Here is a 60,948-nt window from a genome sequence, read left to right on the forward strand (position 1 = left end):
TGTGTGGTAATGTCTGGACGACCTGACCCACTTCCGACATACTGGCTTCCTTCCTGCTTCCGCCTCCGTCTGTGGCATCACTTGAGTTTGCCTGTGGCGATGTCAATGAATTTTAATAAAAACTTTCTAATTTTTGTCTCTTACTATTCCGTGCCATAAAAATACGAGGGCAGTTCAATAAGTAATGCAACACATTTTTTTTCTCGGCCAATTTTGGTTGAAAAAACCGGAAATTTCTTGTGGAATATTTTCAAAGATTCCCGCTTCGTCTCGTATAGTTTCATTGACTTCCGACAGGTGGCAGCGCTGTACGGAGCTGTTAAAATGGCGTCTGTAACGGATGTGCGTTGCAAACAACGGGCAGTGATCGAGTTTCTTTTGGTGGAAAACCAGGGCATCTCAGATATTCATAGGCGCTTGCAGAATGTCTACGGTGATCTGGCAGTGGACAAAAGCACGGTGAGTCGTTGGGCAAAGCGTGTGTCATCATCGCCGCAAGGTCAAGCAAGACTGTCTGATCTCCCGCGTGCGGGCCGGCCGTGCACAGCTGTGACTCCTGCGATGGCGGAGCGCGCGAACACACTCGTTCGAGATGATCGACGGATCACCATCAAACAACTCAGTGCTCAACTTGACATCTATTTTGGTAGTGCTGTCACAATTGTTCACCAGTTGGGATATTCAAAGGTTTGTTCTCGCTGGGTCCCTCGTTGTCTAACCGAACACCATAAAGAGCAAAGGAGAGCCATCTGTGCGGAATTGCTTGCTCGTCATGTGGCTGAGGGTGACAATTTCATGTCAAAGATTGTTACAGGCGATGAAACATGGGTTCATCACTTCGAACCTGAAACAAAACGGCAATCAATGGAGTGGCGCCACACCCACTCCCCTACCAAGAAAAAGTTTAAAGCCATACCCTCAGCTGGTAAAGTCATGGTTATAGTCTTCTGGGACGCTGAGGGGGTTATTCTGTTCGATGTCCTTCCCCATGGTCAAACGATCAACTCTGAAGTGTATTGTGCTACTCTTCAGAAGTTGAAGAAACGACTTCAGCGTGTTCGTAGGCACAAAAATCTGAACGAACTTCTCCTTCTTCATGACAACACAAGACCTCACACAAGTCTTCGCACCCGAGAGGAGCTCACAAAACTTCAGTGGACTGTTCTTCCTCATGCACCCTACAGCCCCGATCTCGCACCGTCGGATTTCCATATGTTTGGCCCAATGAAGGACGCAATCCGTGGGAGGCACTACGCGGATGATGAAGAAGTTATTGATGCAGTACGACGTTGGCTCCGACATCGACCAGTGGAATGGTACCGTGCAGGCATACAGGCCCTCATTTCAAGGTGGCGTAAGGCCGTAGCATTGAATGGAGATTACGTTGAAAAATAGTGTTGTGTAGCTAAAAGATTGGGGAATAACCTGGTGTATTTCAATGCTGAATAAAACAACCCCTGTTTCAGAAAAAAATGTGTTGCATTACTTATTGAACTGCCCTCGTACATACAGTAACAATAAGAACTTCAGTATTCCATAGGTTTAGCATTAACAAGATGCTACGATTCTAAAAGCAGCTCTTGCTGTAATAATTACGTACGTCCGATAAACAAACTGTGCCCTGTGAATTAAAACTTAGCCGAACAATACACTAAAATGCGTTAAAACAGATTATAAAGAATAGACGAAAAGGCAGCTGCACGTTGCTCTCATGGCTAGGTCGTTGGCCGGCCCAGCACAACGTGAGGCGACCAGTGGCTCAGCCAACAGCTGGACAGAACGCCACTGTCAACACGCGTCACACCAGTGTCGAAACACCTGTTAGGGCTATATTCATTCCGTTCGCTCAAAATTGTTTTCGAAGCTGTTTCTGTGGGTAAAAATTCTAGGTCCTCCAGCATTTTTAGGCATGTCCCTTTGGGAGTCTGTGGAACACTTCTTTGCTTTCACTTATCTGACCAAACTTCAGCTTTTTTTTTAAACTGTATTGTTAATGCGCTAACGCTGGCATCTTAACATTGGCATTAATTTCCTCGAGGTGTTCGTGCAGGAACTTTTCACAATTGTTGCAGTCCATGTTATACAACCCTGTATCACTGTATTTTAAGCGTTTATTTCCAGGTTTAAGGACCAACATTTTTCCCAAGCTACGAGAGGCGTTCAATACGTAATGCTGCTCTTTTTTTCTGAAAGCAGGTTGGTTTTATTCAGGATTTCAATACGTCATATTATTCCCCACTCTTTAGGCTGCAAAACCCTACTTTTCAACTATCTGTGTTCAATGCGACGGCGCTACACTGCTTTATTACGAGAGCCTCTATGCCCGCGTGGTACCACTACGGGTCGACGTCGGAGCCAACCTCTCACTGATCAGTAACCTCCCCATCAGCCACGTACTGCTGCCCTCGAAGTATATCCTTAAACTTCTTTATTTAAATGTGTGAATCTGTACTTAAATTGCCGAATAACTGAGAAGATGAAACTCAAACAGCTGAGTAAAACTGAACGTACTGAGCCTACTTTCTCTTTACTTTTTGTTATCATGTCAACACAGACCCACAATACTCTAGCCCAACGCAATCTGACTGCTCAAAAGAATTACAACCTGACTTCACGTAAGTAATACAAAAGAATGGCACTGAATAAAAAGTAATCCTGACTATAACCTATACATTTCATTAATCACTTACGTCCCAAAATTCTTCATTACAGCAATACAGCGAGCGTCAATACTGCCAGCTAAATAAAAGATTCTAACTGCTAAAGCCACTAACTATTAATAGGCGTATGTTAGGAAAGGAAAGATTTTGTTGCAAACAAAATAATGTATTTTTTACCTTAATAATGTGAAATCCAGTTCAAACACGAATATAAATCGTCATTGATATCCAGTACAAAGATGTATAATCGTGAATAATTTTCAATCTCCAAGTCGGATCGTTAGCCTACGCTAACACTTCAGACTTCTGCCTTCCATCAATGCTAACTTCTCACATTTAACATCCATCACTGCAGGCTGTTCACCTCCAACTGCCCAACAGTACTTCCATCATTGCTAGCGACTAACTTCCAACAACGAATCCGACAAGCCACAGAGTCTCTTACAAAGAAAGAGCAGTCAGAGATCCAATGCAAAGCGCTGCCAACACAGAAGCAGCCCACTTACAATCCTCCACTGGACCAAACAGGTGAAGTCGGAAGGTGCGAGGTCTGGGTTGTAGGGTGGACAAGGAAGAGCAGTCCAATAAAGCTTTCTGACCTCTCGGAAGCACAGGTTTCAGTGTTGATTGTTGCGCCATGAGGGAGAACATGAAATATAATAGCTCCCTCAGAGATTCAGAAGTCGGTCACCGTGACTTCCGGCTGCGCGTGCGGCTACGAACTTTTTATTTGGGGGAAAGGGTGTGGAGCCATTGTGCTTGTTTTCGGTTCGAAGTGATGAACCCATATTTCATCCCCTGTGACTATGTTCGGCAAAAAATTGTCGCGATCATCCTCTTAACGCCCAAGCAATTCCGCACAGATGGTCCTTCGTAACTCTTTATGGTCTTCTGTTATGTGGCGAGGAAAGCAGTAGACACACACCTCCGAGTACCCCAACTGATGGACGAGTGTAAGCACTACCAACAGAAACGTCCAGTTGTAGAGTGAGGTGTGTGAGATGCGTTGATCACCTCGAATGGGAGCGGCAGCACGTTGCAGCACAACAGGAGCCATAACTGTGCGCGGCCGACCGGCACGCTGGAGTACGGACAGGTTTGTGCGGCCATGTTGCTGCGACGACAGACGCCTTCCCCATGACTCACCGAGCTTCTGTTCACTGCCTGGTCTCCGTAGACACTCCGCAGCCGCCTATGAACATCAGAGATCATCTGTATTTCCGCCAACATAAACTCAGTGACAGCTCTTTGCTTGGAACCTTCGACCATAGATAACTAGTAGACTGGCCTTGCTATAGGGCTGGTGTGGCTCCAACATAGACCACGTGACTGTTGGCAAAACGTGGCGGGATTTCAAATCAGCGGTCTGCCATCCTATCGTATTTTACCCGCATTTCTCAATTGACTGTCAAACGCTTCCAACAAAAATTACTTTTCTATTTGCGAAAAATTATGTCAGAACTACATTTGACCTGAATTTGTTCACAGAACCATTTATAAAATCTAACAAATACATCGAACGCCCCTCTGGTGGGCAGTGGGACGAAATTACTATAAACTGTCAATTAAAGTAAACTGTCGTTAAAATTCTTTTAAACAGTAAGAGTGGGCTCGTGTCAAAACTTTAAATATTGGATTCGCCACGTTTTGAGCTCTGGTCACTTATAAAAGAAAATGGGATATGGGAATTACGTCAACTATAGGTGCCAAAATTGTCGACTTTAGGAGCAGGTCCATTTTAGAGTATCAATTTTAGGTGCACTTCTAAGGTTCAGTTCCTACTATTTTTACAAAAGTTTAAACTATCAGATATTTTAGATGATAGGTGAGACTTTGAAGTTTCAGAAAATAATTTTGGAGCCTACATTTATTTAATAGTATTAAAAGGCAGAAAAAATTATCTTCGTGTGTCGACTATAGGTGCTCTTACCTTACTGTAATCTCACTTGTATATACAAAAAGGCGCGTATGTGCAGATGGCTTAAAGTTTTTCCGTTTGAGGGCATGTATCGAAAGCTGCCTTCGGTTTTCATCCTTAGTGAACCTATGAGTAGGAACGAGAAACAGTTATACTTATTTCTGTAACCGAATTATCACAGATACTTTCCAAAATGTAATAGGAGTCTGATTTTACAGGCATCACTTTCAACACTTCAGTTTGCGTGATACTCTATTTCAAGTGTAAAAGTCACTTCAGCAGATTTCAATAAACGCATCTGCACTATCATAGAAACACACGTGAAATGTAATGCCATTTCCGCTGACAAAAAGCTGAGTACAGCCATAAGCGCAACACGAAACAACCATGTTTTGCCAACATTCACGTGACTTTAGCCCAGAGATGTTGGAGCCACGAAAATGACGTCAGGACCAGTCTATTATATTTATGGTCGAAGCTTGGAACACATTTCCGTTATAAACGCCATTTTGGTGGCTACGCGGAGCACCGCCGTCTATCGGAGCTTCAAGTAACTATAGGGGCTGAAGCTGGAGTATTCACCTTGTCCCACAGCAAATTCTGCATTTTTTCCAACCGAAACTGGCCGAGAAAAAAAAACGGTGCATTATTTATTTATTTTAAGGCCTGTACCGACTACTTTATTGAAAGGGTGAGCACTACTTGCAGAATAAGAGCCACTAAATTTGGAAGCGGCATATTTTATTGCATTCCTACTCGAGTGCTTTTTCCGTATGTAAAGGTCTAGTGCTTCTTGATGATACTATTACTGTATCCGCTTGCACGACCTGTTTGCATAATTATTTGAAGCTCTTTCTCAGTCTCATCTGTGGATAAATTCAAGATTTTATGTATCGTAGACCTGAAACAGGCATACTTATACCTCCGAGGATGACAATTCCGCCACGCGGGGTAGCCGCTTGGTCTTTTTTTTTTTTTTTTTTTTTTTTTTTTTTTTTTTTTTTTTTTTTTTTTTGGTGGGGTTTAAGAGCGCTCAACTACTGAAGTCATTAGCGCCCAGTCACAGTTGTTAGAGCACATGGAATCTAGTAAAACTCAAGGGGAGGGGGGGACACCAGAAAGTCCTGACAAAGACGCAGATAAAATACGTAAAAAAGTTAGATGTCTTTGGACAAGCCAGTCAAAGTTATAAAACGCAAAACGCGAGCAGCTGCTCGAGCGTCATCAGCTAAAATATCCGGTAAAGTAGATGGCAGGGACAGGACAACACGAGATTGACTAAAGCGGGGACACGACAATAAAACATGGCGCACTGTTAATGCTTGACCACAAGGGCACTGCGGGGCTGGGTCACCGGAGAGCAGGTAGCGGTGGCTAAACCGGCAAATCCCAATCCGCAACCTGGTCAGAAGGACCTCTTCTCGCCGAGATGGTCGGGAGGAGGATGTCCAAGCAGTTGGGAGCGGTTTTACTGCCCGGAGCTTGTTTCCTCCGCTTGGTCCAGGGCGCCTTGCCACGGTTCGCATGGCTCCCCCCGTCGGAGGTTCTAGTCCTCTCTTGTGCGTGCGTGCGAGAGAGAGAGATAGCTGATGAATTCGCAATTGCAAATAATGACCACCATCAGCTGTAGAATGGAATGACTACAATGAAAATTTGTGATAGACGGGGATTCGACCCCAGATTTCCCGCTTATCGCGAGTGGTCGCCTTACCATTTGGCTATCCGTACACGACCCACGGCGAGACCCAAACTTCCATATGTCGTCAGCAATACGTCTACGATCTGTACTCTGACATCCATTATGTGTATTCCCGTACAGATTAGACGTTGGTCTTGAAAGACGCATGCCCGGTATCGACAGATAAATACGATATTGCAGTGCCTGTGTTACTCTGATGGCGATACCGGGCATGTGACTCAAGCACAACGTCCGGTCTGTGCGGGAACACACACAATGGGTGTGCGAGTACAGATCGTAGACGGATGACTGACGACGTATGGAAGTTTGGGTCTCGCCGTGAGTCGTGCACGGATAGCCAAATGGTATGGCGATCACTAGAGATAAGCGAGAAATCCATGTTCGAGCCCCGGTCAGGCACAAATTTTCATTGTCATTCCATTCTACACTTGATCGTAGTCATTATTCGCATTAGCTAAGTATTCCGCATTAATGCTCACATCTGTGTTTGTTTCGTGTGTATATTTTGTACCTCCATTCATTGTCAGTAATTAGCTCCAGAATAGTTATGCTCGGATCCTTCTGTAACTCTACAATGACAATTTTAGAATCCGTGGCACTCATCTTCCTAGCCATTTATTTTATTTCATCGGCACTACCTCTGTATAATAAAATGCTATCGACATCCTATACCATTCTCTATGGCCTGGTTCCCTTAAACGAATACGACCTCTGCTATTGTACTGGATAAACATTGGCCATTGCTAGTCAGTCTTTCTGTCGATACTGTCAAAGGTGTTAAAATACTAACTTCACAAGGTCTATTAATCCCACGTATTCTCCTCTAGTAATTTTATGGTGCTTCAATAATTTCTAATGATTCTGACAACAGTTAATTTGTATTCTTGTATAAAGGTTCAGGGATTTCAATTTCGTTTACAAATGCCACAGTCATAATAGTTCTTAACACCAAAGTATTTAGTATCCAATTTTTATAGCTTGATGTAGAGAATACGACTGTCGCTCTTCATTTTCTTCTAATCTTAAGGTACCACCTGATTGCAGTGCCGAAACGGTGTAATTTATTAAGCGTTTTATTAAGCGGTCTACATGGTTTTATTATGAAGAAATTTTCCACTTTATTAGCGAACAAGCAAACAAGCAAACAAAACGCTCAATTCCGTTCCTACATTGCATACTTGTGGTAATGCAGCTACTGTAAGAGCAGTAAAGCCACTTGACAGACAAAAGAGGAAGGGGGCAACATTTTATTTTTTTACGAGTTGCTGGCCAACGCCGCACACGTGAATGTACACAAACGTTCATTTTTCTTTGATTGGCGTAAAACGACGTTGCCTAGAGCCGAAGCAAAAATTTAGTTGAGCGTCTGGTCTCAGCATTGTCAAGGGACTTGGTAACAGAAACAAAGTCGCTACAGTTGTAAGACGTGTATATTTCCATTGTTTATTGTCAAATCACAATTTATGAAAGATGTTTGTATTTTATTAATAGGATTAAGTAGGAATAATTAATATTTGTCATGTTGGAAATAATTGTGGTAGCAGGGAATGTCTGCACCAAAGTATTGTTGGCAAGAGAGACCGCAAAATTTTAAAAAGGGCGGGAGAGACCGCGTGTGGATACATTTTAAGAAAAGAGCGGGAAAGACCGCGCATATGTACATTTGGTAATGGTAGCAGGGATTGTCTGCACCAGCAAGCATTGTTGGCAGGAAAGAGCACTTCAGCGTTCGTAGGAAGTCAGTAGTAAGCGAGAAGTGAAGCGAGTCAGTAGGAGGTCTGAAGCGAGAGGTTGAGAGGAGCGGTGTGCCTGCCAGCCACTAGCTATGATATACATGAGATTATAAACGGAAGTACAGAGACATCAGCTAACTATTATAAGTGGAACTAATATTATTGAATTATTTTCTTTGCGAAACTCAAGACTACTGAAAGTATGTTTGCGCCATGCTAGTTGTAAGATTATTGTAAAACTTAAGTCCCACTTGAACGTTTGTAAAATCATGTCATTACCAACAGTAAATATTTGAAGCGTTTTCAGAATATAATTAATTTTTGCCAGCAATGTTGCATTACTGATTATAATCCATCCCAAAAACCATCAACATAAAACTTTGCAAAAATTTTATTGTTGTCAAGAAAAAGTGTAACTATGAATTACGTAACTTCAGTCAAATCAATTAAAGAATAACGTCAGCTTTGCTAATAAAGAATAACGTCAGCTTTGGTAATAAATACAGCCACTTATTATGACAGCCCACCAGCAGTTAATAGAGTATAGTAAAACAGAGTAAGTGTATTCATGTCGCAGATCGATGTAGCAGTCAGATGGCGATCCAGTAACAGTAAAAAAAGGTAAGGAACAGTTTTGGGTTATTGCAGATAACCACTGAGGGCCACGACGACGACGACACATTCTATGTTTCGTCGAAATAATCGGAAAATAACTTTCAATAAGCAGCATTTAAATTGGTATGCGAAGATTGAGAAAGAGAATTAATTTCAAAGGGAAGATTTCATTTGTTATTATTAAGCAAGAGATAGAAATCCTAAGGAAAAGTTCCATAGTTTATTGTAAAAGGGAAGGTTATCAATAACAAAAGAGATATAGAGGAGACGGGAAGGTTTCACAGTGAAGGAAAGGAACGATGGGAACAATTACATAACCTTCACGAAATCAACGGCAATGGAAATTTATTAGTATTATGATAAATGTTCTGGTTTCGATGTTTTCTGCCACTGAACGTTGTGTTGTGGCTAATCATAACTGAAATACTATTCTGCGGTTTCGTTGTCCTAACGTCGCGCTACAGAACTGCGACGTCCATTTCGAACATCGCACGCCACCAATCACTTCGTATATATTTTTAGCAAAATTCTCAATTTAAAAAATCATATATGGTTTATATGAGAACGGAGTTCTCGAGGTTCTAACAATTTTTTCGTATGTCACCCTAGTATGTGGTGTTTTTAACTGACTTGCCTTTTTCTGTAAACAAGTTCTGAAGTGAAGAAATACCTGAAGGATACGACATTGAAGGATTTGTGGTTAATACGATCACTACACCATAAGCTGACTTTTGCAGAATCTTAGTTCTGTAGATTGTTATTGATTAAAAGTGTCTTGATTTGTCGCACCTACCGAAGCTGATATGAATTCAGAGGACGTTGTAAAGTCTTCAGCCGGCCGGTGTGGCCTAGCGGTTCTAGGCTCTTCAGTCTGGATCCGCGCGACCGCTACGGTCGCAGGTTCGAATCCTGCCTCGGGCATGGATGTGTGTGATGTCCTTAGGTTAGTTAGGTTTAAGTAGTTCTAAGTTTTAAGGGACTGATGACCTCAGATAAGTCCCATAGTGCTCAGAGCCATTTTTTTGTAAAGTCTTCAAGTACTTGCTGGGCATCTTAATAGGTGCGGAATCGGATCCACGGTTCGACCGTCGAAATTTGAGTCAAACCATCATTATTAATTTTCGGTCTGTTACTCTGTATGATCGTTTCCAATACAGCATTGAACTATTCTAAGAACAGAGAGGAGGCAAAACGTCGATACTATTTGGTTTAATGTCAATCGAATGTAAGGTGAATCGAAGTTACATTCTGAAACGTCCCCTTAAGAAAAATTATAAATGACTGTGCTTAAACTGACAATATTTTTAGCGCAACGCAATCTGACTTTCAAAAATTCCTACAAAAGAATGTCCCTGACTAACAACCTATACGTTTCATGAATCACTTACCTCACAAAAACCTTCATTTCTCGAACTACTGCAATACAGCGAGCGCCACTAACTACTGATAGGCATAGTTAGCAAATGAAAGATTTTGATAGAACAAATAGTGTTCAAAAGTCAAAATATATATCAGTTAATGACATCCAGTCTTACAAATTTACTGTCTCTGATAGACACACGTCCAGATCATCCGCTCTCAAAACTGCGCCATCTCTCTCCCCACATCCACCACTGTTGGCGGCTCACCTCCAACTGCGCAACGCTACGCGCTGTTACCAGCTACAATGGTCTCCCAGTAGCCGAACATAACCATTTCCAGTCAATGATCGGTTCGGTTGGACCAGAGGACAGTCCATTCCATGTAAACACAGCCCATACCATTATGGAGCCACCAGCACTTTGTACAGTACCTTACTGAAAACTTTCATGGCGACTATTCTAACAATGCAAACCAACCACAGCCTTCACACAGCAGTCAGTGATTTTCATATAGAGCGCTACGTGGCGTTACCAACATAAAAACCTAAACAGGCTACTAACAATTCTTCAATTACTTGTTTTAATAAATGTAACATTTTGTTAGGGTAGTTAATTATGTTACAATAAATATATTTCTGACCATCTTTCCATTAATTAACTGATAATCCTGTTTCTGTATTACTGTGTATCAATTGTGACAGGCTAAATTCCTTGCTTGAAGTGAGAACAGATCATCACGCATCTACACTGAGGTGGGATAGTGATATACACGTATCTAGATGGCGATTGTATCGCACACACAAGATATGAAAGAGCAGTGCATTGGCGGAGCTACCGTTTGTACACAGGTGATTCATGTGAAAGATTTGACGTGATTATGGCCACAAGGCGGGAGCCGACTGAACGCGGAATGGTAGTGAGGGCTAGACGCATAGTACAGGGTGATTAAAAAAGAATACCACAACTTTAAAAATGTGTATTTAATGAAAGAAACATAATATAACCTTCTGTTATACATCATTACAAAGAGTATTTAAAAAGGTTTTTTTCACTCAAAAACAAATTCAGAGATGTTTAATATGGCCCCCTCCAGACACTCGAGCAATATCAACCCGATACTCCAACTCGTTCCACACTCTGTAGCATATCAGGCGTAACAGTTTGGATAGCTGCTGTTATTTCTCGTTTCAAATCATCAATGGTGGCTGGGAGAGGTGGCCGAAACACCATATCCTTAACATACGCCCATAAGAAAATTCGCAGGGGGGTAAGATCAGGGCTTCTTGGAGGCCAGTGATGTAGTGCTCTGTCACGGGCTGCCTGGCGGCCGATCCATCGCCTCGGGTAGTTGACGTTCAGGTTTCATAACTAACCTTTTTCGTAGGACTCTCCATACAGTTGATTGTGGAATTTGCAGCTCTCTGCGAGTCGATTTTCCTGGGCTGCGAACAAATGCTTGCTGGATGCGTGCTACATTTTCATCACTCGTTCTCGGCCGTCCAGAACTTTTCCCTTTGCACAAACACCCATTCTCTGTAAACTGTTTATACCAACGTTTAATACACCACCTATCAGGAGGTTTAACACTATACTTCGTTCGAAATGCACGCTGAACAACTGTCGTCGATTCACTTCTGCCGTACTCAATAACACAAAAAGCTTTCTGTTGAGCGGTCGCCATCTTAGCATCAACAGATGCTGACGCCTAGTCAAAAGCGCCTCAAGCGAACAAATGTACAACTAAATGAAACTTTATAGCTCCCTTAATTCGCCGACAGATAGTGCTTAGCTTTGCCTTTTGTCGTTGCAGAGTTTTAAATTCCTAAAGTTGCGGTATTCTTTTTGAATCACCCTGTACATTCCATTTCGGAAATTGTTAGGGAATCAATATTCAGAGACCCGCAGTGTGAAGAGTGTGCCGACAGTACAAAATTTCAGGCATCATCTCTCACCACTGACAGAGCATTGGCCGACGGCCTTCATTTAACGACCGAGAGTAGCTGCGTTTGCTTAGAGTTGTCAGTGCTAAAAGACCAGCAACCCTGAAATAACAGCAGAAGTCAATGTGAGGCGTATGACGAACTTATCCATTAGGATGGTAAGGCGACATCTGGGGTTAATGGGCTAAGGCAGCCGACGATTGACTGAAGTACCTTTGCTAACAGTACGCCATCGTCTGCAGCGCCTCTCCTGGGCTCGTGACGATATCAGTTGGGCTCTAGGCGACAGGAAAACCGTGGCCTGGTTGGATGTGTCCCGATATCAGTTGATAAGCGCTGATGGTAATGTTCAACTGTGGTGCAGACCCTATGAAGCCATGGATCCAAGTTTTCAACACGGTACTGTACAAAGTGCTGGTGGCTCCACAATGGTATGGGCTGTGTTTACATGGAATGGACTGTCCTCTGGTCCAACCGAACCGATCATTGACTGGAAATGGTTATGTTCGGCTACTGGGAGACCATTTGCAGCCACTCTTTGACTTCATGTTTCCTAACAACGCTGTCATAGTTCTGGCAATACCGGCCATAACCTCCTCCTGTGCGGATGCACACACATTCCCCAAACTCTTACGGGACTTTGTAAGAATGTCTTCCACGAGTAATGAGTGTTGGAGTGGGACACTACGAATGTTGTGTCTAGACATAAGGTGAGAATGTGTGTCTCGCGGGAAGCGTGCGCGACATAGTCACTGTAGTCGCACTATCCCGTGTGCCCTCGGTGGCTCAGTTGGATAGAGCGTCTGCCATGTAAGCAGAGCCCGGGTTCGAGTCCCGGTCGGGGCACACATTTTCACCTGTCCTCGATATATATCAACGCCCGTCAGCAGCTGAAGCTATTCATATAATTCTGATATCTTTGTAGACTGCTGTAGCTCATGAACAGACACCATATCTATATAAGCGTGGTAGTAGAGATGACAGGGTTGCGTTGAGGTGACCAAACGCGTCACCACTGTGTACGCCAATGACTGATACTGCCTTCGAGGGCGAACGGCAGTCATATCGATTCGCGACTATCAACATCACTAACATCGGGTCGCGTGCGAAGGTGTCATTCTTACACGACACACGTTATGCGCCCGACACTCATGGCCTTGTTGCAGGAAGTATACGTTCTTTGCTTCCAGGACATCGCAGGATACACGACATGCGTATTACACGCGTCGGAAACGTTCCGTGGCTGCGCAGTACTTCTCAAAGAAAGTTTAATAGCCACCAGTATACGATACCTACAGAATGCCAGGGCTATGGCGCTTAAGGTCCAAGGGAAACACTTCGTCAATATTTACGCACCGTCCAGTACGAACAAGAAGCGTGAACGTTCACTATTCTTTACTGAGGAATTAACCAATCATGCCAAGGCAGGACAGATGATATGGTGAAGGAGTGATTTTAATTGTACACGATCAGCTAATGACCAAATTCCTCAGCATTCACCAAGCCCAACACTTAGCGCTGTCATTCGCTAGCTCTGTCTGGTAGACACTTGGGACATCGTCTATGCCGATAGACAGGGTTTCACGCACTTTATTGAACTGTCATCTATCAGAATTTATAAGATATATACCTCTTGGTCTCTCAGGAATGCGGTCACGGCAGCAGAGTTGTAGCCGGCTGCATTTACTAACCACACTGCTTACGTTTGTACCATCACGCTTCGACGCCAACATGTGTGTCACAGCCGCAGCCCGTGGAAATTTAACACCGCTCACTGGCCTCAACGGAATGCCAGGCGGCGGCGGGTGACACCTGGAGACGAGAGGCATATACGTCTGCTTTACAGTGATTGCTGGACTGTAGCAAGCCGAAACTTTGAGGATCTTCGAAGATGATTAGTATGGAAGCTGTGGCAGGGAGGCGCAGTACTACGGAGTTCTATTACGCCATCCTCAGAGCTCTGTTACGCCTCCATCAACCGACCGCCAGATGAGTCATCCGAGCAAAATCGAAGACATATTGACACGTGAACACCTGGAAGGGATCATTCGTACAAGTCAAACTGTCAGAATCGCCAACTAACTGCTCTCTACGGAAAGAAAGCGCAGACACAGAACATTGATCCATGAGGTGAAGACAGAAGACTGCGTCCTTCACGTCAAACACACAGACATAAGCAATGCATACTTTACCCATTATTCTCACCTGTAAGCGGAGACGAGTTCTGATCCAGAAATCATTACTGCTGTCGCTGGTTTGACGCACAGTTACTCTGTAAATCCAACAGGAATTGCTAGAACCTGTGACAAGTGTTGGATGCCATAGGAAAAAGGGCACCCAATAAGTCACTAGGATCTGATGGGGTACCCTTTGAGTTTTCTAGGACTTTCCAGGGGTTATTGGTGCCCTGCACGACTACTATAGGAAACTAGAGGTGCAACTTTGGGCTGCCTTTGTGGAAGGCATCATCCCAATCCATAAACCTCACGGACGATCACGTATTGACTACCATTAACTTTTTTGAGCTTTGATATGAAAATCTTCACACGTCTACTGGTAGCTCGAATTCTGCGTACGACGTCGCGTGTCTTACCAACGGATCAGGCATCAATAGGTGGGAGCCCAATACCCGCGCCACCCTGTGGCGTTACAGGGACCTGACTGCCCTCGCTGAAGTCGCTCCCTGTACCGGGAGCGCTGGCTGTGATAGTCAAGCATTTGATCACGTCAGTCGTATGTACTTCACTGCTGTTCTTCAGACTATACATTACCCGAGCGCTATCGTCAAGGTGATACTCCTACGTGGCGCAACATCTGAAGTACTTAACGGTAGGCTTTGTACCTTGCACATTCGTCGCTCTGTTAATGATGCCCATTATCGACAACACTGCACGCTTTAGCATCAGAACCTTTGTTGTACAGTCTGCGACAACGCCTCACGGGCTCGTCTCTTGGTTGCTTCATTTTTAGGTACACTTTGCATGCAGATCTGATAACTTCGTGACGAATATGCTGTACACGGTGCTTTGGAATGGTTAGTCACTTATGGTGAAGCTTCCGGAAGCCGTACAAACGTACATAACCATGGTCTAACATTTGCACTGGGATGACACCTGCAAGCGTCGTCCCATTCAGACTGAGAAAATCCGCTGTCTCGGTATCTACTTCATGAACGACATCTCACGCATGGCGACCCTTAATTATCGGAGCATCTTGCAACACATCCGCCCTGGACTTGTGGATCATCGTGTCCATGCCATGGACCTTCACAATGGACTGAATTTATTAATGTATCAAGCATCACGAATTCCGCATGTAGCGCGAACACTACCAATGCCTAAACACACAATAGGAACATCATGGCAGCATTCGGTTTATTTGTCAGCGCTGGAATGTAACGTGCGATATGATTCGTTCACTCGCCGTAGTTTCATGATTGAGCAGTGTCTATACGTTAGTGGCCACCTCAAGCTTTGGCGGCGGTCCTAGATTAGCCTCATTGGCTTCTTGACCTTCCGGTGGCGCTTACTGATATACTAGTGCTATTTTCGTACATTGGGACGTTTTATCCGGAGTGCAGCTACCTAAGGGACGTCCTCCCATCTCACCAACGGCCAATGACCTCTATCGCACACTACTTTGACGCCGGTCGCCTAATGTCGTCTGAGATGTCCCATGCATTGGAACGTCAACGCGGTAACTAGATTCAGAGGTACATTCGACCTGGTATTTGACGGTTAACAGAAAAATTGCTCGAGAGGGACTCCAAAGGATCCATCTTGCAGATTCGCTTTTATGTGTGAGCTGCAACGTCCGGGATGGAGAACACTGGCTACATCGTTGCCTCAAATTTTGGCTCTTTTTATGGATGTCGCCCGCCTCTATCTCCCCTCTGCTCTATCCGAATACTGTTTATTGCCCGACTAAGTCACTCCATGATGGGACAGCGGCGCCCGTGGAGTAGAGCCGCATGTGCGTGTTACAGGAGTCGCTTTTCCAGAGATAAGTCATGGAGAACGCGGATTTATTTGTTTGTCCAATAAATGAATATCCTTCCGTCGCTATTTACCCCTTCCAAGTGTTCATGTTTGGCGACGGAGACATGCCTCGTAATATGACCCTTGCTCACGTTGCCCCGAGACTATTCCTTTACCCTGTGGTTAAAAAAGTATTCGAGCTTCGTAAGAGCAAACATGTAGCAGGCGACAGTTCCACTCCTGCTCAAACTCAATTTTTAATCTATATTTTTTCATCACTTGATATTTAATTTGTATGACATGTGATAGGTAATAATTAAAACAATTTATTTGCATGAACTTTTATTGAATTTCGTGTGACTAATTTTTAACTAAATTCAATAAGTGGAACTAACATTTACAACTATCTACAAGTAAATGAAAATCTTGTTTCATGGAAAGGTATGCCTGACGTCATTTACGAAATCACTTATGAAGTTCGAACGTTAACCACTTCACCATTAACAACGTTCGGCACCTACGGTACATCAATCATATAGTAAATGCGTAAAACTCTCGCAACTTTCTCTGAATTTCCAAAGAAATGCATTTTATTATTCCCACATTGTTTTAATGGCTTACGAAAGGTGTACAAACTTTGAAGGAAATCTATGATACAAAAGTCGTGGCCCCCTCCTATAAGGGAAGTCTTAAAACATCCTCTGATTCTTTCAAGTTGTTGCCACCTATCGCCGCCCACCTAAATGTCATATTGCATGTTCGTCTATTATGATTTGAGTACATTTAGTGACTTTTGCAACGTTTTATTTAGTGATGTAAACTTTTCACAACTTATATTTTATCATCTATATCTGTGTTTATTTTGTACCACACCAGTCACTGTTGCAGCTTTCTTCTGTTTTGATCGACTAAATACTTACGCTGTAACATTCTTTACGGTGTTACCTAACGACGCAAGTTTCATACTGTTAGTATGAGTTTTTCTTCCATAAAATTAGTATAAATGTATTTTGTCAAGTTGCTCACGATGTGCTGATATACTTAATCGCAGTGAAGAGAAGTTACTCTGACTTGCTCTCTGTGGTTAATGCTAGCGCCACCTACTGGCCTTCGTTTACCTCTGATAGCTTAATCGTCACACACTTTGCACTGGTTATGTTCGGACTGACGACACTGTCAAATGTGCCCATATGAGATGCTTGTTCTGTATTTAGTCTATGCGCTCACTTTCGTTAGCTATGTACTAACGTTTGACTTTTATGTAAGTACTATAGTACCGGTAACTTAAATTTCTGTGTATTTGAATACTTAGACGCGTACTTAAGCATATATTTCGTATCAGTTTTCTTGTACACTTCATTCCACAGCTTCAGCCTGATGAAAATATGAAATGCGTAACGTTTAATAGAAAATTGTGCGACCAAGACCTTTATTTCAAACTTGAGCCAAATCTGGATGGTCGCCTGCCTCTACCATGGGTGTATTTCTCTCCGAGTAATTGTACATAACAATGTTAACCAAGTTTAGCAATTTTCAGCTACGTTCCTCAGAAATTTTGTGAAACAACTGCTTTTGAGTATTCTTCACATATAACAAAGTACCCTGTTAAACAGTCTTGTGTGACAGGTCAAACAAGTTAGATTTTTGTATTTTTGTTTTTCCTGAGTGGAAACATTTATACCTTACATGTTTTAAGAGTTTAATTATTGAACTTCCTGGAAAGAAAATTTATCGTTGCAAGAAAAATACAATGGGTCTAGTTCTCTCTGCTTTCGACATAATCATTTAAATATCTCAGTAGTTCTTAAATGCAAATTGTTTTTCCCGTTTAATATTTAGCATTAATAAATCTGAAATTGTTTTGTTAAAGAGGAATGTCGACGTAGTACTAATTTTAAAAAGAAAACCCGTTTATACAGTTCAGATTTATTTCGTGAAGTTTTTTTACCAAGCACCCAAGGCAATGCGACTAATGTGAGGGAGGGAAAACGAGAGAGAAGGAGGCGCCAAATGGAATATTTGGGTGGAAAAATTTATTCTCGAACTAGCCCTGAAAACGAGAGTGATATTTGATAACCACAGCACAGATACAGCAAGACTGATGTAGCATATCGGCAGTTTGCCCTTGTCAAGTGTGCATACTCTCAAAAAGGTGTGTCGTAATCCCATCACAAATGCCACGTAAAGGAGGAATGTGAAACAGTAATTTCTACAGGGTAGACCGAACATTTCTCCCTCAAGTTTTGTTGGAATATTTTATTACATAATTCTGTATACAAAGATGTTTACATTTGAATGAATGATTTGGGCGGTCATCTGTTCACTATGTTTTCTATGGTATCCCTGATTATAAAACATTCATCTACAAAAACTGTAGGTCCTATCGCCTCTTCAGAGAGGACAGTTCTTGCCTCCCGCACATGTGCAGTGAGCTGGTCTGTTGCATGGACGACGTTCTTTGAGGACTGCATCCTGTGGTGTGCCCACAGGTGCTGCTGCACCATAGGGTGTAAGTCTGGACTGTTTCCAGGCCAGCATCCCCAACAAGGAATCTCTCCCAAAGTGCTGTTTGGCTGAGTGAGCTCTCACTATCTTGCGTAATAACAGCATTCATTGGATTTGGTAGACGACTATTCTTTCTGGACTGCTTCAGCATAGACAGGTGCAATCCTTTCCCAGTAAGCACCAGAGACATTTCTGTATCAGTCAGAAGCAGTTCAGATTTCCCATAGCCACACACGCTGCCAGGAACCATTATCTTAGCAAATGGGGTTGTTTTACTCTTTGTTGAGGTATGGCATAACAGAACCCTTCCCAAACTTTCACAAAATTCCTGATCAATATTTTTTGACAGCACGGGATTTTGACTGGACGTAAGCATGTTTTCCCAGGATTTTCTACGAATAAAGTCCTTTACAACTGTCCTACAGATGGCCTGTCTTACTGGTAATCATACAAGAAGTCAGACTTTTGGCAGCTGCTTAAGTAGCAACGCCAATTTCTTACTTTAATGTCCGATTTTTATTTTAGTGTTTCGTCTGAGTTGCTGGTTGTCCAGCTCCATTGTTGTCATGTTACCTTCACCTCAATTCACCCAAAGTCTACTAGCTTTCAGAACAACCAATACACAAGCACTTTTGTTAGACATTCTACTGACATGGAGGCATTTAATCTGGGAACAAACATGTTCACATTTTGGTCCCATTAATGACGCCCTTAAAGAAGAAAAATAATTTTAGGGCAGTATACAGACAAAGTTAAAAACTCAAGTAAGCAATGTGTAATCCATTATGTTGAAGAAAAATTTTAAATGTCTATATCCCTACTTAATATTTAGAGAATTATTTTTCTGTTCTTTGATTAGGTGAAAATACATGAATACACAAAAATGGACTTTTTCATTAACTTACCTAGTACAGATGTTTTAAAATTATGAAAATGATCTGCTCAGAAGTGTACCACCACAATTCTGCCAACAGTAAACTAACAGCTGTGGGAATTTTCTACTATGATTCATCAAGTAATATGGACTGGCATGAAGTTCATACAGGGAGCACATTCTGTGAGTAAAATGGTACTCTAAGACATCAAATCTAGTTTGATAAAACTGGAGAAACTTCCCACCACCCTCCATTTTGCAAATGATTTCATACTGTAAGTTCACATATGCTTCAAGCTTTTTTCTGAACACTTCGAATACAAACTGTTAATGTTTCTTCAGTACCTGGTACGTCTATTCATTAACCTTCGAACTTTGATTTTACACAACGCAGAGTTTTACAGATAAATAGCGATGAGTGACAGCTAATTTTACATTTTTTATTCAGTTTCACCCTTTCGAACATCGAATTTCTGTATGATCATTTTACTGTATTTAGATGTTACATATATGATTTGAATAAGTTATCGAAATTTGGAACAAGGCAGTTTACAGAATGTGTGTAAGTGATTATCCTACTTATGAAACTACACTTAGAAACCAGTATTTTGCAAAGCTACCATTGTTTGAATAAAAGTATGTTCGTAAAATAGGAGTTTTGCATGAGAAACGATATAGGTTAGATCTGACACTGTTCACTATCTTTGGCATTTTGTTATACTGTGCAAATAATAAACTTTTTTTGCTTATTTAACACCCAGAGCCAGTAACCGTTTTAAACATAGCTAATGATAATTTTTCCCTCTCATCTTGTATGTATGGAATCACTATACTGAAACTGTGTTGAATTATTTATGACCAATTGGAAATATGTCATGGGATGCAGTTAACAAGCCCAACTGCTTGAGGAGAACCTACATGGTGACCCCAAGTGACCACATTCTTACTGCTTGCTTTTGTGCAATCAAAAATTTCTAAGTGATAGGCTACCCCAGAAAGTTATTCCATATGGCATTATTAAGTAGAAATATACAAAATATATCAGAAGTTTCTTTGTTTCTGAGACTGGCAGTTATATGAAGAGTGAACTCGTCTAACAACTGTTTGAGCTGCTCGGTAATATGTTTCTTCCAGTTCAAGTTTTCATCAGTATTTACACCCAACATCTAGCATTGTCTCATTCATCAGTATGTATGTATGTATGTATGTATGTATGTATGTATGTGAATGTTGTGCGTGTTCCCAAAATAGAATCCATTTTCAACGAACCACTTGTCACTAGAGTATTAGGAGTAGTGTAAACTGCACCTACTTAGAGTTTGTGGTCTAAATATGCTTATCTGAAGTTCTTGTGGTGTAGGCAACAAAGTATAATAATTTCATCACACTTAACCTTTCTGGCAGATGAACTAATATTTGTAAATACTAGTGAGATCAGTATATTTGTTTTTGTTTATAACTGACATAAGAGCCTTACCTTTTCTTGGAATGAATCGAATTTCTTCAACACTGCATGTCCATTTAATTTTAAGTCAGAGCCAGACATTTCCTGATCTTCAACTTTGTGGTGACTAACAATTTTAGAATTTGACTTTACTTTTTGATTGTCATATGGCAGTCAGCACCATGTTCTTTGTGTTGGGACTCAAAACAGGACTCAAAACAGGACTCAAAACAGGACTCAAAACAGGACTCAAAACAGGACTCAAAACAGGACTCAAAACAGGACTCAAAACAGGACTCAAAACAGGACTCAAAACAGGACTCAAAACAGGACTCAAAACAGGACTCAAAACAGGACTCAAAACAGGACTCAAAACAGGACTCAAAACAGGACTCAAAACAGGACTCAAAACAGGACTCAAAACAGGACTCAAAACAGGACTCAAAACAGGACTCAAAACAGGACTCAAAACAGGACTCAAAACAGGACTCAAAACAGGACTCAAAACAGGACTCAAAACAGGACTCAAAACAGGACTCAAAACAGGACTCAAAACAGGACTCAAAACAGGACTCAAAACAGGACTCAAAACAGGACTCAAAACAGGACTCAAAACAGGACTCAAAACAGGACTCAAAACAGGACTCAAAACAGGACTCAAAACAGGACTCAAAACAGGACTCAAAACAGGACTCAAAACAGGACTCAAAACAGGACTCAAAACAGGACTCAAAACAGGACTCAAAACAGGACTCAAAACAGGACTCAAAACAGGACTCAAAACAGGACTCAAAACAGGACTCAAAACAGGACTCAAAACAGGACTCAAAACAGGACTCAAAACAGGACTCAAAACAGGACTCAAAACAGGACTCAAAACAGGACTCAAAACAGGACTCAAAACAGGACTCAAAACAGGACTCAAAACAGGACTCAAAACAGGACTCAAAACAGGACTCAAAACAGGACTCAAAACAGGACTCAAAACAGGACTCAAAACAGGACTCAAAACAGGACTCAAAACAGGACTCAAAACAGGACTCAAAACAGGACTCAAAACAGGACTCAAAACAGGACTCAAAACAGGACTCAAAACAGGACTCAAAACAGGACTCAAAACATGCAATTCTCCTGTTACAGCTGAATAATGAAAGAATTAAGAATCTTGCTTTTATTAAAAAGTGATTTTAAAATCTGGTCTCACTGTCCATACATCTCAGCAGAGCTCTTGTCAATGAAAATAGCTCTCAAACTAAACTGTTGTCACCCATTTGTGATTACATTCGGCATGATAGCCATTCTGCACATTGCGGCCACAGTCTTTAGTCCATTCACATTGCGGCCAAGTCTTTAGTCCATTCACATTGCGACCAAGTCTTTAGTCCATTCACATTGCGGCCACAGTCTTTAGTCCATTCACATTGCGGCCACAGTCTTTAGTCCATTCACATTGCGGCCACAGTCTTTAGTCCATTCACATTGCGGCCACAGTCTTTAGTCCATTCACATTGCGGCCACAGTCTTTAGTCCATTCACATTGCGGCCACAGTCTTTAGTCCATTCACATTGCGGCCACAGTCTTTAGTCCATTCACATTGCGGCCACAGTCTTTAGTCCATTCACATTGCGGCCACAGTCTTTAGTCCATTCACAAAGCAGCTTCCACCATCTCAGATCAGTGCTCTCCATTCACTTTCCTAGAACAAAGGAACACCATTATTCATGAGCTGAAATAGTAAGACACTATCAGTTTTATAAACTTTGATGACTGCACTAACAAGAAAAGGTTTAGCAACATGTTAACTAGATTTCTACTTGCAAAATCACCAAAACAGTAATCAGAAACTGGCAGTGTTAAATATCTTTCCAAAGGCGAAAGCCTACAGATTTATTTCAAATATTCGGTGAAGTCGTTTATCAAACCATCTCAAAAAAAAATTGAAAATAGGCTTTGAACAAACAGACAGGCTACATGGAAGGGTTAACAGATTTCACTGAACATACGTGTTCAGATTACAAAAATATGGAACTTCATTTACGTTAATGCACTTTTACTGATTTTGTACGCCTTATCTGTTTCCTATCCATCATGAGATATGGTGTTCCGCCATCTGTGGGCGTCACTGCATCCGAGATAGCTGAGCATATTGCTGGCCGACTGGCTGTCTACGAACTCTGTACAAAATTTGAAGACAATGTCGTGATATCCTTTAAAATTGAAATAAAAATGAAACGTAAAAGTGGTACTACTTTGTATCTGGGCTAGTGAGCACGCCATTAGGAAGTTTTTCTCTGTAGAAGTCTTTGTCCCATGACTGCGAGTGATGGGAGATGATTATGAAGAGAAGTTATGTGGAGGATCGAAGCACTGAGCAGCTATAACGAAAAAATATGTAGTTTCAAGAGACTTCGAGAGAATTTTCACAAGGTGAACGGGAAGTTTTAAGCGGAGATTCTCTTACTGACATCTTACAGGAAAAACGAACGTTCTTAAGCGCCAGTTTTTACCAGCATCAAGGATGGAAAAACTTATGACTATTGAATTTGGCTATTGTGAAACGTGTGTAACTCGTTGCATCAATTTGGTAATTTGTCTGGTCTTTGAAGGTTTCAGTGACCTGTTAAAGGAAATGATACAATGCCAGTAACAACTTCATGTGTGTTAAGTAACAATATACACAGCTACGAAATCTGAGCAGAGTTTCAGTGTTGCTACTTTGATGAGGTTTCAGTAAAAGATATTACTGACTCCCTATTTCATAAATCCTAGCAATATTCATAGCTAGATAGTACAGAGGAACTTTGTTGAGTATTAATAACTGTTTAGGGGGGGAGACGTTCTTGTATGTGACAACATGATCAGTGGCTGATTGTGCTATATAAATACATTATGAAGTGACTGAGGAATGTTTTGGCAGGCATTTTTTCATTTTACGTCGAAAAAGCTGAGCCAGTACGAGATTAAAGCGACACGACGTCAATAACAAAGTTAATTTAGGCGTTGAAAGAAGAGATTAACAGGCTACTTTATTAATAACTCTTTGGAAAAATTCGCAATTACAATCCGAGTTTTGACATGCATTTTACGCCCAGGACCTTATTGCTTTTGTTGCGCAGCCCATTAATTTGAGGATGATGTGACTACGAAGTGAAGGGAGATTTCCTGTTTGCACTGAAAGCACAGTTTTCAGTGTTCTACGACCACTTGCGGATGCCGAAAACACTCCTGACATTATCAAGCTAAGGAATCATTGAAAGTCGTCGTCCAGTAAGCAAATTTGTCGAAAGTTTGAGCGAACCAGAGACGGTCCGTGGAAGGGTTATTATAGCATAGTCACATAACCGAATCACTTCTTTGAAAAGTATTGCCTTTAAAACTGCTGAAGTGTCTTACCTTGTGCACGCTTCTGACCGGATATTCATCAACCCGAGGTAAGTGATTTTTCACGTACTTTTTGCAGCAACTAGCCGAGGGTCATGCAGCCCAGCCACCAGCTAAATTCTGCAGCTGAGTACTAATCGTCTAGCGTGGCATGCTGCAACACTGCAGCGGTAGGATAGCTTACTTCATGCAGTGGCGCAGCGCAATTATCTGGCAGCCGTCTACGTGACGGGAAACTGCCTCTTGTAGACTTCTGCCGGTGCCGTGAGTCTCCAGAGCAGACGACTGTCCAGTCTCAGTCACTACAACATGATCAGTTAGGTGAGGCCGCTGGTCGACGAGCCGCCATATGGATCCAATGGTTCTGGGTCTAATTTTTACAGCCCAAGAGGAGACGTCGCACTGTGTGTTATCACTTGATACTACAGCAGATTGCAAGGGTCCTGGGTTCAAAAAGCAGCGTCTCCTCGCTCTTGCAGGCCAATTAGAGTTGCCTACGGTATATGTACGGGCATTCATAAACTCACAAGCCACCGAGCTGACTTCAACATTTCATCAGCAAGTCCACACTCGTTGCCAGCCATCTTATACTAAGATAGCACGCCACCATCCTCGTGTACACATTCCCCGCCCAGTGCCTACGCGCAGACTGGGCCTCTTGTCTAGAATCCATATTTAATCCACTGAAGTGACCGATGTCTTGGGATACCACCACTTATCTTGGAACTCCTTTGCCGGGTTTAGTGCACCAACTCGACATGGCATGGCCTCAAACCGTTCGAAGACCCCTGCAGAAATAGCTATGCTGTCTCCATAGCCGTCCTTAACTACGAAAGTGTGGCCGGTGCAGGATTTGTGCACGTAGTGACCTCTACTATCTCCCATAAATATTCGATGGGATTCATGTCGAGCGGTGTGAGTGGCCAAATCATTTGCTCTGTCTTCAATTGCGAACAATTATGGCCCAGTGACATGCCTGGGAACATTAAGGCAACAAATGGCTGGAAACTGTAAGTAGCCGAATGTAAGTTTCCAGTCGATTGGTTCAGTTGGACCGTATGAACAGCCCATACCATTACGGAATCATCAAAAACTTGCACAAAGCCTTCTTGACAACTTGAGTCTGCTATCATGGCCCATTAACGTGAAATTTCGCCGTACTGTCCTAAAGGATACGTTCGTGTCGTTCCACAACGTTTTCCGTTATTTCAAGCAGAGTTGGTTGTCTGTTAGCACTGACAATACTACCTAAACGCCACTGCTCTGTTAAGGCTGTCGGCCACTGCTTTGCCCTTGGTGCTAGGTAATGCCTGAAATTTGGTGTTCTCGGCACTATGGATCTCTGAATATTAAATTCCCTAACGTTTCCCGAAATGGAATGTCCCATGCGTCTAGCTCTAACTACCGTTCAGCGTTCAAATTGACAATTCCCGTCGTGTGGCCATAATCACGTCGAACCTTCTCACATGAATCACCTGAGTAGAAATGAAAGCTCCGCCAATGCATTGCCCTTCTACACCCTGCGTACGCGATACTACCGCCATTATTATATGTGCATATCGCTACCCATGAGCTGTTACCTCAGTGTGAATAACTGCGTTATGGAATGACGATCAACCCCGCACCCACCGCGGTATTGGGAGATCACAATACATAGATCCCACACGCGCCATTCTAGGGCAGAAGTGGTCGTGCTGGCTGGTAAGCCTACTGATGTCTTGACTGCAACTCCACCACGCCATTACACACAGAAAATAAACACCGAAAATTATTTCAAGGAAGTTTCGCAAACATTTCATTGTAAGTACATATTTGTGTTTTGCTAATCATTTTCAGAACTGACATGTAAGATCACCTGCATAATTAATAGAATCGTCCACTGTTTAGTAAAGCAAGCTGCGAGCCATTCCCTTATTTGCCTCAAAGGATTTTTTGTTTAATTGTGCCGTAAGATAAATCTGTGTCTGTAATTCCGAGTATAAGACCAGGCCCAACTTTACTAAATGGCGGAAGTCAGAATAATTTCCTAATTAACAACATGAAGTATCTAGTGCTGCGCGATTACCTAACAGTATTTTCTATTCCAATCACTGTTGACATGTAAACAAATGAAATTACTCTATTACTGATAAAGTTAGGAAAATAACCCATAGAAATCCTTTACATATTCATGTAGCTAATTTCCAAAACATGGTAGGAACATCAGTACTTAGTTTCTTGGTAATTAACATATGTATGGTATTGGCAGTCAGCTGTTTTTTTTACAGGTTTCGTCATCTAAGGCATATTTCAGTCAAGTCCTTATTGTAACAAATTTCAGACCAAAACCAATTTCTCTGCATTATTCAGTTAATTTGAGCAGTAAAATTCGAATCGTAAATTATCGAAGTTGCGGATTTCACAATTTTCAACTTTGTAGCTGTTTTTGCAAAGCTATGTAAGCACTGGACGAAAAAGCCATTTTAAGTCAGCCTGTTCTGAGATCGAGCTTGGCACCTGTGTCAGTCAAAACAGACAAAATGTACAGGGCTATTACAAATGATTGAAGCGATTTCATAAATTCACTGTAGCTCTATTCGTTGACATATGGTCACAACACACTACAGATACGTAGAAAAACTCAAAGTTTTGTTCGGCTGAAGCCGCACTTCAGGTTTCTGCCGCCAGAGCGCTGGAGAGCGCAATGAGACAAAATGGCGACAGGAACCGAGAAAGCGTATGTCGTGCTTGAAATGCACCCACATCAGTCAGTCATAACAGTGCAACGACACTTCAGGATGAAGTTCAACAAAGATCCACCAACTGCTAACTCCATTCGGCGATGGTACGCGCAGTTTAAAGCTTCTGGATGCCTCTAAGGGGAATCAACGGGTCGGCCTGCAGTGAGCGAAGAAAAGGTTGAACGCGTGCGAGCAAGTCTCACGCGTAGCCCGCGGAAGTCGACGAATAAAGCAAGCAGGGAGCTAAACGTACCACTGCCGACGGTTTGGAAAATCTTACGGAAAAGGCTAAAGCAGAAGCCTTACCGTTTACAATTGCTACAAGCCCCGACACCCGATGACAAAGTCAAACGCTTTGAATTTTCGGCGCGGTTGCAACAGCTCATGGAAGAGGATGCGTTCAGTGCAAAACTTGTTTTCAGTGATGAAGCAACATTTTTTCTTAATGGTGAAGTGAACAGACACAATGTGCGAATCTGGGCGGTAGAGAATCCTCACGCATTCGTGCAGCAAATTCGCAATTCACCAAAAGTTAATGTTTTGTGCAATCTCACGGTTTAAAGTTTACGCCCCCTTTTTCTTCTGCGAAAAAAATGTTACAGGACACTTGTATCTGGACATGCTGGAAAATTGGCTCATGCCACAACTGGAGACCGACAGCGCCGACTTCATCTTTCAACAGGATGGTGCTCCACCGCACTTCCATCATGATGTTCGGCATTTCTTAAACAGGAGATTGGAAAACCGATGGATCGGTCGTGGTGGAGATCATGATCAGCAATTCATGTCGTGGCCTCCACGCTCTCCCGACTTAACCCCACGCGATTTCTTTCTGTGGGGTTATGTGAAAGATTCAGTGTTTAAACCTCCTCTACCAAGAAACGTGCCAGAACTGCGAGCTCGCATCAACGATGCTTTCGAACTCATTGATGGGGACATGCTGCGCCGAGTGTGGGAGGAACTTTATTATCGGCTTGATGTCTGCCGAATCACTAAAGGGGCACATATCGAACATTTGTGAATGCCTAAAAAAAACTGAGTTTTTGTATGTATGTGCAAAGCATTGTGAAAATATCTCAAATAATAAAGTTATTGTAGAGCTGTGAAATCGCTTCAATCATTTGTAATAACTTGTGCAATAATGTTTAACTTAATATGAAACCGGAATGTGAATTAAAACTTAGTGACAATATGAGGGTTAACTAAAATGCAAAACCGTCAGTACCTAGATTCCGAGTGTGGAAACCACGTCAGTCTGAAGAATAATAATGTGACGGTGCAATTTTGTGTTGTAAATAAGAAGATGGACAGTGGAGGACAATTAATGATTGCTGCTTAGCTTTTATGTTAAAGTGTAACATGTGTTGTTCACCTGAGTCAGACTGTTGGTTATGCTATACTGCACAGTGATTCTCATGTAACTAAAAGGTGCAGCAGGTGCATACATGGTAAATGCAAATTATGTAATTAAGACACGGATTGGCCATAACTAATTCAGTAAGGGGTCTGACATTTATGGAAGTAAATGTCTGAAACATTTTGTGTGTGTGTGTGGGGGGGGGGGGGGGGGGAGGGGGGCTGTCACATTCTTGAACGTAGATAGTGCAGTACCCACCTATACTTAATTTTTCGCCCTGATCGCTGCCACCGAGGACCTGTGCAAGCTGAAGCTAACATATGGCCGGGCATGTCACAAACGCTGGCAAGCTTCTTGCCCCATTACCTCGTAATATTGATTGTTGGCACTGTTCTGTAAGTCATTCTCAGCCGTTTCCGTTCATTCGAGAGGGACAGCGATTGCTATTACACCGACCGCGTAAGAGCTATCGTGGAAAATAGTGTGGTTCATGATCATTTTTTGTTTGTACAACCCTGTGCTTCAGTATTTGTTAGTGACCTATCCAGCACAGACAATAAGCCGAGGAGAAACTTCACACCCCAGTTTCTGGGGAGAAGGCTGCTGTGGCAGGGCAATAGTTCTGGTCAGGGTTAAACCAAGAGTTGCCTCTTAAGTACGGTTGAAATTTGTTTTGCTTGTAGGGGAGACGTCTATTGAAAATCTCCCTCAGTTCTGAAAACAATTTTTGTTGAGGTCGTATGTCTTCATTCAGCACATTACTCGCAGTCTTTGAAAAGTTAGTGTTTCTGTGGGTGATACTTATGACTAGTGAGAAGATTTAAAGTTTTCAATTTCAAATTCATTTTGTTAGACATGGGAAATGGCACAAGAAGACATGTACTTAATGAAGTTTTACAAACCCATGGCAGTATGACTAGGCTCTATGGATCTGAAACTTTCGTTCCCACGTAAAGCAAGTGACTGTGGTTCAGGCTTCAGAAGAGAAATTTCTCCATAGAGTTAAAGTGTGCACCAGAGGAAACTGCTTCAGAAATTAAAATATTAGAAATGAATTACTAGTTCATTCACTACAAGAGAAAATAGATGTGGGAACTTGTTGGTAGAATGCAAGACAATAGACTTAAAATACTTGATGACAAACAAGATGGACAGAGAAGACCACACTAACTTGTTGAAAGGTGAAATCACCTAATCCATGAAAAGAGTAATCGAAACTGCATTATTTCCATCAAATAACACAGTCTTACTGCGACTACTACGTGGAGCTGAGTGTTCCTAACACTTGTACAATGGTCTAGGGATAGAGTGAATGTTAAATCGTCCTAGCTCCCCAGTTCGAACAGACATTGTTTAAATTCTGAATAAAAATCAGCAATGCCGGCCGAAGCCTTCCCGCATAAGAAGTCACCATTGTTCTTCGAACAACTTTGTCGAAGATGGCAGAGGAGTGGATAGATGTTCAGCGCACTCTTGCCCTTTGGAAGGTGAACTACTCCAAAAAGGAGATGAGCAATGACCAACGGCGTGAGGATATAGAAGGCAAAGAAAACCAGTGCATTTAAGATAATGTGTATCAACAGGACATGTGGCCTGTAATTGAGTCATTATCTCTCCATTTGCGAAAGATTTCAGATTAGTCCCACATTCAGGTCTCCATGAACAGACTGACAAGGTGGTGGAGACCATGAGAATGAATAACTAGCTATGAAATAATATTCTATGAACTAAGTTTAGACAGTCAAAAGTTTGAACGTTGGTAGGAAACCTAAAAAATTTTAAGAGGGAATACAAAGGCGTATGTTGATAGAGTGGGTGTCAGTGAAGTGAAATGGAAAGGTAACTTTATGGCCAGACAAACAAGGGTAATAGCAGCATCATGAAATTGGGTAATTAGAGTTACATTGGTAAAGCAGGACAAAGTTATTGTTAATAGTTCAGTGATAGGGTTGCTCTCATTAGATCTGACAGCAAACTAACACCGGCAGGTACACATGCCAACGTCGCATGCAGGAGACTGAGAACGTATGGAAGTATTGAACGGGAAATTCAATATTAAAAGGGAGATGAAAATCTCATGTGATATTGGAATGCGGTTGCAGGAGGAGGAATAGAAGAAAGTGTTACAGAAGAATAAGGGCTTAGTAATAGGAACGAGAGAGGACAGTTTTGCAGATTTCAACCAGTAATACTGAATACCCTGTTCAAGAATTGAAAGAGGAGATAGTATACTTGGCAAAGGCCGGGAAATATAGGAAGATTCCAGCTCGATTAAATGACCGTCAGATTCCGCAATCAGACATTTGGTTGTACGGCGTACCCATGTGCAGATACGACTGTAGACTGATCACAGTTTAGTAACGAGGAGTCTACAAGTTTAAAAGGATTGTAAGAATCAGTGAGGAAGTGGGATGTTTAAGAAAGGAGGAATGATGAGACGTGTTTTAAGTTTGCTGAAGACGTTGGCAATACGATAAGGAATGCCACCGTGGGCTCTCCAGTTACGGAGTGGACATCCTTAGAAAGGGCAATCATGGAAGTTTGAAAACCAAATTTAGGTGCAGGGAAGCTAATCGCGAAGAAACCTTGTATAGTAAAAACTTAGAACTGACTAACAAGGGGAGTAAAAGTGCTCAGAAAACCGGAATACAACGATGTAAAGTCCAACCAAGGCAAAATGACTGCAGGAAAGGGGGGGAGAAATGTAAAAGTAGTGATCGTCTTGAGGACTGACTGTAGAAGTGTCTAAACAACCTTCGATGAAAACAAAAGGAAGAGTGGTAACAATAATAGTGCAATGGGAATTCCACTGTGTAATGCAGAGGAAAGAGCGGATAGGTGGAAAGACACGCAAAGCCTACATGCAGGAGAGGAATTGATGAGACAGAAGAAATTGGAGTCTATATGGAAGACAGGAGATCCATGTATTAGAATTTGGAACAGTTCTGCAAGACTGGAGATCAAATAAGGTAGAAGGGTTATGTATCATTCCATCAGATTTTCTGGAATCAATGCGGAAAGTGCCAACCAAACGATTATTGAAGTCTGCGTGTAGAATCTATGACACAGGCGACGAACCATTAGACTTTCGGAAAATCGCACAGGTTCGAAGATGGCAAGGACAGATTAGTGCGAGCACTATCTTGCAATCAGTTTAACTGACCAAGCATCCAACCTACTGACAAGACTAATATACAGAGAAGTGGAAAAATTTTAGTTGAATAGTTTGGCTTTCACATTGGTAAGGGTGCGAAAGAAGTTGCGTTTGATAATGGAAGCAAGATAAAAAATCGAACCACAATCATACGATTTTTTGACCTAGGAAAAGGGCTCCACAATTTAAAATGGTACAAGATGTTCGAGATTCTGAGAGGAACGGGAGTAAGCTGTAAGGATGGTTGGTTGGTTGGTTGGTTGTTTGAGGTTAAAGGGACCAAACAGCAAGGTCATCAGTCCCTTGTTTCAAATAGACTCCATTCTGCTAACGGGACATCTCAGTATAGTCAGAAAAATAAAACAGAAAAAGGGGAAACGTAAAAGGGCAGTCACGTTGTCATTAGTAAAAACAAATGAAGGAAGTTGGCAAGAGAACGGACCCAACACTATGCGGAAGCAGCATAGGCAAGACCACCTGTGTCTTAAAAAGTACAACTGCTACAATGCAGAAAGTACGGATGGGAATAGAAAAACTAACCAAGCCTTAAAAAGAAGGGGTAAAAACAGAGTAAAAGGGAAAGAAAAGAGGATTCCGGTCAGGGAGGTGAATCGGGAATCTCTGAACACTGCCTACAGTGGGAGACACCCAAACACTCACCGCCCCGCCCCAACACCAGAGGGAGATTAAAAACTTTAAAACAGAATAAAAACCACTCTCCCGGAGGAAACCTAGAACCAGAGAGACCATCCGGGAATCGTCAGCCAACATCAAAGGTAAAGTGTGGGGGAGTCTGTACTTAGCACGCAGAGCCAAAAGAAGGGGGCATTCAACCAAAATGTGGGCCACTGACTGGAAGGCTCCACAACCACATAGCGGGGGTGGCTCATCACGCAAAAGGAAACCATGGGTCAGCCTGGTATGGCCAATACGGAGACGACACAGTGTGGTCGAGTCCTTGCGGGAGAGGCTAAAGGAAGAACGCCATGGGCCTGGATTCACCTTAATGGCACGAAGTTTATTAGACAGTGGAGTAGCCTCCCAAGAATTGGCCCATGACTGTGCAAAGTGGGATTTGATGTGAAGCCGTAAATCCGCTGCAGGAGGGGTTACAGAAAACGGGGGGTAAGTAACTGCTCCCCCAGCCAAACGATCAGCGAGCTCATTACCCGGGATACCCACATGGCCCGGGACCCATAGGAAATCAATGGAACAAGCAGCACGGTGAAGATCAGCGAGATGGTCATGGATGGCAGAGACCAAGGGATGGCGCGAAAAACACCGGTCAATAGCAACAAGGCCACTCAACGAGTCCGTACATAACAAAACGCGGTTGTGTTGGGATTGTTTAATAAAGGTAAGGGCCCGGGAAATTGCCATCAATTCCGCAGTAAACACCCCACATGAGGGTGGCAGTAGATGATTTTCCGTTCCAACAAAGGACGTGAAGGCATACCCAACATGATCAGCAGATTTAGAGCCATCAGTGTAAAAAACAACAGCATCCCGAAACTCCCATAAAATTTGGCGGAAAAAGGAACGGAACACCACCGGGGGGATGGAATCTTTCGGACCGCGGCGGAGATCCATCCGAATTCGAGGCCGAGGAACTAACCAAGGAGGGGTGGAGGGGAGGGAGCGAGGAAGACAGGACAAAGAAGGAAGCCGAAAATCACGGGTAAGAGACGCAAGGCGCAGCCCAACCGGTAAACCCGCCCGAGGGCGGGAGTCAGGCGGGCGACGTCCATGGTCTGGGAATAGGATAGAATAGGAAGGATGAGCGGGAGAAGAACGGATAGTAAGGGCATAAGACACCAGAAGCTGGGACCGCCGAACAGAAAGGGGGGGGGATCCCAGCTTCAACCAAGAGACTATCAACAGGGCTCGTAGGGAATGCACCGGTGGCCAAACGGATACCACGATGGTGGACTGGATCCAGCACGTGCAGCGTGGAAGGAGCAGCTGAACCATAAACTTGACAACCATAGTCCAAACGTGACAGAACTAGAGCACGATAAAGACGGAGGAGGAGGGAACGGTCCGCACCCCAAGAGGAGTGGGCAAGGAAGCGAAGGACATTGAGTTTTCGGAAACATCCTACCTTCAGGAGTCTGATATGGGGCAGCCAAGTGAGCTTGTTGTCGAAAAGAAGACCTAGGAAACGAAACTGTGGAACCACAGGCAATCTTTGTGCAGCGAGATAGAGCTCTGGATCAGGGTGGACCGTAGTACGGCGACAGAAGTGGACCACCCGCGATTTTAAAGGAGAGAATTGAAACCCGTGTGAGAGGGTCCATGCAGAGGCACGCCGTATAGCCACCTGGAGCTGCCGTTCTGCAGATGGCATCGAGGAGGAACTAACCCAAATGCAGAAATCATCCACATACAGGGCAGGGGCGACCAAGGGACCGACAGAGGCCACAAGTCCATCGATAGCAATGAGGAAAAGAAGGACACTCAAGACAGAACCCTGTGGGATGCCCGTCTCCTGGGTCCGTGGAGAACTAAAAGCAGTACCAACTCGAACTCTGAATGACCGATGGATCAGGAACTGGCGGATAAAAATCGGGAGTGGGCCCCGAAGACCCCACTGATGAAGGGTTATTAAGATGTGATGGCGCCAGGCCGTGTCATAGGCCTTGCGAAGGTCAAAAAACACTGCAACCAAATGGCGGCGCTGGGAAAAAGCCTGCCGAACTGCGGATTCCAAGCGAAGCAAATGATCGATTGGAGATCGTCCCTCTCGAAAGCCACACTGGTAAGGGGACAATAGATCCCGAGATTCGAGGACCCAAGTGAGCCGACGGGCTACCAGCCGTTCAAGTAACTTACAACCAACATTGGTCAAACTAATTGGCCGATAGCTGTCAACAGATAGGGGGTTCTGACCAGGCTTAAGGACAGGAACCACAATGCTATCCCTCCACTGAGAAGGGAAGTCACCCTGGAGCCAGATACGGTTAAACACCCGAAGAAGATGGTGCCGTTGTGGAGCACTGAGATGTTGAAGCAGCTGGTTATGAATGGAATCTGGGCCAGGGGCCGTATCATGAGAAGAAGATAGAGCAGAAAGAAATTCCCATTCAGTGAAAGGTTCGTTGTAAGATTCTGACTCACAAGTGGTGAAACATAAGGTGACAGCTTCAGCCTGCTGTTTTTGATGAAGGAAAGCAGCTGGATAGGAGGCCGACGCTGATGCCACTGCAAAATGGGTCGCAAGATGTTCTGCGAGAACTAATGGGTCCGTACAAATGCCATCTGGGAGGTGAAGGCCTGGGAGGGTGGACTGCCGATGGCAACCTTGGAGAGAGCGAAGTGTAGCCCATACCCGTGACAGAGGGACAGTGGAACCAAGGGAAGAAACGAATCGTTCCCAACATATCCGTTTGCTCTGTTTAATTAAATAACGGGCTTTAGCGCGAAGGCGCTTAAAGGTAGAAAGGCTGGCTACAGATGGGTGCCTCTTAAAGTGTTGCAAAGCTCGACGGCGATCACGGATGGCAATGGCAATGGCCGTACTCCACCACGGGACTTGCCGACGACGAAATTGTCCAGATGAGCGCGGGACAGCAAGGTTAGCAGCGCGAATAATCGCGGCAGACACGTCACGTAGGACGTCATCAATACAACCCAACAAAGAGGGAGAAAACTCGACCTGTGCAGTATATAGAGGCCAATCGGCGCGGTGGAAAGACCAACGAGGTAACCTGTCCATCGGGGAGCGGGAAGGGAGCGTGATAATCAACGGGAAATGGTCACTATCACAAAGGTCGTCGTGTGGCGACCAGTGTAATGAAGGGAGGAGAGAGGGAGAAGAAAGAGAAAGATCAATGGCAGAAAAGGTACCATGACCAGCACTGAAATGAGTAGGGGAGCCATCATTAAGAAGGCATAGGTCGTGGTCTGCAATAAATTGGTCTATAAGAAGACCTCGTCTAGATGGAAAGGCACTGCCCCACAAAGGATGATGAGCATTAAAATCCCCAAGGAGGAGGAAGGGAGGAGGAAGTTGCTGAAGAAGGGTGGTTAAGGCAGCAGGTGTAAGTGTCCTGTCAGGAGGGAGATAAAGATTGCAAACTGTGACTGCAGGGTCTAAGTGGACCCTAACAGCAACCGCTTCCAATGTAGTGTGGAGAGGAATCCACGTGCTAGCAATGTCTGTACGGACCAACGTACAAACGCCACCAGAAGCCCGCAAGGGTCCGACCCGATTTCGACAGAAAACACGGAACCCACGGAGGGTCGGTGAGTGAGCATCAGTAAAATGAGATTCCTGGAGAACCACACAAGCTGCTGAGTAGGACGAAAGAAGGGATTTCAATTCCGGAAGGTGACGATAGTAGCCATTACAATTCCACTGGAGAACCACAGAACGATGGTTTAAATGAGGGCTGAACACGCTAAATCCAGTCATACCGCCGGGTCCCCACCCGTCACCGACAAGGAGGGGGCGACATCCATAAACGACAGGTCAGAATCCGGTTGTGAAGCCGGGGAAGGGACCTCTGGTGACACCAGAGGCTCTTTGTCCCGGGACTTATGTTTCTTCTTCTTTTCAGGCTGAGATCGAGGAGGGCTGTGTGGCATAATGGAGCCAGCTGCAGCAAGATCAGGAACAGAAAGAGACCGGGCGACCGGGGGGCCGATAGACCGCGGCTCTCGCGGTCGCCGCGCTGCAGCAGACCTTTGACCTGGAAGGTGCCGGGAAGGGGCATCCCGGGAGAGGCGCCCTTGACCGGCAGACGCCGAAGGAGTGGGACACTTCTCCGGCTGGGGAGGGGGAGCAGCGCCCAGAGGAGAAGGTGTGGGAGCCGCAGGGGAGGGGGGAAGGAGAGGGGTCCGGGATGGGGGTAAGGAAGGGGGAGGAAGGGATGAAGATGTAACCAAGGCGTAACTAGATGTCATGGACACAGGGTGCAATCGTGCGTATTTCTTACGGGCCTCTGTGTAGCTTAAACGATCGAGAGACTTATACTCCTGTATCTTTTTTTCTTTCTTATAGACGGGGCAATCTGCTGAACGAGGAGAATGACTACCACGACAATTTACACATACAGGAGGGGGAACACAGGGACTCCCCTCATGGAGTGGACGTCCACAGTCACCACAGAGAGGGTCCTGGGTACAGCGAGAAGACATGTGGCCAAAACGCAAGCACTTAAAACACCGCATAGGAGGTGGGATGTACGGCTTCACATCACAGCGATAGACCATAATCTTAACTTTCTCAGGAAGGGTATCCCCTTCAAAGGCCAGGATAAAGGCACCAGTATCAATACGATTATCTTTAGGACCCTTCTGAACACGCCGAACAAAGTGAACACCCCGCCGTCCGAGATTGTCCCGAAGTTCCTCATCAGTTTGAAGGATGAGGTCTCTGTGAAAAATCACACCTTGTACCATATTTAGAGACTGGTGAGGGGTAATGGACACGGGAATTGTGCCAAGATGGGTACAGGCACGAAGGGCCGCAGATTGGGCAGCCGAAGCAGTTTTTATCAGTAACGAACCCGACCGCATCTTGCTCAGGGAGTCCACTTCGCCGAACTTGTCTTCAATGTGTTCCACAAAGAATAAAGGTTTGACACTGGTGAAAGTATCTCCATCAGTCCTGGTGCAAACTAGATAACGGGGGAAAGGTTTTGCCCCTAGACGACGCGCCTGACCCTCCTCCCAGGGGGTAGCCACGGAAGGGAAGGCCGAAGGGGCAAGAGAAGCAGCACTTGAGGAATCAGTACCACGCAGAGAGACGGCCGCAGAAGAGCGGCCAGAGTTTTGGACCCGTATGCGTTTCATCTGCATAGCGTCCGCCCTGATACCACCCACTCCGATCAGGGGCTCTCCTCACGGGCGCCACCCAGCCACAGCAAGGGCCGTCTGGCACGGCGGCCATTGCCGGGAGTTCCGATGCTCCAGGATGACGAGCAACCACTCCAAGGCATGCATGAGGAGGTCACAGCTCAGGTATCAGAAGTGTGATCCCTGTGTGTTCAGGGGGCTCAACCAAAAGGGTACATAGCGACCCCACCACACGGGCTGGCTACCGTGCTGGCTATGCACCCTAGCATCAGACAACGACGTAAAAGAAAAGGTGGAATGTACTATGAGGGCACACGTCGGAGACACTAGGTAAGGTGCTCTTCCCCAAATGGCTCACACTACGGAAGAGAAATTTTGGAATGGAGGTCAAACCCCAGAGGGGGACCAAGGAACGCCAAAAGGAGGAGATGATTACGCAAAAAAAGCCGGAGTGTAGAACCAACAGAACCAGGAGGATAGCGGGGCCAACATAAGCAAGGACACCAATAGAGAGAGGAGAGGGCGAGGGGAAAGGGGTAAGGAGGGGAAAGGAGGGGAAGGGAAAGGAAAGGAAATGCAGCCCGGGAGAGAAAGAAGGCTGCAATGGCTCGGGGCCCCGTGCTCGCCACGCACGTATCCACGAAAGAGTTGTGGACCCCCTGGGGGGAAGCTGTAAGGAAACATGAGGAATATACAATATGCACAAGAACCAATAGAGAACAGCAAGACTGGAAAGCCAAGAACGAAGTGCTCGGATTAGAAAAGGTGTAAGACAAATGCAATCTTCCGCCCCTACTGTTCAAATTATACTTTGAAGAACCATGACGGAAATTTAGGACAGGTTCACAAGTGAAATTGCAGTTCAGAGTGAAAGCTTTTGAATATGGTTCGCTGATGACATTGCTATCCTCAGTGAAGTAATACAGCATCTTTTGACTGGAATTAATCTAATGAGTATAGAATATGGATTAAGAATAAATCGGAACAGGAGTAATGAGAAATAGAAATGAGCACAGCAAAAACTTATCAAATTTTATGACGAAGTTACGGAATTATGTTACCTTGGAAGCAAAGGAGCCATGACAGATGAAGCAAAGGCATAAAAAGCAAGTTAGCACAGTGAAATAGGGCATTCCTGGAGAAAGGAAGTCTTCTGGTATCAAATATTGACTAATTTGAGAAATAAATTTATGATCAGAATATGTGTTTCTAGCACAATAGCGAAGAGTACTCTTAGAATGCGAGAAATCCAGAAGAGAATAAGCATTTGAGCTGTGATGCTACAGAAGGATGTTTAAAGAAAGGATGTGTGACAAGGAATGCAGAGGTTCTCCGCAGAATAAAAGAAGAAAAAGGGCCTTAATGATATGACGTGTTCAGACACAGGGTATAACCTCTTTGGTACTACCGGGAGCTGTAGACGGTAAAAACTAGTGGAAGACCGATTGGAATAGACCCAACAAATAATCGTGGGCACAGGGTGCAAGTGCTGAGCTAGATAAAGAAGTTAGTGCAAGTGCTGAGCTGAGATAAAGATGTTAGTGCAAGAGGAACTTGTGGTGGGCCATATCAAACCAATCAAAAGACGTGACTGAGAAAGGAACTTCGTAATTTCTTCGGTTTCTTTGCAGTCAGGAATGTAAACAAAAGCAGATCTCTTTGGGGTCCAAAAAACTGGTGAATATTGATATAAATTGGCACAGATAGCTTTCACTTACGCATACTTTGCTAGATGTGCATACTTAAATTTTACTCTTCACGAGGAAAAATCACTATTGACTATTTTAGTGGCGACAAGAATACGGAATGTACTGATGGAAACTATGTTCGTTCCAAAACACGAGGGCTGGGAAGAGATTGCCGAATGTTTGAAATTGCATTGTTGCACTCCTTGGGAAGCATTTCAGAAGTGAAAAACTGGCGAACAGTGCTTCAACAAAATTCATTTACAGATCGTACGATTTGTGTTAATGACATGCTGCGGACTATGGATTACTTACTACGGTCGACACGGATTATATTTAAAGGAACAGTGACTGAGAAATATTTAGTGCTTTTACTGTCAAGATAAAATATGCAGGCCTATTTGCTCGATCGTACACGGAAATATTCTGATTATTTTTGTTCCTTAGATCGTAAGTATGCACATCTAGTTTACATTTTAAGGAAATTGAGTCTGTCTTTTTGCGAACGGTAATATAATTTTTAGATGACTACATGAGCGCTCTCAGCCTCACGAAAGAAAACTCCCAATATTCACTTTGTTGCATATTTTCTCCCATTAACAACTGCGTTGTCCGTGTGTGGAGCGCCTAATTAATATAGTTCTATGTAAGTAGCATTATTTCAGCTTTTGATCTAATAAGGCCCACTATGTACCTCCACATATTGTTATAAACCTGTTCACTGTTTAGTATTTTCTGTTGTGCCATGACTAAACTTTTACTCCAAGGTTTTCCAATGAGTTTTGGATGTAATATCTTGTACAGAGTTATTCAACAACATTTTATTTTCTTCGAAAGCCATCATTTACTCTCCGTCAATGGTCTGCTACTATGAGAAATAAATACTACGTAATATGCACTTTTTGTCCAATAATATCAAATAAAAAAATCCTATTTACAAGCTTCTCACTGTTCGCCGTACGCAGTATTTCACGTGTCTGAACGTGAAAATATTCTATCAGGTTGCAGCGGACAAATTTATTAAAGTTTTAATCTGTTGAGACACATTTTACCTCAGTGTTCCTTAACATCGTTTGTTGCGCCGTAACTGACGTAGGTAGTTTTCAGAACTATTCGACCACAAAAGCGAATTATAATGCCCGTTCTGGTAGACATACGCAAGTCCAATGGCTTGCTTAATTGACATACAACAGATTTTGCAACTCAACACTAAACTTGAAATAAAGTCCAAAGGGATGGGAATAATTTGTAATTCAAAATTAGTAAGTACCGCAACAAAACAGAAAGTATGTAAATCTTTTAAATATTTCTAATTAAATGAACGAAAGTGCTACGCCGTTAACAGTAAGACTAATTGTTAGTTTCAGCAGTCTTCCTACATTCAGTCCATTGTATCAGCCTGTATTTATGAAAGTTTTGGAATACCTACTGAACCACGTCTATGGCAAGAGCAAAAGAAATTCAAGAGAACGAAGTCAGAGCCAGAAAATATTGTTATGGTTTGTACATTGCAACAGATATGGTAAGAGGCCGAATGCAAAACCGCATCATGCACCAAACCATAGGAAGTGGGAATATCTGAAGCGATATCACTAGAGCTGGATCGATAGGAACATGCACTTAACGTACTCCTGTAGATTCGATCTGTTATTGCAGACCGTATTATTGTGTGCCTCAATGCATTGGAAACAAGGTGTCGATTACTAAACAAATCTAACAGAAGTGGGATACGTTTACAACAAATTGCAGTAACACCTCCCTCAGACAAATTTTAGTAATTAATATTAGTTGTTTAGGACAAGTTAGGACTGAATTTGTTTCCAGTGTTCGCTTACTTTTATTACAAAGAAACCTAATGATTACTCAAACAGGCACTAGTTCACTAACAATGACTTGTGCTGTCTGACAAACTACTTATACAAATTTGCAATTTCAGTAAGAATTGGGGAATTGTGATATAACAAAACTCTACTACAAAAATCCCGAAGTTTTACTCACATTTTAAGACAATTTTTGAAAGATTTGTGAAAGATTGCTTGTATTGAAAACAATTGCTGCCAATGCATGAAGTATCACTTGCAAAGTTACGCGTATGTAGCAAGCAACTGGACCGCCTCCAATTGGTACAAGGTACGGACAAATAACTAACGCTATCGGCTCAGGGCTCAAGCCGCTCCGTTATCAGTACGGGCGAGTTTAGGTACAAAGAGCAGCAACGTCACCGGAAATGGGTAAATCCCGAAAGTTGGGAATGTAGGCAGTTGTTGCTCGCATTGTCTTCATGCAGGAAATGCACCAGAAATGGTGGAAGCTGAAAGGCTGCTCCCTACAGCTCGTTTAGAATCTATAATAGTTTACGGTCAAGTATTAAAGCAAATCTGCACACACATGGGAATTCAGAAAAATGGGGTGCATCGAATGACAAGATTTTCAATGCCAAACAACGGAAGTTAACATTGCACAGTCAAAGACTTTCACAATGAATCTCTGAATTAATTTACTAACTCTTATACGATTTCAACAAACGATATCTCCGATGACAGCACTACACCACACTATCATACCTGAAAGTCACTCATCTGTGTTTTATTGACTTATGACGTCTCTTATGAGACTGTGACATATCACCATTCTCCACAATTACTCAACAAATAATTATAGCACGAGAAGCTCACATACAGCTGCATAGTCATTTAATGAACAGTTCACTATTTTGCCAGAAACTTTATGTAAATAACTACAACTTATACAAAACCATGTTAATTTAAGAATTTGTGAAACACATTGCTTAACCAATACCTCCAGTGTAAGAGTGCCAAAGGATAGTTCTGACAAATGGGCCTAAATAAGTGTTCAGACAATATCTGATGATTGTCTTATTTATTGCGAGCACATTTGCACGAGAATATTGGGTTTTTGATTTGTGGACAAATACACTACTCGCCATTAAAATTGCTACGACACGAAGGTGACTGCTACAGACGCGAAATTTAGCCGACAAGAAGAAGATGCTGTGATATGCAAATGATTAGCTTTTAAGAGCATTCACACAAGGTTGGCGCCGGTGGCGACACCTACAACGTGCTGACATGACGAAAGTTTCCAACCGATTTCTCATACACAAACAGCAGTTGATCGGCGTTGCGTTGCCTGGTGAAACGTCGTTGTGATGCCTCGTGTAAGAAGGAGAAATGCGTACTATCACGTTTCCGACTTTGATAAAGGTCGGATTATAGTCTACTGCGATTGCGGTTTATCGTATCGCGACATTGCTGCTCGCGTTGGCCGAGATCCAGTGACTGTTAGCAGAATATGGAATCGGTGGGTTCAGGAGGGTAATACGGAACGCCGTGCTGGATCCCAACGGCCTTTTATCACTAGCAGTCGAAATGACAGGCATCTTATCCGCATGGCTGTAACGAATCGTACAGCCACGTTTCGATCGCTGAGTCAACAGTTGGGGACGTCTGCAAGACAACAACCATCTGCACGAACAGTTCGACGTCGTTTGCAGCAGCATGGACTATCATCTCAGACCATGGCTGCGGTTACCCTTGACGCTGCATCACAGACAGCAGCGCCTGCGATGGTGTACTCAACGACGAACCTGTGTGCACGAATGGCAAAACGTCATTTTTTCGAATGAATCCAGGTTCTGTTTACAGCATCATGATTGTCGCATCCGTGTTTGGCGACATCGCGGTGAACGCACATTGGAAGCGTGTATTCGTCATCGCCATACTGGCGTATCACCCGGCGTGATGGTATGCAGTGCCACTGGTTACACGTCTGTCAAACTTGTTCGCATTGACAGTACTTTGAACAGTGGACATTACATTTCAGATGTGTTACGACCCCTGGCTCTACCCTTCATTCGATCCCTGCGAAACCCTACATTTCAGTAAGATATGCACGACCGCATGCTGCAGGTCCTGTACGGTCCTTTCGGGATACAGAAAATGTTCGACTGCTGCCCTGGCCAGCACATTCTCCAGATCACTCCAATTGAAAACGTCTGGGCAATGGTAACCGAGCAACTGGCTCGTCACAATACGCCAGTCACTACTCTTGATGAACTGAGGTATCGTGTTGAAGCTGCATGGGCAGCTGTAATTGTACACGCCATCCAAGCTCTGACTCAATGCCCAAGCTTATCAAGGCCGTTATTACGGCCAGAGGTGGTTGTTCTGGGTACTGATTTCTCAGGATGGATGCACCCAAATTGCGTAATAATGTAATCACATGTCAGTTCTAGTGTAATATATTTGTCCAATCAATACCAGTTTATCATCTGCATTTCTTCTTGGTGTAGCAATTTTAATGGCCAGTAGTGTATCTATAGTGAATGGTCTGAGTATGACTAATTCAACAGTTGAGTCGAGCAAGTGGTCAAGTTTAGTCAAATGATGTCTGTAGAAAGAACGAGGAAATGCAAACAGGCTTTTTCGAGTGAAGAGTTCACGGAAGCGTTTCTGGGGACTTCTACATTACTTCTGCAAAGAGGCAGACCTGCCTGTGGAAACAAGTGTTCAATCATTGAAGTGTTTGATGTTGTGCAGTGAAAAGCCGCTACCTTACTTCTGAAGGAACTATTTTAAGGGGTCTTAATGTGCTCCATAGTAGGACTGACGTTTTCCACTTTTACTGCGAAACTGAGCAGTATTAGTTACTATTCTTTGTACCACATGCGGTAATTTGTAAATCATCATGTTTAGCTCTGAGCTGTTTAATATTTGATGTATTATGATTTCCTGTCTGTATTTTAACCGAATATGACAGGTATTATTTGAGATGTCCTTTCTTGAACAAACCTTCAACAATACTGTCGTCTACATCAATTGCTGACATAATGCAACCCCTGTTAAATGATTCATTTAGATTCGTGTATTTTTTTAACTCTCCATTTTAGCCAATGTATAAGCTATTTGACTGTGGGATCGCAGCTACAGTTTATATACAGAGAATTAGCTGCAGGTCATTAAAAACGTGCAGCTTGATCCTATGACTACATCGTGTTATTCTTTTTAAACAGAAGCCGTGCATAGCCCAAGTACCTAAAGTACAAGCAACTGCAGGGAAACGAGTGGTTTGCTTGTCTGGGACGCTGTTCAGAAGGGCAACTCAGCAGCAGAAAGTTGTTAGGTGCCCTCACACACTACGCAAATCACTGTTCCAAAATACACAACCTAACAAAAATTGTTTTGAGTCACTTTTATTCACTAAAAAAATTGAGCTACTGCATGTCAGTCCAGTACATCCTTTACACAAGGAAATATCTAAATAGCAAGTGTTTTGCTACTATCTAATTTTTAATCTAATTTTGTATAGAACTCTGGGAATATTTATAGCAAATTACCACCAAAGAATACCACTATCATCATCATCATCATCATCATCATCATCATCATCATCATCATCATCATCATCATCATCATCATCATCATCATCATCACCACCACCACAGACTGATTATGCCTTTCAGCGTTCAGTCTGGAGCATAGCCCCCCTTATGAAATTCCTCCATGATCCCTATTCAGTGCTAACATTGGTGTCTCTTCTGATGTTAAACCTATTACCTCAAAATCATTCTTAACCGAATCCAGGTACCTTCTCCTTGGTCTGCCCCGACTCCTCCTACCCTCTACTGCTGAACCCATGAGTCTCTTGGGTAACCTTGCTTCTCCCATGCGTGTAACATGACCCCACCATCTAAGCCTGTTCGCCCTGACTACTACATCTATAGAGTTCATGCCCAGTTTTTCTTTGATTTCCTCATTGTAGACACCCTCCTGCCATTGTTCCCATCTACTAGTACCTGCAATCATCCTAGCTACTTTCATATCCGTAACCTCAACCTTACTGATAAGGTAACCTGAATCCACCCAGCTTTCGCTCCCATACAACAAAGTTGGTCGAAAGATTGAACGGTGCACAGATAACTTAGTCTTGGTACTGACTTCCTTCTTGCAGAAGAGAGTAGATCGTAGCTGAGCGCTCACTGCATTAGCCTTGCTACACCTCGCTTCCAGTTCTTTCACTATGTTGTCATCCTGTGAGAATATGCATCCTAAGTACTTGAAACCGTCCACCTGTTCTAACTTTGTTCCTCCTATTTGGCACTCAATCCGTTTATATTTCTTTCCCAATGACATTACTTTCGTTTTGGAGATGCTAATCTTCATACCATAGTCCTTACTTTTCTGATCTAGCTCTGAAATATTACTCTGCAAACTTTCAATCGAATCTGCCATCACAACTAAGTCATCCGCATATGCAAGACTGCTTATTTTGTGTTCACATATCTTAATCTCACCCAGCCAGTCTATTGTTTTCAACATATGATCCATAAATAATATTAACAGTGGAGACAGGTTGCAGCCTTGTCTTACCCCTGAAACTACTCTGAACCATGAACTCAGTTTACCGTCAACTAACTGCTGCCTGACTATCCATGTAAAGACCTTTAATTGCTTGCAAAAGTTTGCCTCCTATTCCATAATCTCGTAGAACAGACAATAACTTCCTCCTAGGAACCCGGTCATATGCCTTTTCTAGATCTATAAAGCATAGATACAATTCCCTGTTCCACTCTTAACACTTCATTATTTGTCGTAAGCTAAAAATCTGGTCCTGACAACCTCTAAGAGGCCTAAACCCACACTGATTTTCATCCAATTGCTCCTCAACTAATACTCGCACTTTCCTTTCAACAATACCTGAGAAGATTTTACCCACAACGCTGATTAAAGAGATACCTCTGTAGTTGTTACAATCTTTTCTGTTTCCATGTTTAAAGATTGGTGTGATTACTGCTTTTGTCCAGTCTGATGGAACCTGTCCCGACTCCCAGGCCATTTCAATTATCCTGTGCAGCCATTTAAGACCTGACATGCCACTGTATTTGATGAGTTCCGACTTAATTTCATCCACCCCAGCTGCTTTATTGCACTGCACTCTATTGACCATTTTCTCCACTTCCTCAAATGTGATCCTATTTCCATCATCATTCCTATCCCATTCTACCTCAAAATCTGAAACATTACTGATCGTATTTTCACCTACATTGAGCAACTCTTCAAAATATTCCCTCCATCTGCCCAAGGCATCCACAGGATTCACCAGCAGTTTTCCTGACCTGTCCAAAATACTTGTCATTTCCTTCTTACCTTCCTTTCGAAGACTGCTAATTGCACTCCAGAATGGTTTTCCAGCAGCTTGACCCAATGTCTCCAACCTGTTTCCAAAGTCTTCCCAAGATTTCTTCTTGGATGCTGCAATTATCTGTTTGGCTTTGTTTCTTTCTTCAACATAACTTTGTCTACCTGTGTTCTAGTATGTAGCCATTTTTTATACGCCTTTTTCCTTTTACAGGCTGCCTTGACTGTCATTCCACCAAGCTGTTTGCTTCCTCCTACTTTTACACACTACTGTTCCAAGACATTCTTTAGCCACTTCTAGTACTGTGTCCCTGTACCTTGTCCATTCCTTTTCCAATGACTAATTGACTACATTCAACTAACTGGTACCTTTCTGAGATCGCTGTTATGTACTTGTGCCTGATTTCCTTATCCTGAAGTTTCTCCACTCTTATCCTCCTACATATGGACCTGACCTCCTGCACTTTCGGCCTCGCAGTCCCAATTTCACTGCAGATTAAATAATGATCAGTGTCATCAAAGAATCCCCTGAATACACGTGTGTCCCTCACAGCCTTCCTGAATTCCTGATCTGTTATTATATAGTCAATGACAGATCTGGTTCCCCTGCTTTCCGAAGTATACCGGTGAATGTTCTTATGTTTAAAAAAGGAGTTTGTGATTACTAAGCCCATACTGGCACAGAAATCCAAGAGTTGCTGCCCGTTCCTGTTGGCCTCCATATCCTCTCCAAATTTACCCATAACCTTTTCATACCCTTCTGTACGATTTCCAATCCTGGCGTTAAAATCACCCATGAGCAGAACACTGTCCTTGTCCTTTACTCTAACAACATCACCGAGTGCCTCATAAAAACTATCCATCTTATCTTGATCAGTCCCTTCACAATGCGAATATACTGACAATCCTAATTTTCTTGCTAGACACTGTCAAATCTATCCACATCAGTCGTTCGTGTACATACCTTATTGCAACTACGCTGGGTTCCATTTCTTTCCTAATGTAAAGCCCTACACCCCATTGTGCTATTTCTGCTTTGACTCCTGACAAGTAGATCTTGTATTCTCCCACTTCTTTCTCACCCCTTACCCGAACGTCACTAACAGCTAAAATGTCCAGCCCCATCTTACTTGCAGCCTCTGCCAGCTCTACCTTCTTCCAAGAGTAGCCCCCATTGATATTAATAGCTCCCATCTCATTACCATTTGTTTGCCAAGTCGTATCTTAGGAGTCCCTGGTTTGTCAGAGGTGGGACTCCGACACCTCCAAAGGTCCGAGGCATTTTGCTCTGTTGCCAGCATCATATTTAAAGTACCAGGGAAGCAGGTTGCTAGCCTTACTTGCCCCGAGTCGCATTGGGTTTTACCCCTAACGGCTGAGGAACCGGTGGATTTGGTAGTCTTTGCCGTATGAGCACAAAGGTGACCACGACTAAATATGTCCGAGATGCCCAGACTTATTCCAAAGTAACTGGTATCCCGACTGTCGGGACCACTTACTTGGCCACTCATACGTTGCCCGTGGTTCATGAACTAGGACATGACTACAGGAACCCACACCCACATCTTTATAAACTGAAAAATTCAAATTGGCAAAATTATTTTAAGTACTATTTAGTTTTTATTCTTAATGATACTCTTCAAATAAGATAACAGGAAATAGGTTACAATTTTAATTAAAAACGGCCAAAGAAAAAGCTTTACAACTGAACTAATTCTACAAAACCATATTCAGAAATAAAACCAAACAGAACACAGTCAGGAGTACAGTCTGAAGACAAACTGTTCTTCCTCTGACCGTGCCGGCGACGACAGTATGTAATAATGTCTGTAATAGAAAAGCTTACCATCAGATTCTTCAGTTGTCCCACTATCACCAACGGCTCTAATTATGAAAGAAACTCCTTTTCATTGATGTCGTGCCCAGTGCTATGAAAGTTCAAATAGCGTGACAACTAGCATATCATGCGTCGATTTCGCGACACACCTTGACATGCATTCGCGATATACAGGCTGCCGGAGGGATATGACCGTTCAGTGATAACTATTTTTTAGTTTTGTAAAAATCAGCATCTTCTGGTGACACCACTTTCAGTAGGCACCAAAGGATTACGATCACTCGTACAATGAACATCCTTGTTGGTTTTAAACTGTTTATTGCTGTAACAGTTTCTCACCGCCTTGTGCAGCAAGATCAGAATTTAGCCCTGTACTGGTTCGTCTTAAGAGTAATCATCATATGAACATTACACTATGCATCCTTGCTGGAACCTCACTGGATTTTGTTTCACGTGGAGTGGAAACCAAGTTGTTGAGTACAGATGAGTAAGACAGCAACGATACGTTTTGTGCTCCGAGTCAAGCGCACATCGACTTCGCGATGATACAGGACAACTTTATATCTACATCTATACTCCGCAAACCACAGTGAAGTGTATGACATAGGGTACGTCCTATTATACCAGTTAAGATTTCTTCCTGTTCCATTCACATATGGAGCACGGGAAGAATCAATGAATGCCTCTGCACCCAGTAATTATTCTAATCTTATCCTCACGATCCCTCTGTGCGATGCGTAGGGGCTGTAGTATGTTATTAGAGCTGATATTTAAAGCCGGTTCTTGAAACTTTAATAGATTTTTCGGGATAGTTTACTTCAGTCTTCAAGAGTCTTCAGTTCCTTCAGTATCTGACACTCCCACGGATTAAACATGTGACCATTCGTGCTGCTCTTCTCTGTGTACGTCCAATATCCCGTGTTAGTCCTGTTTGGTACGGGTTCCACACACTTCAGCAGCATTCTAGACTCGATCGCAAGAGTCATTTGTAAGCAATCTCCTTTGTAGACTGATTAAACTTCCCCAGTATTCTACCAATAACTAATTCTACCACCTCCTTTAACACGACAACCTATGTGATCATTCCCTTTCATGTCCCTACGAAATGTTACAACCAGGTATTTGTGTGAGTAGGTCGATTCCAACACTGACATTGTAGTCTTACTATACATTTTTTCGTTTTGTGTAGTGAACAATTTTGTATTTCTGAACATTTAAAGCAAGTTGCCAATACCTGCATCACGTTGAAATCCTACCAAGATCTAACTCGTCATTTATTTAACCAATTTTTCTTAGAATACGAAGTCATATTTTATGTGAAACATACAATCACAGCAGAAAGAAGACGAACAAATACTGTAAAAATACCTCAGCAGTGAAGTCATATCAAAGATCTTTGATGTAACTTGACGCTGAGGGACAAAAAGAATACTGGACCCTACCACCTATTATTTACTATAAATTATTTCGGAAGAGACATCAGAAGTGACGAAGGGGCTGGAAAATACGATGGATGTCAGCAAGGAACGGGAGGATGATCTTGCTGTTAAACAAAATTTTGTAAAGACTGCAGTGCATAACATGTCGAAGCGGACGTATTAAGCCACGTAACGTAAAGAAAAGAAAATAACCGAAAAGCTGCACAAATAGTTGACAGAAGTTTAATATCTTCGTCTTATTCATTCAATTTCAAAACATTCATGTGCTGAAAACGTGCCTCAGAGGCTAGAGAAAAAAAACCATTAGTACGGTTGTGTGACGTTTGAAGTTCTTTAACCCAGAAAAACACTGAGAAAGAAGAGAAATTGATGCTTTGAGTGAAAAAGTTGCTTAACGTATCAATAGTATTGTGATTAACAGCGACATAAGGCCTCTACCATGTAGACTGCTATGCTAAATTAGTGTAATTCCTCCTATGTTCGGAAAGAAAGACCGTCTTCATTATACCAACTTTGATACTGTTTTCCAAGAAGTTGCAAGTTTGTAGATTCCTCAGAGGAACGTGAAATTTCAGTCCACGCTTTATTGTAGAATGACAGTCTTCCAGAAGGGAAGACACTGATCATAAAAACACTAAAGACAAGGTGGAGCCAGTTTTGCCACAATGGCTTAGGAAAGAAGGGTTATTTTCGTGACAGTTGCCGCTAATTGTTGAACCAATGGTACAATGAACGAGCTGTCAAAAAGATGAGCTAAAAGCGGAAGGAGCTGCAACCATCAACGGTGAAGATACAAGGCAGTCTCTATAAAATTACCGGTTACTCAAATGTCACAGATTTCGTTGAGAATGCTCCAGTTACGGTTCCTGAATATTTAAAAGAACTTGTAAAGAGTGTGGCCGTTTCAGAAGATATGCGTGTTGAAGATGCTGAGGAGAAAGCTGCACTAACATGACTCATTTTACAGAACATTGAGGACAGTTTATGTATATTATCTATAACTGCTTATTTGTTCAGCAGAGACTGATACTTTAGATGTGTGTTTTACGTATGATTCTAACTGAACTGTAAGGAGGATAATTGTTGATTAGTTCTACAATAATTCTAAATTCTGATAGATTTTGATTTCAGTATAAATATTAATGTGCGTAACATTGAGCAAAATCTACAGAATTTTTCTGAATCGATAAATACGTTTTAAAAGTAACTTCACTTTTTTCACTTTCAGATTTAGTACTAACATTTATGTAGGCCTACTACATAAATGTTTGTTGTATGCGAAGCAGGTTGCTGTTCGGAAACTACAGAAAGGTTTTGCTGATTTAGAACCAAAGTTGAAAAGTGTATGAACTTTTAGGCTAATGGATTTTTTATCTCGCAGATATGTCTCGAAAACTGGTTATGCTTCCGACATGTATATGACCATCTTTCAGAAGTACACTGGAAGTATTTTGTCAATGCCTTCGAAAAATGAACCGTTCTACGTAAAAATTGAGAGGGAACTTTTCTGTTTCTTACCACCACTTCCCCTAACTTTTCCCAGAGCTCCAAAACTTAAGTTATTTTCCCTAATTTGGCTTTTGTGCAACTGTTTAAATGTGTGAGCCTGAGCAGCTCTGCTGCATGGGAGCAGCAGCCAATGTAGGTCAGTGCAGTGCTCTCACTGCTAGAGTAATCCTTCGCGTTTCGTTGCCCCTATTAATAGACTTCAATAAAACTAATCTCTCACAAGAATAATTTTGTACTGCTCTGCCGAATGTGCACGTAAGATTGCAACAATTGCCGACATTTTCTTCAAAACTTAAAATTCCGCCTAGAAATCATTTTCATTGTAACGGGAAAGAAACCTTTTCCGTTGATACTGGCCGTCGCATGAAAGACGTGATCTGTATTTGTTTGGACTGACTCCATCTACATATCGCAAAAACGATATTGCAAATATCAGCCCAAACACCAGAACAAATGCTCCTGACGATTCTTAGGACTGACACCCTAGACAAATATGTGTGTGTGTGTGTGTGTGTGTGTGTGTGTGTGTGTGTGTGTGTGTGTGTGTGTGTGAACGTTTCCGTGAGTATCTAAAATAATGGGAGAAAAATCTAAGTGTGCCCAAGAAAAAAAATATTTTCTAAAATAGATCTCAGTTATTACAGGAACAAATAAATTAACTAGAGAAGTCTCATTGCTGTCCTCAAAGAAGATTTACACCACGAGTTTGGAATGAAGAGTCTTGAGTACGAGATACGGGTATGGTAGCCGAAGAAAGCCAGATTAGATGTGATTAGCGATAAACTTATCAAAATTGATGACAGAAGTAGAAGTGAAAGTTCTATAAGGTTTGCAGGAGAGCTTCTGTGAAGTTTGGGAGGTAGGAGACGAGATACTGGCAGAAGTAAAGCTGTGAGGACGGGGAGTGAGTTGCTTGGGTAGCTCAGTTGATAAGAGCACTTGCCCGCGAAAGGCAAAGGTCCCGAGTTCGAGTCTCGGTCCGGCACAGTTTTAATCTGCCAGGAAGTTTCTTAGAAGTGACAGCATTCTGTTTCCTTTGAAGCAAAATAACGTGACGTACGCAACGTGGGGAATATAAAAACCAAACTAGCACTGGCAAAGAGGGTATTTATGGACAAAATCTACCAGTCAAAGATAGGTCTTAATTTGAGGAAGAAATTTCCGAGAATAGTCATTTGGTGCAGCAGCATTGTGTGTTATGAAACACGGACAGAGAAGCTAAACGTTTGATATGTCGCACTATAGACAGATCTTTAAAATTAGATGGATAAGATAATGAATTAGGAGATACTCCGCGGAGTCTATGAGGAAAGGAATATATGGAAAACGCAAAAGGTACAGGATCATAGGACACGTGTTGACATCAAGCAGCAACTTCCACGTTGAGAGAGCTGTAGAGGATGAAAGCTGTAAGGAACACATTTAACAAACTGAGAACATTGGCTGGCTAAAGCTACTCCGAAATTAAAGACAGGAGCGACATTTGTGGTAGGCCGCAGGAAACGACTTAGGTTGAATTTGCTTCAGCAATACAAACTAGTATCTTCCAGTGCACTTTGATATTTTCAGTTTAATATGTATGAAAGAGCATCACTGCCCAATAGCTCCTTACTCCTGGAATGGGGTTCCCTACTCGGTGTCGTGTATTCTCCGCCCTGCGAATTTTCCGCCCAGGAAAGGTCGAGAAAGGGTCCACTAATCCATTGGGGACGCGAGCTAGAATGCTCAAGCTGTACGCTACTGGCCATACTGTAAGTTGCATATAACAATTTCAGTGTTATTAGTTCTGATATGTATGTTTTAACGAAGGGAGTTCTTACTGATTAAAAGTAAAAAATTATTCTATTAATTTATGCAGAAATTTGGTTTAGAACACATACACAGCGACGTTGTCAAAGTGGAGCACAAAATAAGTAAATAAATAAACAAGTAAATCGCGGTCAGGTTTTTGAAGGGTCATATGTTGGCTGGTTCAATGCTGAAATTTGTTAAAGTTACGCCAGAGAAGCACTCAACCCAAAGCATTTTAAAGAAAGCGCAAAAATATTATAGTTCAAGAGTGCATTTGTAGATGAAAAAATCGAGACTAACAAAAATGAAGGACCTATTAAGGAGGTGGTTCTTGATAAAACTGAAGGACTTAAAACGTAGAAAATTTTGCACATAACTGTCATGCAAAAGAAGACAGTAGTAGTTGAAAGAGCAAATGAAGAATCCAATGAAAGTAGTAGTAATATCTTTTCTGACATTTGTCAGTGACCTTTGTCTTGGAAATCTAACAATTGAATCATCAAAATAGTAACTGACAAAAAAGTTAAAAACAAACATTACTCATTCGTTTTTGTTTAATAGACAATGAGATAAAAAGATGCGTTAACCAACAGTTAACGTCTGACTGCTCCTATATCAGCCACAGTGTGAGTGTTTTTAGAACTTTGATGGCACATTCAACTAAAAATCACACTTTGTACTATTCTTGTTGTAGTCTCTACCACAGGCAGTCTGGTAATAATGCAAATACAACTGGGTAGATAGTAGTCATTTTTATTACTTTCAAAATCTGCATGGATTGTATATATCTGAAAACTGCTTGCTACATCACTAAGTACCATCCATAAAAAGTCTTACTTTTTAGAGCCTTTCTCCCTGCTCTTCCACAAAAAACTTATCCTGTCTCCTGATTTATCTTCGCTTAACAGGACACTGCTGCCATCATTCATAGTTATTAGCTCTGCTTTAAGTCCAATCTCTTCTTTTGTCTCTGGATCCCTCTCACTTCCCTGCGACTTTGCCCTTTCCTTGTATAAGGTCCTCTTCGTTGTTCGCTGCTCTTTTATTTCTGTCACAAAGTCGTACCCTCTATTATACAGGCTACCTAGCTCCTCTGAATAGATTTTGGGAATAGACGTATTTTCCTCTAGTGCCCTCTTCTTTGCCTGGTTCAGAGTCCTCTGTACTTCCAACCTTGCGTCATCCGGAGCTCCGCATTGATGCTCGTGCGAAAAGAGCACTGTAGAATCCTTGAGTTTAAGCTTTCCACGGCAATGCTTCTCTTTCTGTTTTGAACAGCGCCAAATCACAGTCCCATCTTCCTTCGTTTTCTTCGCTGTGTAAGAACCTTCATAATGGCAACTACGCTTACCACGAATTGCCGTTGAAACTTCGGTATCACAACTACTGAGATGGTAATATCCAAGTAGCGCGATCTGAAGTCTACGAAAACTAGAGCGATACTAACAGGCAGATGGGACTGTGCGGGCGGAGTTCGGCCAAGTCCAGGGAACAGGTAGAGCAAGGGGATTAGGACTGTCCGGCTGCAGGTAGGACGGGACACAATGGACGCAGGTACGAGGCGGAGAGTTCGCAGGGCGGAGAATTCATGCATTCCTCCTACTCAAATACATATGACTGAGGTCACAGTGAATGATGTCGTTTAAATATGTTAACGATATTTAAAACTTATTACCCTTCGGATTTAAGCGATGATATGTAGAGCACTATAATGCCAAGACTGCATACACAATTTCGTGAATCTGTAACCTAACACCATGTACAGATCGAATTCATGAAATTTACTAACTCGCTCATTTTTAAATAATATCTCCGAGTTATGTAAACAACTGACATAACTATCGCAAATTTAATTCAAAGCTTGCTCTTCCGCAACGCAATAAAAACATTTTCCAAAAATGCGACCTTTACAGCCAGTGTTACTTTAATTATGTGACCAACTTTTTGGACTGAATTTGAATGCTCATACTAAAAGAGGTTGAAAGTAGCTTAATGTGAGCTGAAGCTTTTTGTTCCTCTAGTAAAAGACAACGCGAACAAAGTTTCAAAACTGGGCAACAATTTTAGCGTGACAAGTTTTAAGGGCAGTCTACAGGCATGTTAATGTGTCAACCAGTGCCGTACCAATTCAGACGAGAATCCTAAAGGCTGCCCTTAAAGTCTAAACAGATTGAAAAAATCTGTATGCATTCTTAAGACGAAAATGTTTCAACAAATTCCTTAGAAAAGGAAACCAAAGAACAAAAAGATCATGTCCCAGTGAATGCCTTAAAATACGCTCCTACCCACAGCGCTATTACAGTGCAATGTAACACGCACATGACCGTCCTTTTAGTTACCTAACGCGATAAACGCAGAATTCTAGCCATGTGATTGAAGTGAGTTCCATGTCTGCTATTCCGTTTCCAGCAGGATGGAAAACTGTTAACGCGGTGTTGATAGCATCACGAGTAGTGAGCAGTGCGTCAACAAGTCAGCTTTCACCAGCTGCGTGATCGACGACACAGTTACTCGACAGCACACGTATTCACCACGGCTACAACATGTCAATCTGGATTTTTGATGGACTTACCCCATCTATCACTGGGCTTCAATTACCATTTGTCACGCGCGAACAATGCTACGAATGCTATAGTTACATCAATTTGACGGGAATACACAATTGAATCATTCGATACCACTTCGTTAATACCGCTTTTCCTTGCGCACACATGCCAACATTAAGGGACGAAGCCGACAGTGTCGATAGGTGTGCCACGTCCTTTTATACAACTGAGGGGTCTTTTCATAAAACAAGGCGATGAATAGCCAACATTAAGACCATGTTCTTTCTTTACAGCAAAGATTATGCTTAGACACTTCGTGTCATCACCTCAGACTGGCACCAACGGTAAAATCGCGTTCGTCAAATACTCATCAGTCCAGGTGAAACACTCCCATACCGTGGATGCCAGTTAATACAAAATTGAATTGTTTTTAAACAGTGAGCACTTAATTTCACACAAAAGTGATTTAAATATGCAGCACAAAAAATAGAATACAACACCGTCGTTGCCAACTAACAACCTCCAATAAAAGAAATGTCAGGATAATTATGGCCAACTACGACGTCCCGCAGGGGGGAGGGGGCAGAACAGCATTACGGTGAATTGAGATTAGTCACACGACACCGCGTGGATAGATATCCAGTTATAAAACATTTAGGTACCTAACACGAAAACATCACAATGCGACATTTACTGGACCTCCACGGTGATAGGGTGGTTGTGAGGAGACTAGGTTCACGTCATTAACGCCTGCCAACTTATCAAAGAAACTAAAATCTGACCACAGTGTGGGGAGGGGGCGGGGTGAGAAAACTGCTATTCAACAGACTGTTTCTGCAAGTTATCGGGCATCTCCATTGCACCTGTGTGTCTAGTAAACTACACAATGTAGCACCAATACCAAGCAAAAATTATTCACGACGTTACACCTTTAAGACATACCAAAAATTCTAAAGATTTAATAATATGGATAGTAGTATGTACAGAACACGAGATGAGAAAACCTCCGATTTCTGCAATGACAATGCCACCAATAATTTATGGTGGTGAAACTACAACTGGAAAATAATGAATAGCAGCTCCGGAAAAAGAATCTTTAGAAAACAGTAACTGGCTACTGACGTACGACAAAAATTAGGATTTCAAAGAATAAACGAATAGATCAAATAATATAAAAATGGAGAAATCACGACAAGAATAAACGATAATAGAATGCCTGAAACAGTTATGACTTATCGACCAACAAGGATATCAACTGATCAAGAAAGAGGGGCACAAGTCAAGCAGTAACCAACCATATACTGCAGTCATTGAAAAGAAGGATGTAGCAGAAAGTGCGTACAATTTTAAGAAAGACATGTGGAACAATATACGGATGGTTCGCACTATCTACAGACTCTGGTGTATTGTATACAGTACTTTACCAATCTCTTCAGTAGAACTGCCATACGCTATGCTCACCTTTAGTGGTTGTCGGCGGCACAGTTCCGCTGCTCTGTCCAGCTTCTGCTACCCCGCGTGTTGTTTGTGGCGCCTTCCATCGCAGAGAAGCAAGCGCAGCAGCATTAGAGAAGGAGAAGACCTTAGAAGATTTAGCGGCTCCCCCTCCACGCTGGGCGTACACAATAACCATTGGTTCTAATCGTCTCTGCCTCACCGGAGCCATCCGCATGAGCTCCAGTCGCTCGAGTACGTCGGCTTGTTCGAGAGTGGGCCACTCTTCCAGGCAAAGATTGAGAGGGCCCTGTGGTGTCTGGGAGTACACCACCACCCTGGGCGTCTCCACAGGGGATGACGCCTCTCCCTGTTCCACCACCCTGAGCTTCTCCGAATGTGGTGACGCCTCTCCCTGCAACATCACCCTGGGCTTCTCCGAAGGGGGTGATGCCTCTCCCTGCGAGTCCGAAGTCTTGCTGTTCGCCCCAGACTTCAGCATGACCTTGACGGAGTGGCGGTAGTGCAGTGGGGCAGCCACGGCCACAGCCTTACCCCGCTCTACCTGCGACAAACAAGCCGCCTCCCCACAGCCTTCGGTCTCGACGCGCTGCGGTGTGTCTGGCGACAGCATGGCTCAGCAACTGGCGAGCTGGGGGCTGGGGGCTGGCGGTGGAAGCCTCTGGCCGCCACACACTGCTGCCAACTTGTGGCGGAAAATCACACTGCTGCAGGCGAACCTCGGAATATTCGGCAGGAAATTCAGGAGGTTCGTTTGAGCAGTTACCAGACAACAGGCCTGCGCATGCGCAGCTACGCTGACGAGACAGCCCGTGCTCGGTGCTTGCTCTTCTCGTACGCTTTTCGTCGCATTTCTGGTGGAATTTCGTCCGTGGTGAGGTATCACGTGACCATGTGCAGCCCTGCGGCATGTTGTTGAGAGGACATACAGAGTTGTACGTAGAGCAATTGTTTTATCATATCCCACCCAGGTAAAGGATGCAAATAAGGAAGCAGTTCTTGGCAAAATATCATTTTAAAATTAGACTCCACAGCTCGGGGTGAATTTGACAGATTTTTTTTTTTTTTAATTAGTACTCTGCAATATTGTAATGTAGCATTTCCAACAGGCTTACATTTACACAGCACCGCATAAAGCTAGTAGGATGGAATACAAATTTCTTGCAAAAAAAAAAGAAACAGAAACAGAAACAATTTCTTCTAAAGCTTACACCGGAATAAAGGAGAATAAATTTCATGACTATTTCAAAATGTGCAAAAAATTAACAAGGTTGTCTGTGAGGCAAAGAAACTGTACAACTGACAGCTGGGATTAAATATGAAGCCATGTGCGGAATTAAAACGATAAAACACCGTATGCCACCCGTCTACAATTTACCATAGAACAGCATTCTATAAATTTAAGACGTAAACACAAATTAAGAAATAACTTCAGGCCTAGAGGAAGTGCTAACACGTGCCTTGTGATCGAGAAACACTTTCACAGAAGGCAAATTTGTAAAATTCTGCAACAGCTCTCATTATATTTGAAACAAAATATTTAGTTTAAAACTACTGACCAAATTTGCCTACTTAAGTCAGCTTCAAGTAAATGTTTACGTATGTTCGTACGTACACAGCATTAAGAGATCTTACAGTGTCATAAAAGGAACAGGACATCAGAGACTACTCCAGCCAGGATCGAAATTTCATAAACCATACTAATATCCTTCATTCCGCTCTAATTGCGCATTTCTATGTCCAGATGCACTCTAAAGTACCTGATATTCAGCTTTTCATGTGGTTTTCGTGATACGTTTTCTCGGAGGTCTAGTACTGTATTCTCATGTTTGGTTATTTATTATCGTATAATGTCATTCCTCCCAGAAAATGAAAATTTGCACTTGAAATTGAACGAAGTTGAAAGTAGACAATAGTGCGGAAATAAACTAACTGCCTCAGCGGAAAACAAATTAATAGAAGCAAATTTCTCTACAAAACAGATAGAAATAGCTTCATTTTTCCCGAGGGCATGCAGCTTTACTGTATGATTACATGATGATGGCGTCCTCTTGGGTAAAATATTCCGGAGGTAAAATAGTCCCCCATTCGGATCTCCGGGCGGGGACTACTCAAGAGGATGTCATTATCAGGAGAAAGAAAACTGGCGTTCTACGGATCGGAGCGTGGAATGTCAGATCCCTTAATCGGGCAGGTAGGTTAGAAAATTTAAAAAGGGAAATGGATAGGTTGAACTTAGATATAGTGGGAATTAGTGAAGTTCGGTGGCAGGAGGAACAAGACTTCTGGTCAGGTGACTACAGGGTTATAAACACAAAATCAAATAGGGGTAATGCAGGAGTAGGTTTAATAATGAATAGGAAAATAGGAATGCGGGTAAGCTACTACAAACAGCATAGTGAACGCATTATTGTGGCCAAGATAGATACGAAGCCCACACCTACTACAGTAGTACAAGTTTATATGCCAACTAGCTCTGCAGATGACGAAGAAATTGAAGGAATGTATGATGAAATAAAAGAAATTATTCAGATTGTGAAGGGAGACGAAAATTTAATAGTCATGGGTGACTGGAATTCGAGTGTAGGAAAAGGGAGAGAAGGAAACATAGTAGGTGAATATGGATTGGGGGACAGAAATGAAAGAGGAAGCCGCCTGGTAGAATTTTGCACAGAGCATAACTTAATCATAACTAACACTTGGTTTAAGAATCATGAAAGAAGGTTGTATACATGGAAGAACCCTGGAGATACTAAAAGGTATCAGATAGATTATATAATGGTAAGACAGAGATTTAGGAACCAGGTTTTAAATTGTAAGACATTTCCAGGGGCAGATGTGGACTCTGACCACAATCTATTGGTTATGACCTGTAGATTAAAACTGAAGAAACTGCAAAAAGGTGGGAATTTAAGGAGATGGGACCTGGATAAACTGAAAGAACCAGAGGTTGTACAGAGATTCAGGGAGAGCATAAGGGAGCAATTGACAGGAATGGGGGAAATAAATACAGTAGAAGAAGAATGGGTAGCTTTGAGGGATGAAGTAGTGAAGGCAGCAGAGGATCAAGTAGGTAAAAAGACGAGGGCTAGTAGAAATCCTTGGGTAACAGAAGAAATATTGAATTTAATTGATGAAAGGAGAAAATATAAAAATGCAGTAAGTGAAACAGGCAAAAAGGAATACAAACGTCTCAAAAATGAGATCGCCAGGAAGTGCAAAATGGCTAAGCAGGGATGGCTAGAGGACAAATGTAAGGATGTAGAGGCCTATCTCACTAGGGGTAAGATAGATACCGCCTACAGGAAAATTAAAGAGACCTTTGGAGATCAGAGAAAGACTTGTATGAATATCAAGAGCTCAGATGGAAACCCAGTTCTAAGCAAAGAAGGGAAAGCAGAAAGGTGGAAGGAGTATATAGAGGGTCTATACAAGGGCGATGTACTTGAGGACAATATTATGGAAATGGAAGAGGATGTAGATGAAGATGAAATGGGAGATACGATACTGCGTGAAGAGTTTGACAGAGCACTGAAAGACCTGAGTCGAAACAAGGCCCCCGGAGTAGACAATATTCCATTGGAACTACTGACGGCCGTGGGAGAGCCAGTCCTGACAAAACTCTACCATCTGGTGAGCAAGATGTATGAAACAGGCGAAATACCCTCAGACTTCAAGAAGAATATAATAATTCCAATCCCGAAGAAAGCAGGTGTTGACAGATGTGAAAATTACCGAACTATCAGCTTAATAAGTCACAGCTGCAAAATACTAACACGAATTCTTTACAGACGAATGGAAAAACTAGTAGAAGCCAACCTCGGGGAAGATCAGTTTGGATTCCGTAGAAACACTGGAACACGTGAGGCAATACTGACCTTACGACTTATCTTAGAAGAAAGATTAAGGAAAGGCAAACCTACGTTTCTAGCATTTGTAGACTTAGAGAAAGCTTTTGACAATGTTGACTGGAATACTCTCTTTCAAATTCTAAAGGTGGCAGGGGTAAAATACAGGGAGCGAAAGGCTATTTACAATTTGTACAGAAACCAGATGGCAGTTATAAGAGTCGAGGGACATGAAAGGGAAGCAGTGGTTGGGAAGGGAGTAAGACAGGGTTGTAGCCTCTCCCCGATGTTGTTCAATCTGTATATTGAGCAAGCAGTAAAGGAAACAAAAGAAAAATTCGGGGTAGGTATTAAAATTCATGGAGAAGAAATAAAAACTTTGAGGTTCGCCGATGACATTGTAATTCTGTCAGAGACAGCAAAGGACTTGGAAGAGCAGTTGAATGGAATGGACAGTGTCTTGAAAGGAGGATATAAGATGAACATCAACAAAAGCAAAACAAGGATAATGGAATGTAGTCTAATTAAGTCGGGTGATGCTGA

At 42.7% G+C, this 60,948-nt stretch overlaps 2 protein-coding genes and 1 non-coding gene across 3 annotated transcripts; 1 reads left to right on the top strand and 2 right to left on the bottom strand.

The window, feature by feature from the left end:
* The first annotated feature begins 12,700 nt into the window (after positions 1-12,700).
* Positions 12,701-12,772, top strand: Trnat-ugu (transfer RNA threonine (anticodon UGU)). Its single transcript has one exon. It is a non-coding gene; the product is annotated as a tRNA-Thr (tRNA).
* An 8,117-nt stretch (positions 12,773-20,889) lies between these two features.
* On the bottom strand, positions 20,890-21,937 carry LOC126455926 (tetra-peptide repeat homeobox protein 1-like). Its single transcript, XM_050091683.1, has 2 exons — positions 21,931-21,937; positions 20,890-21,866 (listed from the first exon to the last, which is right to left on the bottom strand). Exons 1-2 carry the CDS (start codon positions 21,935-21,937, stop codon positions 20,890-20,892), a joined length of 984 nt encoding a protein of 327 aa, XP_049947640.1.
* Positions 21,938-22,117: 180 nt separating this feature from the next.
* Positions 22,118-56,977, bottom strand: LOC126457083 (uncharacterized). Its single transcript, XM_050093096.1, has 2 exons — positions 56,564-56,977; positions 22,118-22,423 (listed from the first exon to the last, which is right to left on the bottom strand). The coding sequence occupies exons 1-2, from the start codon at positions 56,958-56,960 to the stop codon at positions 22,416-22,418; spliced, it is 405 nt and encodes a 134-aa protein (XP_049949053.1). The 5' UTR covers positions 56,961-56,977; the 3' UTR covers positions 22,118-22,415.
* Positions 56,978-60,948: the final 3,971 nt, after the last annotated feature.

The sequence above is a fragment of the Schistocerca serialis genome, chromosome 2 (genome assembly GCF_023864345.2).
Source record: "Schistocerca serialis cubense isolate TAMUIC-IGC-003099 chromosome 2, iqSchSeri2.2, whole genome shotgun sequence".
In the NCBI taxonomy this organism is placed as follows: Eukaryota; Metazoa; Arthropoda; class Insecta; order Orthoptera; family Acrididae; genus Schistocerca; species Schistocerca serialis.

Excerpts from the sequence above, each read along its gene's own strand:
- LOC126457083 (XM_050093096.1), bottom strand. The coding sequence starts at position 56,960 with ATGTTGCAGGGAGAGGCGTCACCACATTCGGAGAAGCTCAGGGTGGTG.